Genomic DNA, 60948 nt, shown 5'->3' on the forward strand with positions numbered 1-60948 from the left:
CTGCACTTAAATTGCCCTTGCCTAACAATTGCATCTGAAGCTATCCTCATCATAAGGCGATAGTTATCCTGTATATTTTGAATAATGCGACTGCAATTAGATGGCATAGTGTTTCTGTTACTACTTAGCTTCGGCTGGTGGAGGTCCTGTAGAACCATGTCCAGATAAAACATCCGGGCTTAAAAAGTTGAATGAAAAAAGTTCAGTGAGGAATGTTTTAAAAGTAAAAACTGAAAAGTTTGTCAGATAGCCAAGTAGCAACAAACAGCACAACAGCACTGAGACAAGTCCGGAAGTTCATACTGAGTTGCACCCCCCCACCCATTGCACCCCCCCATAGCATGATGCTGCCTCCACCATGCTTCACCATAGGGATGGTGCCAGGTTTCCTCCAGGCGTGATGCTTGGCATTCAGGCCATAGACATCAGTCTTGGTTTCATCAGACCAGAGAATCTTGTTTTTCATGGTCTGAGAGTCCCTTAGGTGCCTTTTTGGCAAACTCCAAGCGGGCTGTCATGTGCCTTTTACTGAGGAGTGGCTTCCGCGTGGTCAATCTAACATAAAGGCCTGGAAGGTTCTCCCATCTCCACAAAGGAACTCTGGAGCTGAGTTGAGTTTATTTATTTTTATTTTTACAGGGACAGTGCACATTAATCAACGTTTCAGTAAAAGTGCCGGTTTTAGCCAGCCGGCTAATTTTCAACCGCAGTCCCTGGGCAGGTTATTAAAAACAATTACAATATAGACAATCATTGAGCAGTGAGCACCCGCAGAGCAACATAGGACAAGCAAGACATAGCATACAGACAGAGCAACATAGAACAAAAAGCAGCAAGACAAAATTCATAAAAGCAACAAAGTGTTTCCACACCTTACAAGCTCCAGACAACATGGAAAACGGAAATACACAGCGGGGGATTATGTTCGCAAATCTGATTGACCTTTAGCCAGGTCTTCATGCATTTTGTGAAAGTGTGATGTGTGGTGCAGTTATGTGTGTCTGATGGCAGTGTATTCCAGACATGGGAAGCTCTCACAGAGAAAGCGGATTTACTGAAGGTGCTTTTCCTTAAGGGAACTATACAGTCACCTCTCATGGCAGACGTTGTGGATCTTCTGCCATATGTTTGGGTTTTCTGTTTAACAAAAATACTGAGTGGAGGGGGAGCCAGGCCATTTAGGATCTTGAATACAAGACATGCGTCGGGGTATTGCACAAGATTTTCCCAACTCAGGAGCTCATGCTGTCTGAGGATGTAACAGTGATGATGGCTTTTGGGCTTCCTATCAAGCACTTTGAGAGCCTGTTTGTAGACAGACTGAATAGATTTTAATGTTGTACAGCAAGCTTGGGCCCAACTAGTCAAGCAGTATTTTAAGTGGGGAGTATCATAGATTTGAAGTACAGTTTTGCTACCTCTGTAGTCAAACAATTTCGTATAAATCGGAAATTAGCTAGGTTGAATTTGGTTATTTGAATTACCTTTTTCACATGCTTTTTAAAAGAGAGGTTGGAATCAACTATGATGCCAAGGTACTTAAAATCTCCCCTGACACATAGACATCTGGCTCAGTAGCATCTGTTGCCCTCTTTGTGAAGAACATGCAAACAGTTTTTTTCACATTGAGATGCAAACACGAGTCACTTATCCACTTTGTAACCTAGCCATTACAGTAGAGAGTTCTTGTGCAGCTTGTTGTTTGCTCTTTGCATGCACATATATCACTGTATCATCTGCATACATTTGAACTTCAGACCCAGTACAGACAGAAGGCAAATCTTTAATGTACAGGCTGAACAGGAGGGGCCCCAGTATTGACCCTTGGGGCACGCCCACATCATAGCTAAGAGTAGGCAACAGCTCATTGCTCACTCTGACACACTGAGTTCTGCCTTCAAGGTATGATTTCATCCATCTCAAGGCATCGGGGGAAAAGTTGAACTTGGACAATTTTGTGATGAGAATCTCATGGTTAACAGTATCAAAAGCCTTCCTTAGGTCCAGAAACACAGCCCCAACAAACGCCCCCTTTGTCCATCTTGGACTTCACATTTTCCAGAAGAAAGTGGTTGGCCGTTTCTGTGGAGTGTTTCGCTCTGAAGCCAAACTGCATGGAGTGTAATGTGAAGGGGCTGTTGTTGAGGTGGGCAATCAGTTGTTCTGCTACACACTTTTCAACAAGCTTTGAAAGCACAGGTTTCTCTACTAATGGGCCTGTAGTTACTCACGTCAGCAGGGTCGCCTGATTTAAAGATGGCAGTTATTATGGCCGACTTCCGTACCCCTGGAAACACCCAGAGACCAATAGATGTGTTGATGACCTTAGTAATGGGGCCAACGAGTGACTCTTTGTAGTTTTTAAGAAAGATAGAGTCCAGCCCAAACACATCTTTGGCTTTAGAGTTCTTTAGTGAGCTATTCACCTTGTTCACCTTTGACTCAGAAACCTCCCTTATGATTTTTTAATTTTTTACCTTTATTTAACCAGGCAAGTCAGTTAAGAACAAATTCTTATTTTCAATGACGGCCTAGGAACAGTGGGTTAACTGCCTGTTCAGGGGCAGAACGACAGATTTGTACCTTGTTGGCTCGGGGTTTGAACTTGAAACCTTCCGGTTGCTAGTCCAGCGCTCTAACCACTAGGCTACCCTGATGAAGACAGGTTGAGCGTCATTTACTAGCACTGACCCCAAGAAACCAGTGGAGGAGTTCTGTGTCAGTACCCTGACAGAGTCAATAAAGAAGGAATTGAAGGCTATTGCTATTTCGACTGCATCCTGTGTTAATTGTTATTCACCATGATTTCTAGTCTTTTTGCAGTGTTACTATGGTCTTTCCAAGTTAACTTTTTTGTGAGATTGACCATCAGGTTCTTGGTCAACCTGCCTGACCAAGGCCCTTCTCCCCCGATTGCTCAGTTGGCCGGGAGGCCTTGGTGGTTCCAAACTTCTTCAAAAATCCTGTGGTTCTACGTAGTACTACGTACAATTCCTTCGACCTCATGGCTTGGTTTTTGCTCTGACATACACTGTCAACTGTGGGACCTTATATAGACATTTACATTTACATTTAAGTCATTTTGCTCTTATCCAGACACTTACAAACTGCGTTCACCTTAAGACATCCAGTGGAACAGCCACTTTACAATAGTGCATCTAAATCTTTTAAGGGGGGGTGAGAAGGATTACTTTATCCTATCCTAGGTATTCCTGAAAGAGGTGGGGTTTCAGGTGTCTCCAGGTGGTGATTGACTCGCTGTCCTGGCCAAGTTTGTTCCACCATTGAACAGTTTTGACTGGGCTGCGCGGGAACTGTACTTCCTCAGTGGTAGGGAGGCGAGCAGGCCAGAGGTGGATGAACGACAGGTGTGTGCCTTTCCAAATCATGTCCAATCAATTGAATTTACCACAGCTGGACTCCAATAAAGCTGTAGAAACATCTCAAGGATAATCAAGTGAAACAGGATGCAACTGAGCTCAAATTCGAGTCTCATAGCAAAGGGACTGAATTCCTATGTAAATAAGGTATCTGTTTTTTATTTTTAATACATTTTAAGACATTTCCAAAAACATGTTTACACTTTGTCATTATGGGGTATTGTGTGTGTATATGGTTGAGGAATTTGTTTTATTTAATCCATTTTAGAATAAGGCTGTAACGTAGCAAAATGTGGAAAAAGTCAAGGGGTCTGAATACTTTCCGAATGCACTGCATGTCATGGAAAGAACAGGTATTCTTAATGTTTTGTACACTCAGTGTAGAACGACAGCTACAGTGCATCTAGAACACAGAAAATAGAATGTCAAGCAACAGTGAATTTAGAACATAGAACAACAAGCTATAGTGAGTTTAGAACATATAACATAGAGCCACAAGCTACAGTTAGTCTAGAACCTGTTACTATGGCAACAGTCTAGAACCCATCTAGAACACAGAATGACAAGCTACAGTGAGTCTAGAACACAAAACACAAATTGACAAGACAGAGTGAGTCCAGAACACACAACGACATGCTACACGGAGTTAGGGTGTGAGTGTGTTGTGTGCCTCTTTAGGCGAGATAAGCTGGCTCTGTTGGACAGCCAGGAGAGTTTTAATCAGCAGAGAGCACAACTTTTCAATGAGAACAACCGCCTGCTGAGAAAACTAGAAGATCTGGAGAGGTAGGCTATTTTCACTCTTTGAAAAAGGGTTCCAAAAGGGTTCTTCGGCTGTCCCCATAGGATAACCCCTTTTGCTTCCTGGTAGAACCCTTTTTGGTTCCGGGTAGAACCCTTTTTGGTTCCATGTAGAACAGTCTGTGTTAAGGGTTCTACATGAAACTCAAAATGGTTCTACTTGGAACTAAAATTATTATTCATAGAGTTCTCCTGTGGTAACAGCCAAATAACCCTTTCAGGTTCTAGATACTGTAGCACTAAAAGTGTACCATCATAAAGATACAACAACATAGAACAAACATCACTTCAGAACAATGGTTGTCTGGCTTCTTCTTCTCCATGGCAGGGTGATCTCTAGCTCTCCCCACACTAACAGCAGTAGTAACTCTGGTCTGTCCATGCATGGTGCCTGGGGTGGGGCCAACCACCACCCTGTGCCCTATCCCTGCAGATACAACAACATGCCTGTGAGTAGAGTAAACACTTCACTACCCTCTAATCTCCAATGCCCTTTATAATTGACTGTATGTACACAAACGCCATGCTTACAAACACCCCGACTTGCCTTTTATAACTCTCTATAAGTACAAGAAATCTCACACTATTAGACTAAAGCAAGGATATCCTGTAAAGGATAAACTAAGGCCTGTGTGTGTAGGTAGGAAACCTTACCTGTTGTTTGTTTTCTGTAGGACCCAACGATGGGTTACCCCTGGCACCCTGTCCTGTACTGCTGTGGCTGCTCCTCTGAGAGTGGCCTCAACGTGAGTTTAAAAACCGCCAAACTACATGCTCGCTTTAAATGTGGGGAGCTGAATCCTTGTAAATATTGCAGAGTGAGATCTCTATAAAAGCAATAGGACAGCTCTGATTAGTATGTATATGTGAAAGGTTTTATATGACAAGCAACTGCTTGTTATGTTATCCCAGGGCCAACAATGTGGCCAGGGGCAGAGGCAGGGATATGGAATAACTGAGAAGGATGTTTACAAGGCTACACCTTACCAGGAAATGACTGGTCCACATCCACCAATGAGAATTCAGGTGAGAACAATGCTCTTTACAGTATGGCATAGCAAACATGCATTTACATTTACATTTAAGTCATTTAGTAGACGCTCTTATCCAGAGCGACTTACAAATTGGTGCATTCACCTTATGACATCCAGTGGAACAGTAGTGCATCTAAATCTTTTAAGGGGGTGAGAGGGATTACTTTATCCTATCCTAGGTATTCCTTAAAGAGGTGGGGTTTCAGGTGTCTCCGGAAGGTGGTGATTGACTCCGCTGTCCTGGCGTCGTGAGGGAGTTTGTTCCACCATTGGGGGGCCAGAGCAGCGAACAGTTTTGACTGGGCTGAGCGGGAACTGTACTTCCTCAGTGGTAGGGAGGCGAGCAGGCCAGAGGTGGATGAACGCAGTGCCCTTGTTTGGGTGTAGGGCCACATGCACACAGGCCTTTAACTTGTCCTCTCTGTAACACACCTGCCCCTCTTCCCTCCTCAGGTAGTGCTGCCCCCTATCCAGGACGGACGCCCTCAGCAAGTCGGCCGAGACCCAGCAGAGAGCATCCAGACTGGGCCACAGCACATAGGTCCTGCCCCTGGAGCACTTCTACCTCGCAGGAAGACGTGAGTAACCAATAAGAAATGTGTTAGTGTGTGTTATTTAATGTCTCTCTCTGTGTGTGTGTGTGTTAATGTGTGTCTCTCTGTGTGTGTGTAACCAGATGCCGGGCAGTGTGTAAGGGTTATGCTGAGCGGTACCAGGAGCAAAGGGGGGTCAGAGCCCAGAAGGCCCGGAAGTCAAATGTTAGGGCTGATCCCACTATCCCCACCCACACCACCCTGCCCAACATCACACACCCTGCCCTACATTCCACACCCTGAGAGGAGAGGTCAGTGTGTGAGTGTGTGAGTGCGTGTGTGAGAGAGTGAGAGAATCTGACATTTGTGTAGAAGGTTTGTTCATCCTGCATGTGTGAATGTTTTCGACTATCATTTGATGTGTGTGTTTATGACAGCAGCTTTAAAGGGGAAATTTGTTAAAGTACCTAAACCTGTCTGACTCAGTTAGACTGCCTGTCACAGTGTGCACCTCTCTCACTCAGGGAGAGCGAGGTAGAGCTAAATCACAAGGTTCTCTGAAAGAAAACGTTCTGTCACAGCGAACATTTAGAATTTTTATTTGATCTTTATTTAAACAGGGAGTCACCACTGAGACCAGGGTCTCTTTCACAACGTACTAAATTTGGGAACCCCAATTGATTGTGAGATAAGGCATATACACAGTGTACAAAACATTAAGGAATCTATATTTTGAAATATTTGATGAATATTTGAATATCAACTGATAGCTAGCTGGGAAAAAAAAGTTCAATATCTGAATGCCAAAGTCATACTACATGAGATATCTTTGGCAGGAGGGATGCAGGATACAAGGGTGAGAAGGAGGAATGCAACTACAAACACTGGAGGCATGTTAGTTTGAACTTGGCTACATTTGTGACCTCCAGTTTTGAGAGAAATATACACTGTGTATACAAAACACTAAGAACACCTGCTCTTTCCATGATGAATCCTGGTGAAAGCTATGATCCCTTATTGATGTCACAAGCCTTGAGACAATTGAGACATGGATTGTGTATGTGTGCCATGGGCAAGACAAAAAATATTGACGTGCTTTTGATCAGGGTATGGTAGTAGGTGCCAGGTGCACCAGTTTGTGTCAAGAACTACAAAGCTGCTGTTTTTTTTAATGCTCAACAGTTTCACGTGTCTATCAAGAATGGTCCACCACCCAAAGGACATCCAGCCAACTTGACACAACTGTGGGTAGCATTGGAGTCCTCTCCCTGAGAATACTTTGTTAGTAACTTTTGATGTTGAGTTGTTATACACAAATATTCAACGGGAGAGTGACATTGAAGCCATCAAACATTTTCTTCTGCAATGTGACTCTTCCAGTGCACGCATTATAACATTGGCTGAAATAGTACTCACGCGCAACTATTTAATGTTTCTAAATGATTTCTTTATTCAGACGAAGGGTACTGCGATTGGATCCCCTAAGGCTCCTAACTGTTCTAATGTGAATATGGGTTACATGGAGAAACAGTCCATTCTCAATCCTCTCAAAAAAAAATTCTTGCCGAACATTACTATTTGGAAACGGTACATTGATGATATTTTTGTTCTATGGAGGGGTGATGTAAAACAGCTCCAGGCGTTCCATGCTTTTCTTAAATCTTGTTCTGAGCACCTGAAATTTACTATGCAATCTGACACACGTCAAATCAGTTTCCTTGATCTTTTGATTTTGTGTGAGGATAATGTTCTATACACTGATCTTTACAGGAAACCTACTGATCGTAACAGTTTGTTGAGGGCTGCTAGTTGTCACCCGCTTCCCTTGAAAAACAGTTTGTCCTGTGGCCAATTCTGTCGAATCAAAAGAATTTGCTAAAAACAATCAGACTTCGACAGAAGTATGGCTGAGACGCAAAGAAAATTAAAGGAGAGGGGGTACAATTTTTTTATTTAACTAGGCAAGACAACTAAGAACAAATACTTATTTACAATGACAGCCTACCCCAGCCAATTGTGTGCCACCCTATTGGACTCCCAACCACAGCCAGTTGTGATGCAGCCTGGATTTGAACCAGGGACTACAGTGACACCACTTGCACTGACATGCAGTCCCTTAGACTGCTGCACCACTCGGGAGCCCTAATAATTAATACTGCCATTGAGAAAATCCAAAACAAATCGAGACATGATCTCCTTCAAGGACAGTCACGCAAAAAGAATCACTCTTGCGTTCTTACTACCTGCTATTCAAAGTGCTCTGAACAAATTAAGGGAATAGTTCAAACATCGGCACATTCAACGATCGATGACAGTATCGGTAACAACGTCTATTTGCACCTCTACCAGATGGAAACTACAAGGGTAATACCATTACCATGTATCTTGGGATGGTAAATCAGAATTTCCCAATTGATCTCTGAGATTTCTACCCCGTGAGAATACGACCGTGGGAGGGTCCGATACTGATACGGTCATCGGATCTTTTAATGCTCAATACAATGGAACTTACAAATGTAGATCCTTCGACTACACCTACACAGGGAAACAGATCCCAATCAAAGGTGCAATCACGTGCTCCACTAATGCAGTTAAATATCCTATATCTCATCCATGTGGTAAAAATAATGTGGGTAAAATGAAGCACGAATTAAAAGTACGAATCTTGGAGCATCGTAGCACCATTAGGTCCAAAAACTCGACGTACCCAGTTGCGGCCCACTTTTTGGAAGCAAACCACTCGATTTCAACCTCCCTAGGAGAGGGGGTGACCTCGACAATTTATTGTTAAAACGGGATCTTTAATTTAAAGACCCTTGCACCCTTCGGTCTCAACGTAGACTTTGATCTGAAGCCATTCTTGTGATTACTTTGATTTTGCTAAACAGGTGTTCTACTCTGGTAGCCAGCACCTCTCCTAAACAGGTGTTCTACTCTGCTAGCCAGCATCTCGCCTAAACAGGTGTGCTACTCTGGTAGCCAGCACCTCTCCTAAACAGGTGTTCTACTCAGCTAGCCAGCATCTCGCCTAAACAGGTGTTCTACTCCGCTAGCCAACACCTCGCCTAAACAGGTGTTCTACTCAGCTAGCCAGCACCTCTCCTAAACAGGTGTTCTACTCCGCTAGCCAACACCTCGCCTAAACAGGTGTTCTACTCAGCTAGCCAGAACCTCTCCTAAACAGGTGTTCTACTCAGCTAGCCAGCACCTCTTCTAAACAGGTGTTCTACTCAGCTAGCCAGCACCTCTCCTAAACAGGTGTTCTACTCAGCTAGCCAACACCTCGCCTAAACAGGTGTTCTACTCTGGTAGCCAGCACCTCTCCTAAACAGGTGTTCTACTCTGCTAGCCAACACCTCGCCTAAACAGGTGTTCTACTCAGCTAGCCAGCACCTCTTCTAAACAGGTGTGCTACTCTGGTAGCCAACACCTCTCCTAAACAGGTGTTCTACTCTGGTAGCCAGCACCTCTCCTAAACAGGTGTGCTACTCTGGTAGCCAGCACCTCTCCTAAACAGGTGTGCTACTCTGGTAGCCAGCACCTCTCCTAAACAGGTGTTCTACTCTGGTAGCCAGCACCTCGCCTAAACAGGTGTGCGTTTCTTTGGGTCAAGCATTGGAGTCAACATGGGCCAGCATCCCTGTGGAGTGCTTTCGACACCTTGTAGAGTTCACGCCCGACAAATTAAGGCTGTTCTGAGGGCAAAAGGGAGGAGGGGAGTTGCAACTCAATATTAGGAAGGTGTTCTTAATGTTTTGTACACTCAGTGTATGTTCTGTGTTCTAGACTCACATTTATGTGATACATTTGGGTCACAGCTTCACAATTTTAAATTTTTCTGAGATCTCTGCCAACCAAGGAGGAAACAGCAACCCTTGGGTTTAATGCACATAAAACTACACACGCACGAGGGAAGTCCTCATAAGCACAAACACTGTCACTGGCAGTTATCAAAATACATCAGACTTTAGGACATCACCCAACACAACAATCCTTTTACCATAATGTCGGAAGCATCATCAGACCTTGATAGTAGCCTAGTTTCATTTATTTCCTTCAATGCTCTGGAAACCAAGCAGAAAATGCTGTGCTCTAAAGATGACATTGTAGCCACACAAATACATCAGAAGATAATTGTCGATCTGATCAGAAACACTGTGCTTACAACCTTTATCTCCTAAATGGTGCCGCTGGTGTATTTTGTTTGAATTGTGGAATATATTGTGAAATATGGCTATAATGTTGTTTCCTGTCATGTCAACCATCTAATAATTCCAATTGTCCGCCCTTTGTCTTTATAAACTTTCCCACATGTAGCCTATTCCATGATATGGAGGTCAATTCGATGAGCAACACTCCAGCTGTTGCCAGTGATCAACATTCTTCAATTATTCTATATATAATCAATAACGACTTTCAAGGAGACGACTGTCCCGAACACCGAGGCATCACTGCGGCGACGGTCTGCGCCAACTTTCTGGTGCAGTATGGCGCGCTGAAGGTGGACGGCCTCCCAGGTTTCCTCCGCGCAACGGAACCAATTGTCCACCCCAGCAGCCTCGATCCGACTCTGATGCCATGGAGCCAGAACCGGCTGATACCCTAATACACATTGAAAGGGAGAAAGGTTAGTGGAGGAGTGGCGTAGTGAGTTCTGGGCCATCTCTGCCCAGGGCACAAATTTTCCCACTCCTCCGGCCGGTCCTGGCAATAAGACCGCAGAAACCTACCCACATCCTGGTTAACTCTCCACCTGCCCATTACTCTCGGGGTGAAAACCTGAGGTAAGGCTGACCGAGACCCCCACCTCCATGCACACCTTCCAGACCCTTGACATGAACTGGGGACCCCGATCAGACACTACATCCTCAGGCACCCCATAGTGCCGGAAGATGTGTGTAAACAGAGCCTCCGCAGTTTATAAGGCCGTAGGGAGACCGGGCAAAGGGAGGAGACTACAGGACTTAGAAAAACTATCCACAACGACCAGATCGTGGTGTTACCTTTTGAAGGTGGAAGATCAGTTAAGAAATCTACCAACAGGGCAGGGTTCTAGGAGCCTTGCTCTGGGCACACACTGAGCAGGAGGAAACATAAATCCTCATGTCCTTAGCTAAAGCGGGCCACCAGTACCAGTAGTGCACTGTCCGACCTATCCCAGGATGACCAGAGGAGGGTGACATGTGGACCCAATAGATCAGTCGGTCGCGGACAGCAGAAGGAACGTACAGACGCCCAGCTGGACACTGAGGGGGAGAGGGCTCTGCACGTGACGCCCGCTCAATGTCCGCGTCCAGCTCCAACACTACCGGCGCCACTAAACAAGAGGCTGGGAGTATGGGAGTGGGATCCATGGACCGCTCCTCTGTGTCATACAGCCGGGACTGTGCGTCTGCCTTCACATTCTGGGAGCCTGATCTGTAAGAGAGGGTAAACACAAAACGGGTGAAAAACATGGCCCACCTTGCCTGGCGAGGATTCAGTCTCCTCGCCTCCCGGATGTACTCCAGATTATGATGGTCAGTCCAGATGAGAAAAGGGTGTTTAGCCCCCTCAAGCCAATGTCTCCACGCCTTCAAGGCCTTGACGACAGCCAACATCCGATGCCCCAGGAAGGAGACGGACTGTTGGAAGAACAAGCATTTCTCAGCCTTGATGTACAGGTCATGCTCCAACAGGCGACCAAGCACTTTGTGCACCAGGGACACATGCTCCGCGCGTGTAGCGGAGTATATCAGGATGTCGTGGATATACACCACTACACCCTGCCCGTGCAGGTCTCTGAAAATCTCGTCCACAAATGATTGGAAGACTGATGGAGCAGTCATCAACCCATACTGCATGACTAGGTACTCATAATGCCCTTAGGTGGTACTAAATGCTGTCTACCACTCGTCTCCCTTATTACGCACCAGATTGTACGCACTCCTGAGATCCAGTTTAGTGAAGAAGCGCGCCCCGTGCATTGACTCAATCGCCATAGCGATAAGAGGTAGCGGGTAACTATACCTCACTGTGATTTTATTGAGACCTCGATAATCAATGCACGGGCGCAAACCTCCATCCTTCACAAAAAAGAAACTCGAGGAGATGGGAGAAATGGAGGGCTGAATGTACCCCTGACGTAGGGATTCAGAGACATATGTCTCCATAGCTACCGCCTCCGTTTGCGACAGGGGATACACGTGACTCCTGGGAAGTGCAGCATCTACCAGGAGATCTATCGCACAATCCCCCCGTCGATGGGGTGGTAATTGAGTAACATTTTTACAGAAGGCGAGAGCCAAATCGGCATATTTTGGGGGATGTGGACGGTGGAGACCTGGTCTGGACTTGCCACTGTAGTAGCACCAAAGGAAAACCCTAAACACCTACCTGAACACTCTCTCGACCACCCCGTGAGAGCCCTCTGTGGCCACCAAACAGTAGGGTTATGACAAGCTAACCAGGGTAGGCCCAGCACCACAGAATACGCAGGAGAATCAATAAGAAAAAGACTAATCTTTTCCCTGTGTTACCATACTCAAAGGAGCGGTGACCTCCCTGATAAACCCTGACCCTAATGGTCAACTATCTAAGGCATGAACGGGGAAAGGCATATTTACAGGAACAATGGGAATCCCTAAACTATGAGCTAATCGTTTATTAATGAAATTCCCAGCCGCGCCTGAATCTACTAGCGCCTTATGCTGAGAACGCGGGGAAAATTCAGGAAAGGTAACAGAGAAACATATGTGCAACAGAGGGCTCTGGATGAGAATGGTGCCTACTCACCTGGGGTGCCGCCAGAGTGCCCTGCCTGTCGCGTCGATACCCAGAGGAACCAACCCGGCACCGACCAGCAGTGTGACCTCTGTGGCCACATATGGTGCACGAGCGGGAATCCCCTCCGTTCTCCCTGTGCACCGCACCTCCCAGCTCCATAGGTATCGGAGAGGGTGTGCGGGAGGATGGAACAACCAGACCCTGATTTGAACGTCTGCGAGTAGCCAGCAGGTTGTCCAGCCGGATGGACAGGTCCACCAGCTGGTCGAAGGTGAGAGTGGTGTCTCTGCAAGCCAGCAGAGGCTGACGGACATCCTCATGTAGACTACAGTAGTAATGGTCGATTAAGGGTTGCTCCATCCAGCTCCGGCAGCCAGGGTCCTAAACTCCAGGGCAAACTACTGGGCGCTCCTCTTCTCCTGCCTCAGAAGGTAGGGGCGCTCACCCGCCGCTCTGCCATCAGTTGAGTGGTCGAATACTGTCCGGAAACAGTGGGTGAACTCCTCAAAATCATCCAACGCTGCATCTCCCCCTCCACACACAGTGCTGGCCCACTCCAGGGCTTTCCCGGTGAGGCATGAAATGAGGGCGAAACTCCTCTCACGGTCCGATGAGCTGGGGGGACCATGGCCAGGTACAGGCTTAGTTTAAGAAGGAAACCCTGGCAGCCGGCAGCATCTCCGTCGTATCCCTGTGGCATGGATAGCTGGATCCTGTTAGGTTCAGGTGGGAAAGGGGCGTTCAGGGGAGACCCCGGTTGTGCTGGTGGAGGCGCTGGGAAAACTCCCTGTGTCTCTCAGCGGTCCATATTCTGGACAACGCGATCCATGGCGACGCTCAGTTTGGAAATCATCACCATATGTTCCCATGACGCGCTCCTCCACTTCCATGGTCGGGGTACCTTCTCCTGCTGACTTCATTGGTGGTCAGAGATTCTGTCACAAATGTGTGTATAGGTGGCAAGGAAGTCAGGCGCAGGATAATAAACTTGGTAAATGGAGTAATTTAATAAAACAAAACATAACTCCAAAACCATAAAATACAAATGAAACAAATTGGGTATGAGGACCTGTCGTGCACCAAATACAAACAACACGAAACTGAAACTGACAAAGACATGTTGGGAAACAGAGGGTTAAATACACAACATGTAATGAATGGGATTGAAACCAGGTGTGTAGGAAGACAAGACAAAACCAATGGAAAAATGAAAAATGGATCAATGATGGCTAGAAGACCGGTGACATCGACCACCGAGCACCACCCGAACAAGGAGAGGCATCAGACTTCGGCAGAAGTCGTGACAATAACTCTAAATTACGCATATAGGAATACCTGTTTCGTTGTTAACCGCTCAACACAGAATAGCTGGATGTATTTGTTATTTTATTCAGCTATGTACAATTTTATTCTTCATACTATAAAATGATTTTCAAAAATTATGCCACGGAAATCTAAACAAATAGCAAGTACAACTCAGACTACACTTTTTTTCATATCATGGTTCTTTAGACCTGTCTAAAATAAATAATGGATGTATTGTGATGGTGTAGGCCATCAGTGGCTTGTAGGCTATGCGTGGAAGCCAGGAGATGTTAAATGTGTTTATGTTATTTAACGGTCAATTACCATGAAACCGGCAGTTATTTTCTTGACAATCACCTGCTGACAAAATGTCATACCAGTCACACTCTCTTGCTCGCTTGAGAAAGGCAATTTGGCCCTGTCATGCAAACTAAATCTCTTGCGTCATTTGTAAATTATTGTCATTTGTGAATAACCTTGTGAAGTACAGTGCTATCTGAAAGTATTTGTAGCCCTTAACTTATTCCACATTTTGTTGTGCTACAACCTGAATTTAAAATGTATTAAATAGATGTTTTTTATTATAACCATCTACACACAAAACCCCATGACAAAGTGAAAACATATTTTTAGAAATGTTTGCAAATGTATTGAAAATGAAATACAGAAATATCTCATTTACATACAGTATCAGACATTTTTCACACACCTTTTACTTATTACACATTTTGTTGAGTTACAGCCTGAATAAATAAAAAAATTCAATTTAGATGCTGTGTCACTGGTCGAAACACAATACTCCATAATGTCAAAGTGGAATTGTGTTTTGAGACATGTTTCTTTTATTAATAAAAAATGAAAAGATGAAATGTCTTGAGTCAATAAGTTTTCAACCCCTTTGTTATGGCAAGCCTAAACAAGTTCAGGAGTTCAAGCCTAACATTTGCTTAACAAGTAATAATAATAAATTGCATGGACTGTATTTCATTTTCAATACATAAAAAAAAGCTTTAGGATAGAGGAAACAATGAATGCAGGTGTTTGTACATGTCACGACTTCCGCCGAAGTCGGTCTCTCTCCTTGTTCTGGCGACGTTCCACGGTCGACGTCACCGGTCTTCTAGCCATCGCCGCTCCACCTTTCATTTTCCATTTGTTTTGTCTTGTTTTCCTGCACACCTGGTTTACATCTCCTCATAATTACTATGTGTATTTAGCCCTCTGTTCCCTCCATGTCTGTGTGGGGTATTGTTTATTGTCAAGGTTGGCACGCTTCCGGCTGGTTTACGCCGGGTTTGGTTTTGTACCCGTGCTTTGTAGCAGCCAGTACTTTGTACTTGGTTGTGGGAACTTTGTGCTGCCTCACTTGTTCTGTGGACATTTGTTTTTGTGACGCGGTTGCATCTGTTCTAGTAATTGCCTCAGTAAAGTGCTTTGTCCACTCATCTCTGCTCTCCTGCGCCTGACTTCCATGCACCAGCTACACCCACCGTTTGACAGTACACATGCATACACACACACTCTCATTCAAATAAACACATACAAGAACACACACACATACACATAATAGTGCCAGACATGCACACAAACATATACAGTTGGCATTGCTGTTATGATTTTAGTTGTCCTTGATGTCCTTTGTTTGAAATGTATTATATATTTGTTTTGCATTGTCGTTGTTTTCTTCTGTCTTTTCCTTTTTAGTTCATTGTCTTAGTTGTTGGTGCATTGGGGGAGTTCTTGGGGGTGGGGAATTGAATTAATTGTATTTTTAACTTTTTATTTTTCTTCCTGGGGGGACTGTGGGAGGAGTCTCGAATGGTTGAGGGACAGCTATTGGGGAACTGTGGGGGGATCTTGGAGGGTTCGGGTTCATGTTTTTTGGCCTGGTGGCCCTGGATGCTTCTGTGTGTAGCTCTGAATGGGAATCTGTTGGATGACTGGTATGATGTAGTTGTTGAGCGGCTTCACTGCAAGTATATAGTATATTTAGAATATTCAATAAATACATAAAAAAAAAACATGTAAAAAAGACAAAAGGAGATGATTGTAGACTACAGGAATAGGAGGACCGAGCACTTCCCCATTCTCATCGACAGGGCTGCAGTGGAGAAGGTTGAGAGCTTCACGTTCCTTGGTGTCCACATCACAAAAAAACTATCATGGTCCATGCAGACCAAGACAGTTGTGAAGAGGGCACAACAAAACCTTATCCCCCTCAGGAGACTGAAAAGATTTGGTATGGGTCCTCAGATCCTCAAAAGGCTCTAACAGCTGCACAATTGAGAGCCTGGTTGCATCACTGCCTGGTATGCCTGGTATGGCAACTGCTCCGCCTCCGACCACAGAGAATAGTGCGTACAGTCCAGTACATCACTGGGGCCAAGCTTCCTGCCATCCAGGACCTCTTTACCAGGCAGTGTCAGAGGAAGGCCCTAAAAATTGTAAAAGACTCCAGCCACGCTAGTCATAGGCTTTTCTTTCTGCTACGGCAAATGGTACCGGAGCGCCAAGTCTAGGTCTTAATTTTTTTCAATTAAAAGCTAGTACCCCCAAGCCATAAGGATCCTGAACAGCTAATCAAAGGGCTACCCAGACAGCTCTTTTACGCTGCTGCTACTCTCTGTTTATTATCTATGCTAACTCTACCTACATGCACATATTACCTCAATTACCTCGACTAAACGGTGGCCCCGCACATTGACTCTGTACCGGTACCCCCTGTATATAGCCTCGCTAATGTTTAATTATTTGTTACTTTTATTTTCAATTATTTACTCATGTATTTTTTTTACTTACCTAACACTTCTTTTTCTTAAATCTTCTAAAAGCCTAGTTGGTTAAGGTCTTGTAAGTAATCATTTCACTGTAAGGTCTACACCTGTTGTATTCGGCGCAGGTGATTTGTTTTAACAAACTTTCAAAGGAAAGATACTTCTTGGCAGGGACAAAAATCATTTGAATAGATGTTGGTTTTGACATGTACCTGTCATAACCAGCCATAAAATAATGCAATATGTGTCACAACAAGTGTAAATATGTGGGTCATGACAGTGTTATGACAGATTATGACAAGTTATGTCTGCTGTTATGACATATGACATGGTTAAGAGTGTCAAGTAAAGTTTTACTAAAACTGAAATTAATACATTTTGAATTCAGGCTGTGACACAACAAAATGTGGAATAAGTCAAGGAGTATGAATACTTTCTGAAGGCACTCTAGCTCTACCTCGCCCTCCCTGAGTGAGAGAGGTGCACACTGAGTCAGACAGGTTTAGGTACTTTAACAATTTTCCTAAATTTGCCATTGTTCCACTTTAAGGAGACCAGAGTATTTTCCAGGTATCATAGGCATCTTAGTGCACTTTCCCACAACCACCTATTTAAATGTCTTTACAATGCAGAGGGCCAAACAGAAAACAATTGAGATAAAGCAAATCTTCAATCTCTCACATGACCTCTACATTAGGTTCCCTCCTATGCTGCTGTCACCAATCAAGCCCATTCACATGATTTATGAGATGAGGAAATAGGAGGCAAAGAAGGAAGGACGATATTGAAGAGAATTGGAACGTAGCCAGAGCTAAACTGGTTCTGTGCTGCCACTTTGATACTTTGACCAGGGACCTAAAATAAACAAGCCCAATCTCTCTACTTGAGGTAATTTCTTATAGTGTGTCTGAAATGACACCCTATTCCCTACATAGTGCATTACTTTTGAGCAGAGCCCAATGGGCCCTGGTCAAAAGTAGTTGACTATATAGAGAATAGGCTCCTGAGTGGGGCAGTGGTCTAAGGCACTGCATCTCAGTGCTAGAGGCATCACTACACAAACCTGGAATCAAACCAGGTTCTTTCACAACCGGCCATGATTCGGAGTCCCATAGGGGGCACACAATTGGCCCAGGGTCGTCCGGGTTAAGGTTTGGCCGGAGTAGGCCATCGTTGTAAATAGGAATTTGCTCTTAATTAATTAACTGACTTACCTAGTTAAAGGTTAAAACATTCTTTTTTTTTTTAAATAGGGTGCCAAAAACTGATTAACCATATATTAGAAAAAGAGAGGACACAAGGCAACTCAAAGATACAAATCATTAATATTTTATTTAATCATGTCAACCTAAATAGACAGTGTAGACTGATGTATCAGGTTGACCATCTTTAGTCAATACAAACAATGCAAGAATGACTACTATAGTATGTTTTTCATTGTGCGCTACCATTATGATTAGATCATCTATATTGAACTTATGTAACTTTGTAATAAAAGTCATCATCAGCTTGTATTGTCTATCGCTTTTCATTTCTTTTCTGCCATTGGCTCGTAATGTCTGTCTATCTCTTCTCTGTCCAGGCCAGACTCCTGTTTGCAGCCCAGCCAGTACTTGGCAATGGATCGTGGGTAGGGAGGGCTGGCAAAGTCAATGTGTTTGGTCTGGAGATCCACCCTGTAGTATTTATCTGGTGGCAGAAAACAATCAAATAAACTGATGATCAGAACAAGAAGTGTGTGTGTGTGTGTGTGTGTGTGTGTGTGTGTGTGTGTGTGTGTGTGTGTGAGAGAGAGAGACCTGGGTCCAAATATCTCAATTACTTTTATATCCATTTAAAAGGAAGTATTCACATATTTTTTATTTTGAAAAACAAATAGTTGAATACTGGAATGTATTTGAAAATACTCACACTGTACTCTGTCTCACATGCATTTAACCCATGCATTTGAAAATAGTATTTGAAACAAGTATTTCAAAATATTTTCACATTTTAGGCTCTTTAGAGAAAACTATTTGAAAATACTTTCAAATACTTCCAATAGAGGTAGTTGATTCGGGCCACATACACATGTATTTGAACCCAGGTCTGGTGTGTGAGTGTGTATGTATGCTTGTGTGTGTGAGTTGGATGCCTATGTTTGTCTGTGTGCGTGTGTGCATGTGTACTGTTACCTTTCTTGAAGAAGTAGACGTTCTGGACAGGCAGTGTCTTGTCGTGTGTAGTGTGTGTGGGGGTGTAGTCACTGTAGTCATATGTGAAGCCTCCTGCCATCCTATCTCACACACACACACACACACACACACACACACACACACACACACACACACACACACACACACACACACACACACACACACACACACACACACACACACAAAACCACTGTCGTCAGCTTAAAATCTCCTTTAAGGTCCATATCTTTACCCCTCACTAATGTGTGGACAACCAAACATCATCAAATCATCACATATAGAGATATTAAGATAATTGGCCTTAGATTAGACTTGGTAAAAAGCACTGAGTTGGGCAGGCTTTTATTCCAGCCCAGGTCTAACACACCAGATCAGGTGGACACAGTTGCTGCTGTGTGATACGAGTTAGTACAGTACCAGTCATCAGTGCTGGGATGGCACAAAAGCCTGCACTGCATTAGGCTAGAGTACTAAACCTACCAGTCGTGGTCATCTAAAAAAAAATCCTCAAAGTACGCTGAGCGACTCTGTCTGGCCCTGCCTCTCTGACCCCGCCTCTTGTCCTTCCTCCACCTATTGGCTCGTCTCCTGGGGGTGGGGGATGGGGAGGGAGTGGGTTTAGGGCTGATGTAAAGACGGCCCACCATGGCAGCGTCTATGGGGGACTTGATCCCCACCCAGTCTTTATTGATGAACCGTGGGCCCTTTTTGTGGCCTTGCACTGCAAAAAGAGACGGTAGGAGTTACTTTAAATTAGGCAGAGTTAAAGACACTTTGACAGAAACACACGGACAAGCATGCATGCACACACGCACGGAGACACGCGCACACACACACACACACACACACATCTGGGTCTTACGGCCTTGGAAAAGCATTGTGAAAAGGTTCTCCCAGGTATCATCACAGTACAGGTCGGTGTAGCGCGTGAAGAGCACAGAGGGGGACGACTTAGTCAAGCGCACACACTCTTCGTGAGACGGCTGGTGCTTAAACTCATACTGGTAGTACTGGTCCCCTGTATAGGGAGAAAATAACGGTTACATCAATTCAAGTCTATTAAAGCAATTCAATTAATTTAGTTAAATAAAGGTTAAATAATAAATAAATAAATGTAAATTGCAACCCAGAAATCCGGGAACATACCCAGTTCTGTGAATATAACATTATACAATGTTTCTTTTACAGTGCCAAAAACATTCACCTGATGTTACAAGAGCATTCCAAGAAAATTTTAAAGAACATAAAAAAGTTTAACACATTTATTTAGGTTGTGGTTCCCAAAACACAAAACCTGTTCACTTGAGCCGATCATAAGGTTTTTATTAGGGTGCAAAAATTAGGGTGGTTCCCAGAACATTTAATTAGGTTGTGGGAACAGTGTGGGTACATTACAAGAGATAGGTTCCCAAAACACAAAATATGCTCAGTTGTGATGACATTCATACAATGTTTAATCTAGGTTGCGCAGGAAATTCCTTTAATGCCTGGTCTACATTATTTAAAACATGTTGGTATTACAGACTTGAAAATGTCAGTGAATCCACTTGCCAGTTGGTCAATGCATGCTCGCAGTACACGTCCTGGTAATCCGTCTGGCCCTGCGGCCTTGTGAATGTTGACATGTTTAACACCTTAGTGTTTCTCCACCGTATGTACAACCAGAACCAGCGCCTTGTGTTGGGCACTTATTGTGCAAATTTATAATTTGGAGATCCGCCACAAAAAGGATTCTGATAATGTATTGGCAGATGCTTTGTCTCGTGTTTAAAAATGTATGATTTTTGTATGTCTCGTTATGTTGCCTTTGCTCATTGAACTTGTTGGTATTCGTTGTAAATACTTTGGTCGCAATCCTTATAGGGTTGCTCTTTTAAGGGTGGGAGTGTTATGGATACATGTATCCTGTGTGTATTTGTTTTCTCTCCTTCTGGCCTAGTAACAGGTGGCAGTCATCAGTTGCCAATCTGAAGACACCTTTTCCCTTACCCAATCACAATCACAATCAGTTGTCTCTTGCGCTTTCTCTTTTGTTTTTGCGCCTACATCTCACATTGTCCGCTATCATGTGAGTATGTATTGCTGTGGTGTATGGCTGTTTGTTTGTTGGTGGGAAAAGGGGATACCAAGTCAAGTCACCCTTGGGCATACATTACCCGTAGGAAAACTTTGTCTAAGTACCCAAGTTAGAACTGGGCGGACCACCCACTGTATTTTATTGGTAAGTTAGCTAGCTGTTCTTTACCCAGTAAGACTAGCTTAGGGGCTTTTTCCCATTACACCCCATTACCGTGTGTTTGAAATAAACCTAAAGTGTTTGACGGTAGGTTTAGGTTGTCTGTGAATTTCTTTTTGTTCTCACTATTCCTTTTCACTGTTATTATTTGCATGAGATATGTTACGGGTCTCGTTTCCATCTCCCCTAGACTGCAAGGCCAAAGGGGTTCGTAATATAATTAAACAAAAAAACAATCGGCTCGGGGCATGTAAAACGTCTGCCTTCTTCTCCGGTGCCATCTCCTTCTACTCTTGCTGGATGTAGTTTATTGGTTTATCAGGTCACACGCACCCATGACTGTTATTTATTTATAAGTTAATTACAATAAGGTTTTTGCTTTAGCGCCATCTGTAACTGACAGAGGAGTTCCAGTCTCACATGCGGAAGTAAGCCGTCTGGTGCAAGAGACTCATTGGGAGGGTGACTAGAGCAGTCCCAGAAGTTCTGACTGAGCACATATTTGAGCGCCCCAGGACGGTCCATTTACTTTGTGCTGCTAAAGTGCATTCAGAAAGTATTCAGACCCCTTGACTTTATCACATTTTGTTACGTTACTTATTCTAAAATGGATTAAATAGTTTTTCTTCCTTATAAATCTGCACAAAATACCCCACAATGACAAAGAAAAAACAGTTTTTTAGAAATGTTCGCAAATGTATTTAAAGAAATATCACATTTACATAAGGAGTCAGACCCTTTACTCAGTACTTTGTTGAAGCACCTTTGACAGCAATTACAGCCTTAAGTCTTCTTGCATATGACGCAACAAGCATGGCACAGCTTTTGGGAGTTTCTCCCATTCCTCTCTGCAGATCCTCTCAAGCTTTGACAGTTTGGATGGGGAGCTTCGCTGCACAGCTATTTTCAGGTCTCTCCAGAGATGTTAGATCGGGGTCCAAGTCCTGGCTCTGGCTGGGCCACTTAAGGACGTTCGGAGACGAGTCCCAAAGCCACTCCTGTGTTGTCTTGGCTGTGTGCTTAGGGTTGTTGTCTTGTTGGAAGTAGAACCTTCGCCACAGTCTGAGGTCCTGAGCGCTCTGGAGCAGGTTTTCATCAAGGATCTCTCTGTACTTTGCTCCGTTCATCTTTGCCACGATCCTGACTAGTCTCCGAGTCCCTGCCGCTGAAAAACATCCCCACAGCATGATGCTGCTACAACCATGCTTCTCCGTATGGATGGTGCCAGGTTTCCTCCAGACGTGATGCCTGGCATTCAGGTCAAAGAGTTAAATCTTGTTTTCATCTAACCAGAGAATATTGTTTCTCATGGTCTGAGAGTCTGTAGGTGCCTTTTGGCAAACTCCTAGTGGGCTGTCATGTACTGAGCAGTGGCTTCCCCCTGGTCACTCTACTATAAAGTCCTGATTTTTTTAAATTAAAAAAAAATATATATTTTTATTTTTTAACCAGGCAAGTCAGTTAAGAACACATTCTTATTTTCAATGACGGCCTGGGAACAGTGGGTTAACTGCCTGCTCAGGGGCAGAACGACAGATTTGTACCTTGTCAGCTCGGGGGTTTGAACTCGCAACCTTCCGGTTACTAGTCCAACGCTCTAACCACTAGGCTACGCTTGGTGGAGTGCTGCAGAGATGGTTGTCTCATCTCCACAGAGGAACTCTGGAGCTCTGTCAGAGTGACCATCAAGTTCTTGGTCAACTCCCTTACCAAGGCCCTTCTTCCCCGGATTGCTCAGTTTGGCCAGGCAGCCAGCTCTAGGAAGAGTCTTGGTGGTTCCAAACTTCTTCCGTTTAAGAATGATGGAGGCCACTGTGTTCTTGGGAACCTTCAATGCTGCAGACATTTTTTGGAACCCTTCCACAGATCTATGCCTCGACACAATCCTGTCTCTGAGCTCTACAGACAATTCCTTCGACCCAATGGCTTGGTTTTTGCTCTGACATGCACTGTCAACTGTGGGACCTTATATAGACAGGTGTGTGCCTTTCCAAATCATGTCCAATCAATTGAATTTACCACAGGTGGACTCCAATCAAGTTGTAGAAACATCTCAAGGATGATCAATGGAAACAGGGTGCACCTGAGCTCATTTTTGAGTCTCATAGCAAAGGGTCTGCAAATTTATTTAAATAAGTTTTTTTTATATAGATGTGCAACAATTTCTAAAAACCTGTTTTCACTTTGTCATAATTCCATGTAAATTGATGAGGAAAAAATGAATTTGATCTATTTTGGAATAAGGCTGCAACATCACAAAATGTGGAAAAGGGGAAAGGGTCTGAATACTTTATGAATGCACTGTATGTAGCCTTAGAAATAAGTTTAATGAAATAAATAACTTCCTAGCATCAGATACTATTCATATATGTCACTCACCACCTGGATTCAGTCTTATGTAGCAACATTTGAAAATTGTGTTTTTTACAATGAATAGAAGTAGAGACTCAAAATTGTATATCATACACTGCATTTGAGGAACAACGGGAAAGTAATTCTGCTTTGAAAGTTGGTCAGCTTGTAAACTCACTTTTGAAAAAATGGCCTTTGAATGTTTTGGTATCTAGTGAAGAGCTCTTTTTGGTCTACACCCAATTCAGTATCGTTCACACTCTCTTAAGCTTTAGCCCCCCCCATCTTGTTTCACTCTCGGAGTGCACACTTGACGCTCTGACCGATAATTTGTTTACCTATGGATAACATGAAAACAGCCTAACCAGCGCTGCTGGCAACAATTTCATTATGCTTTTTTTGCAGACAATTACTGACACTGGGCATATTGAACCGGTGTTGTACATGCGTCACATAACGTTAGCTAACGAGCCAGCCAGCTAATGTTAGCTAGTTAAATAACAATGAACACAGTGCCAACAATGCCACAGTGCTGGGAGCTAACCAAGCAGGTTCAATATCAGCTAGATAACATTAGCCTCTAACTAGAAAAGCAAACGGCTCTGGGATATGAATAATAACGTCAGTAAGGGAGCCAGCCAACTAACATACTGACTCATTTCTAGCCACTTTAATAATGAAAAATTGATGTAATAAATGTATCACTAGCCACTTTAAACAATGCCACTTTATATCATGTTTACATACCCTACATTACTCATCTCATATGTATATACTGTACTCTATACCATCTACTGCAACTTGCCTATGCCGTTCGGCTATCGCTCATTCATATATTTTTTATGTACATATTCTTATTCATTCCATTAGACTTGTATAAGGTGGTTGTTGTGAAATTGTTAGGTTAGATTACTTGTTAGATATTACTGCATGGTCGGAACTAGAAGCACAAGCATTTCTCTACACTTGCATCTGCGAACCATGTGTATGTGACAAACAAAATTTGATTTGATTTAGATAACAGCACACTTGAGCTTGAAATAAAACCAATTTTTCAAAACTAAAAATGTGTAATATCTGAAAATGTAGCTAGCTAACGCTAGACTGCATGATGGCCACGTCTCCCTGTCGGGAATGCCATATCATGGTTGCCCTTAGTTTGAGGATGTAATCCGGAGACAGGTGTTTTCTCCATCTCATTAGCTCTAATTCCACTGATTTCAAAACTTGATCCTCCAGAAAGTGGAGAGCAACACTCATGCTGCTAAACTACACAATTGTCACGTTCGTCGTATCGAGGAGACCAAGGCGCAGCGTGATTGGAATACATTCTTCTTTTATTTAACGAAGAACACTTAAAAAAACTAACAAAACAAACGTGACGCTATAAACAACTAGTGCTGACATACAACTACACAGACGATAACCCACAAAACCAAAATGGAAATGGCAACCTAAATAGGATCCCCAATCAGAGACAACGATAAACAGCTGTCTCTGATTGGGAATCATTTCAGGCCACCATAGACCTACATTTACCTAGACAATGCCAAAACCCCATTGATATACAAAACCCCTAGACAAGCCAAAACACACATCCCGCCCTCGTCACACCCTGACCTAACCAAAATAATAAAGAAAACAAAGCTAACTAAGGTCAGAGCGTGACAACAATACATTTAAAAAAAGACGCGTTCAACAGGATTACCAACACAGACTGACAAGCTCAAATAGAGAGAAGCCCTCTATATGGCAGCCCAATCCGAACTCATTTCTCGGCATGTCCAACTCACTCATTATCTCAGCCAATCATGGCAAGTGGGAAGGTTGTTTACTTTTTCTGTGGTTTAACCAACAAGGCTCGTAATTTAACAATTGTATTTGTATTTACAGATGGCATACAAGTTTGTTACTAAGGCACATGAAAGTTCATATGTTCGAGAAGGCATTTCTGCCAAAACACGCATTATGATAAAAAATAATTTTTTACATTCAAATGGCTCTCCTGTGAAGTTGTGACTTGCAACATACGCCTAGTTTCCTGAATCGTGTCACATATTAGCCATTTCTCAGACTCACTTAAATAATTCATTTGATGATACAGCAGTACCAATACAAAGATATATAACATCTATAGAAGAGACAGGAATGCTTACGGGGTAGGTGTTGCTGTTTACACAATCGTTTAAAAGTTCGGGGTCACTTAGAAATGTCCTTGTTTTTGAAAGAAAAGCACATTTGTTTGTCCATTAAAATAACATACAATAGATCAGAACTACACTGTAGACACTGTTAATGTTGTAAATGAATATTGTAGCTGGAAAAGGCAGATATTTAATGGAAAATCTACATAGGCGTAACCGAGGCCCATTATCAGCAACCATCACTCCATAGATTAGGGCCTAATTAATTTATTTCAATTGACTGATTCCATTATATGAAATGTAACTCAGTAAAATCTTAGAAATTGTTGCATGTTGCATTTATATTTTTGTTCGGTAATATAAGGTTGTATTACTTCATTGTACTGTACTGAACATTACTGTTCAGTACTGTACTGAACTGTACTGAACTTAATGTACTGAACATTTAAAGAACAGATTAAATGTGTTCTATATGTATTAGGCTAGGTCACTTGTAGGGATAAGGAGCAGTTTCACGGACACATATTACACCTAGGAAGGTTTTGTGCACCCTGATAGAAACCTTATCTGAATGTCAGAACAACTGCACAGTTTTAGTGTTTTAGTAACCTTGTGTCTTACCACACAATGCTTCCACAAACTAAAGAAACATTCTCTGAACATTTAGAGAACAGATGAAATGTGTTCTAGGAACATTCTTGTGACAGCAGGTGAATTTGCTTTGCACCGTCAAATATTTTAGAATCATCTGCACAACTGGATATTTGTGTGTTTTGGGAACTTATATTTTGTGATGTGCCCACAATGTTACAACCAGATTGTTCTCACAACCTAATGAAACATTCTGGGAACTTTTAATGAACAGACTAAATGTGTTATAGGAACATCAGGCGAATGTTTTATACAAACATGTTATAATCATCATCACGACAGGACAGTTTTTGTGTTATGAGAATTTTTATTCATTTATTTTATTTATTCAACCCTTATTTTACCAGGTCAATTTTACCAGGTAAGTTGACTGAGAACACGTTCTCATTCACACCCCTACTTTTACGATAAGTGCCATGGGCTCTTTAGTAACCATAGGGTCAGGACACCCGATTAACGTCCCATCTGAAAGACAACACCCTACACAGGGCAATGTCCCCAATCACTGCCCTGTGGCATTTGGATATACAGTATTACATCATATTACATTATTTATTTATTTATTGACCAGAGGAAGGAGTGCCTCCTACTGGCCCTCCAAATCCACTTTGCCGCAACCTAACAAAAGTTCTGGGAACTTTCACAGAACCATTTTTGGTTTTCTGGGAAGTCAGTTCAAGTTAAGTGATTAATCCCCTCAAGGGTTTCATCACAGTACACTATGTTTCAGGTGTTTCACAGATTACCAGTATTCTGCCCATTGGGCCCACATTGGTTGAATCAACATTGTTTCCTCGTCATTTCAGTTAAATTAAGCTGAACTAATGTGTACAAGACCTTGAATTGACGTTTGTGCCAAGTGTGTGTATGTTACCTTTGAAGAAGTAGACCTTCTCTTTGCCATGGTGACCGGGTGCTGGTATGGCGAAGGCAGCGTCGACGTCAGTTGGAACCTTCTCAAACCCTACAGAGATGTCCCGAGGGTAATCGGGATCCAGAACATCATCCTCAAAACGCCAATACTTATTTCCCTGAGAGGAGACAAGCGAAAGCAAAGCAAAGCAATGAATCAAACTAAATAGTCAACGTTAGTTTCATAGGCCATATTTTCCTGTTAATTTGGGATTGATTCCAGCAGACAACAGCTCAAGTTTAGACCAATGTTTCCCAGACCTCTCCTTCAGCCAGCCCAGTTATTTGTTCTTAATTCCAGAACTAGCATTGCTGATTCAACTAATGTAGGGGTTGATGATGATGTGACCATTTGAATCAGCTGTGCTAGTTCTGGAATACATAAAAGCAGTAGACTGGCTGGGGGTACATGAGGAAAGGTTTGGGAAGCACTGCTTAACACTACTTTTGAGATGTGAAAACGTCTGACATACTTTTGACTTTGGGATGAACTATCCCTTTAACAGGGCGCTGTGTCAGTTTTGTGAGTGGTGAGGAAAGGTGGTAGCTTAAAGATGCAAGACACTGTATTAGTGTTGTGAGTGGTGGGGAAGATGTAGGATACTATGGCAGTGTTGTGAGTGGTGGGAAAAGTGGTAGCCTACTTTGAAGATGTAGGTCTTGCCCTGGCAGTTGATGCGAGTAAAGGCAGCATCTATAGGTCCTCTGATGCCCCACTGGTCGTAGATCAGTTTGGGGTAACCGGGGACAACCGCCCTCTCATCGAGCTCAAAGAAATAATCACCTGTAGGAGACAGCATGTTTGTTCTCACCAGGACAGGGAGACAGAAGAAGTCATAGAGAAGAAAGAATGGAGAGAGAGAGAGGGAGAGAGGGAAAAAAAGTGAAACAGAGAAGCAGTGAAAATGTAGACATAAAGAAGCAGATAGTGTAGGAGCCAATTTTCCATGTTTTGTGTTCTATTAATTTCATCCTCACACCTCCCTGTTCTTACCTGTTGTGCACCTGGCTGCTCCCCCTTGATTTAGATTTGTCTGCTTTAGTTATACTGTATATGGCTGCCAGGGGATTGTGTGGGTGGGAACTAGTGTACCTGGGAGCACAGACAATTTTCAACCATACTCTTTTTGTTTGATTCTGGATTATTGAAAATAAGGTATTTTTTCGTTTTTGGGGGGGGGGGTGCATTGGAATTATCCTCAGGTCCCTAGTAGTGAGTGTCATCAATGACTTTTGGGGTATTTGCCCCTGAATTCAAGTTTAACATTTTGAGATGGATGGACCCAACTGGACGCGGTTACCACAGTGAGTAAAAGAGACAAAGAATGGATGTGCAGAGGTATCTGCCGAAACAATCGCTGTCTAAACCAAATAAGTTGTTGATTGTTTGCCTCTCACAGGGTTCACTGCTGTGTATGTAATTGTGGATTTGGTTTGGATTATGGGCAGTTCTCACTAGAATTTGCACCTGTGCTTGACAACGTTACGTTCCGAAAGATCAGTGGTGTGTATTCATGGGTGCCAAGGGAAGCCAGGCTTCCACCAAAAGTTGACCAATAAAGAAATCTATCTTTTATCTCTCTGTGTTTCATAATTTTCCTTAAATTCACAAGAAGCTGAATGTATCTCACCGGAGAAAGCATCCGAGCGAGTGTTGGCCATCTATCTGTTACTGTCTGATCAAAAAGAGTATGACATTGTTGCCGCCTGCAGCATTGAATGCAATGGAAACCAGAGAGCATTTGGCGTCTCTTGATAAAGAAAAAAAGAAAAAATAATAGCCAATCAGCGTTGGGCTAAACTGAGTGAGATCAACTGTGAATGGTCCTGTTGCACCAAAACAAAAAGTGTCAAGAGAAGCCCGTTTGGACTGGCTTCACACCAATTACAAGCCAAACGTAATTTACAGAATAAACTTGAATTGTTGCATCTCGTTGTGTCGTTGTCCTCCGGTGGCTAGCTAACTAACTAAAATCGTCCCTTTGTAAGTTATTTATACATGTTTCTGCCACCATGTCTAATAACCGAAAAGAGCTTCTAGATATCAGGACAGCAATTACCCACCCCATACTGGAGGAATTATTTTTCTTCAACAAGTCGGACGATAAAGGATTTACTTCACACGCCCGGCAAGGCCCTTATCTCCATCATTAGTTGGAGACAGAGGTATCATGGACGAAGATCTGGGTGCCTTGATAGGATCCGTCACCAAGAGGGTAATCGACCTTTACCATTGGTCCTATTAGCCAATGTACAATCAATCGTTAAGAAAATAGACAAACTACAATCACGTATATCCTACCAACTAGACATTAAAAAACTTAAAATCTTATGTTCACCAAGTCGTGGAAGAACGAAATCATGAATAACATACAGCTGGCGGGTTATATGTTTTTCTGGCAGGATAGAACAGCGGCCTCCGGTAAACAACTGCTGGTGCACGAAATCTAAGGAAGTCTCAAGGTTTTGCTTGCCTGCGGTAGTATCTCATGATAAGCTGTAGACCACACTAATTACCAAGAGAGTTTCGCTCTGTATTTTTCGTAGCTGTCTACATACCACAACAAACCGATGCTGGCACTAAGACAGCACTCAATTAACTGTATTCGGCCATAAGTAAACAGGAAAACACTCGTCCAGAGACGGCGCTCCTAGTGGCCAGGGACTTTAATGCAGGAAAACTCAGCATGTTAAATGTGCAACCAGATGGGGGAAAAACCTCCAGACCACCTTCACTCCACCCACAGAGATGCATACAAAGCTCTCCCCGTCCTCCATTTGGTAAATCTGACCGTAATTCTATCCTCCTGATTCCTGCTTAAAAACAAAAACTAAAGCAGGAAGCACCAGTGACTCAGTGAAGAAGAAAGAGGTAGGATGAAGCAGATGCTAAGCTACAGGACTGTTTTGCTAGCACAAATCAAATCAAAACAAATGTATTTATATTGTAAGTCGCTCTGGATAAGAGCGTCTGCTAAATGACTTAAATGTAAATGTATATAGCCCTTCGTACATCAGCTGATATCTCAAAGTGCTGTACAGAAACCCAGCCTAAAACCCCAAACAGCAAGCAATGCAGGTGTAGAAGCACAGACTGGAATATGTTCCCGGATTCCTCCGATGGCATTGAGGAGTACAGAAACATGGATTACAGGCAACATCGCACTAAGCTAATGGGTAGAGCTGCCGCTTTCAAGGAGCGGGACTCTAACCCGGGAGCTTATAAGAAATTCCGCTATGCCCTCTGATGAACTATCAAACAGGCAAAGCGTCAATACAGGACTAAGATCGAATCGTACTACACCGGCTCCGATGCATGTTGCGTGTGGTTGGTCTTGCAAACTATTACAGACTACAAAGGGAAGCACAGCCAACTATAGCCCAGTGACACGAGGCTACCAGGCGAGCTGGCAAGTAACACTGAAGCATGCATGAGAGCATCAGCTGTTCCAGACGACTGTGTGATCACACTCTCCGTAGCCTTTGTGAGTAAGACCTTTCAACAGGTCAACATTCACAAGGCCGCCAGGCCAGATGGATTAACAGGACGTGTACTCCGAGCATGCGCTGACCAACTGGCAAGTGACACTGACATTTTCAACCTCTCCTTGTCCAAGTCCGTAATACCAACATATTTCAAACAGACCACCATGGTCCACGTGCCCAAGACCACTAAGGTAACCTGCCTAAATGACTACCGACCCGTAGCACTCACGTCTGTAGCCATGAAGTGCGTTGAAAGGCTGGTCATGGCTCACATCAACACCATTATACCAGAAACCACCTGGACAAAAGGAACACCAATGTGAGAATGCTATTCATTGACTACAGCTCAGTGTTCAACACCACAATGGCCTCATAGCTCATTACTAAGCTAAGGACCCTGGGACTAAACACATCCCTCTACAACTGATCCTGGACTACCCGACGGTTCCGCCACCAGGTGGTAAGGGTAGGTAACAACACATCCGCAACGCTGGGGCCCCTCAGGAGTGCATGCTCAGTCCCCACCTGTACTCCGTGTTCACTCAAGACTACATGGCGAGGCACGACTCCAACACCATCATTAAGTTTGTCGATGATAACAGTGGTAGGCCTGATCACCAACAATGATGAGACAGCCTATAGGGAGGAGGTCAGAGACCTGGTCGTCTGGTGCCAGCACAACAACCTCTCCCTCAACTTGATCAAGATAAAGGAGATGGTTGTGGACTACAGACAAAAGGAGGACTGAGCACGCCCCCATTCTCATCAACGGGGCTGCAGTGGAGCAGGTTGAGAGCTTCAAGTTCCTTGGTGTCCACATTACCAACAAAGCCTATTCCCCCTCAGGAGATTGAAAAGATTTGGCATGGGTCCTCAGATCCTCAAAAGGTTATACAGCTGCACCATTAAGTACCTCAATGGACCGTAAAGGTAATCACTATACAAACTATAACGCTCCCTTAAGGAAATTACAAATAAAAAAACTGGAGGCCTCTTACACTTCAGTGTTGTGACGCAAAAATACTAGCAAAATGCATAGGACTCGGAATTAAAAGGGTTTTACCAGGTATTGTTCATCCTGATCAGACAGGCTTTTTTATAAATCCAGGCATTTATAAATAAAATCCACTCTTACTTAACAAATGCCTTTTCAAAATCCGCTATGAATACCATTCCTGTTTAAAAATACCGAAAGTTGTATTACAAAAGTAGTTTGAAATGTTTTGGAAAAGTTTACAGGCAACTTTCGAGATATTTTGTAGGGATGTTGCGCAATTTTGGAAGCTGTGTTTTTCTGGATCAAAGGCGCCAAATAAATTGACATTTTGGATATATATGGACAGAATTGATTGAACAAAAGGACCAATTGTGATGTTTATGGGACCAATTGGAGTGCCAACAAAAGAAGCTCGTCAAAGGTAATGCATGTTTTATATTTTATTCTGCCTTTTGTGTCGCGCCTGCATGGTTGAAATATGCTACTCTCTCATTGTTTACTGTTGTGCTATCATCAGATAATAGCATCTTATGCTTTCGCCAAAAAGCCTTTTTGAAACCTGACATGTTGGCTGGATTCACAACGAGTGTAGCTTTAATTTGGTATCTTACATGTGTGATTTAAAGTTCAAATGTTTCCGTTATAATGTCTTTAATGATATTACCAAACAACAACTGGTTTGACATGATTATCGTTTGGAGCCCCACCAACCATTTCCCACATTATTTATGTTAGAAATATTATTTCAATGTACAACCTTTTGATGTTACAGTACTGAAAAATCTCTCCGTGGTATCAAATTGATTTTTTACTTTAATTTCTGCAGAGCGAGAGAGAGAGTTCCTACAAGGTATTTAAGACTGTCATTAAACTGGCAAACTTTCCCCACTTCCCCCCTTCCTCTCTGGTGGGGGGGGGTCTCTCTCTGATCCTCACCCAGGAGGTAAAGTCATGACATGGATTACTAGAGTTTTGATGATTTGGAGAAACTCCAAAGTTTCCAATGATTTCCAATGAAACTCCAAAACTCCAATGATTTGGAGAAACTCCAAAGTGGAGAAACTCCGAAGTTTCTCTTCCCTTCTGAATTGGCTGATGTATTTTATAAATTAATCTTCAAATAATAGACATTTAACCTGTTTGGCGCAGGCATGCAGCAAGCGACCCACCTCGACAAAATCCAGTGAAATTGCAGAGCGCCAAATTCAAAATACAGAAATAGTCATAATAAACATTCATAAAAATACAAGTGTTATACATCGGCTTGAAGATGAATTTCTTGTTAATCCAGCTGCTTTGTCAGATTTCAAAAAAGCTTTACGGCGAAAGCATACCATGCGATTATCTGAGGACAGCACCCCGCTTACAAAAGCATAAACACATTTTCCAACCAAGTAGAGGAGTCACGAAAGTCAGAAATAGCGATAAAATGAATCACTTACCTTTGAAGATTTTCATCTGGTTGCAGTCACAAGAGTCCCAGCTACACAATAAATGTTTGTTTTGTTCGATAAAGTCCCTCTTTATATCCCAAAAACTCAGTTTTGTTGGTGCGTTTTGTTCAGTAATCCACTGGCTCAAAGGTGGTCAAAACATGAATACATCTTAATAGTACCGGTAAAGTTCGAAACATGTCAAACGATGTTTGTAATTAATCCACAGGTTGTCAATTGTCTAAATAATCTATAATACTTCAACCGGACAATAGCATATTCAATAGAAAGTAAAAAGTATGAAGGGCGCGCCAAACCAGCACTGTATGCTTCTTCAGTCCCTTGACAGAAGGCCGAGGAGCAAGGCAGAGGAGCCTTGCTCTGAGCACACACTGAGCAGGAGGAGACATAAAATGTCACGTCTTTAGCCAGCGTGGGCCACCAGTATCTCCCTCTAAGACTCTGCACTGTCCTCTCGATGCCAGGATGACCCGAGGAGGGGAGAGTATGAGCCCACCGGATCAGCTTATCCCGGACCCCCCTCGGCACGTACTGAGTCCCCACTGGACAGTTAGGGGGGGCCGGCTCTAACCGTGAGGCCTTCTCTATCTCAGCGTCCACCTTCCATACCACCGGTGCCACGAGACATGGCGGTGGAATGATGGGAGTTGGCTCAACGGACCGCTCCTCGGTATCATAGAGGGACAGCGCGTCGGCTTTGGTGTTTTGGGAGCCTGGCAGGTATGAGATGGTAAACCGAAACCTGGTAAAAAACACGGCCCATCTAGCCTGACGTGGATTTAGTCTCCTCGCTGCCCGGATATACTCGAGATTACGATGGTCAGTCCAGATGAGTAAAGGGTGTTTCGCCCCCTCAAGCCAATGTCTCCAAACCCTCAGACCCTTGACTACAGCTAACAACTCCCGGTCCCCCACGTCTTAGTTTCGCTCCGTTGGACTGAGCTTGCTCGAAAAGAAAGCACACGGGCGGAGCTTGGGTGGCACGCCTGAGCGCTGGGACAGCACGGCCCCGACCCCCACCTCGGACGCATCCACCTCCACTATGAACGCTAAAGAGGGGTCCGGATGCGCCAACACGGGCGCATTGGTGAGCAGCTCTTTCAAACGACTGAAAGCTCTGCCCTCCTCTGCTGACCAACGCAAGCGCACCGGTCCTCCCTTCAGCGGTGAGGTGATGGGAGCAGCCACCTGACCAAAACCCCGGATAAACCTCTGGTAGTAATTGGCAAACCCTAAAAACCGCTGCACTTCTTTCACCGTGGTCAGAGTCGGCCAATTACGCATGGCTGTAACGCGGTCATCCTCCATCACCACCCCGCAGGTGGAAATACGATACCCCAGGAAGGAAACGGACTGTTTGAAAAACTCACATTTCTCCGCCTTGCAATACAGGTCATGCTCCAGCAGTCGCCCAAGTACCTTACGCACCAGAGACACATGCGCCGCGCGGGTGGCAGAATAGATCAAGATGTCATCGATGTACACTACCACTCCCTGCCCGAGCAGGTCTCGGAGAATCTCATCTACGAAGGATTGGAAGACGGCTGAAGCATTCTTCAACCCATATGGCATGACGCGGTACTACCCGGATACGGACCAGATTATACGCGCTCCTCAGGTCCAGTTTTGTGAAGAAGCGTGCCCCGTGAAATGATTCCACCGCCGTAGCGATGAGAGGTAGTGGGTAACTAAATCCCACTGTGATGGAATTTAGACCTCTATAATCAATGCACGGACGCAGACCTCCATCCTTCTTCTTCACAAAAAAGAAGCTTAAGGAGAAGGGTGATGCGGAGGGCCGAATGTACCCCTGTCCCAGCGATTCAGCAACATATGTTTCCATCGCTACCGTCTCCTCCTGGGACAATGGATACACGTGACTCCTAGGAAGTGCAGCGTTCTCCAGAAGGTTTATCGCGCAGTCCTCTCGACGATGGGGTGGTAAATGGGTCGCCCTCTTTTTACTGAAGGCAATAGCCAAATCAGCATATTCAGAGGGAATGCGCACGGTGGAAACCTGGTCTGGACTCTCCACCGTAGTCGCACCAACGGCAACTGCTATACACTTACCTGAACACTCCTCTGACCACCCCTTAAAAGCCCCCTGTCGCCAGGAAATCACCGGGTTGTGTTGAGCTAGCCAGGGAATTCCCAACACCACTGGAAACGCAGGTGAAGTCCTGTACGCTCCTCGTCTCCTGACGCAGGTGGAACAGCCGTTCACCCGCCGCCCGACCCTCTGGTGGATGGTCAAACACAGCTCGGAATTGGCGGGTGAACTCTGGGTAATTATCCCTCGCAGAGTCCGGACCATTCCACACTGCGTTGGCCCACTCGAGGGCTCGCCCAGTCAAGCAGGAGACGAGGGCGCTCACGCTCTCCTCTCCGGAGGGAGCAGGACGCACGATAGCAGGTATAGTTCCAGTTGGAGAAGGAAACCCTGGCACCCAGCCGCCGTTCCGTCATACTCCCGTGGGAGCGTCAGCCGAAGAGCTCCGGAGCCAGATGTGGTTGCAGGAACAGGAGGTGCTGAAGGAGGGGGTCCTGGAGATGAGGTGGGAAGGCCACTCCTCTCCCATCGATCCATCCTCTCCATCATTTGGTCCATGACCGAACCAATCATGTGAAGCACGCTGGTGTGATGGAGGACCCTCTCCTCCATCGCTGGGAGAGGAGACGCGGCTGCTCCTGCTGATTCCATTGTTCAGGTGCGGGATTCTGTCACGATTTACTAGGAGTGGTGGGTGGAATCAGGCGCAGAGAGCAGGGTTCAGTAGATTGTCAATTTATTCTCCGGCGCACAAAAACGGTCACGCCAATAGACCAGCCCAAACACAGGACCAAAATAGTCCGGAGAATAACCACACGAAAACCACCATACAACAGAGTAACAAAAACAATCCCGCACAAAACAAGGGCGGGACAACCTACTATATATAAGGACGCTAATTAAACTAAAATACACACAGGTGAAACTAATAAGACAAAACAAACAGACAAACGAAAAAGGGATCGGTAGTGGCTAGTAGGACGGTGACGGCGACCGCCCGAGCACCACCCGAACAGGCAGGGGAGCCAACTTCGGCGGAAGTCGTGACAGTCTACTACCAAGTTTTTTTGGACATGTTTATCAATGACCTCTCCCTTCAAAAGGCTTCCTGAGGAAAAGATGCACAAAGAGCACAAAAATGTAATGTTATGAAGTATCTATTGTCCGAGTTTTGGTTGCACACATGTACATTCTCTTGATAATAAATGTACTGAAAAACCCAATGTAAACCTGATACACAACATTTTTGTAATGTTTGAAATAGCTTTCTAAATAATGTCTGAGGTACAGGGAAAGAAACACTCACTTAATATGGGTTGACTGACCTCTGATCTGACTTTCTGGTGAGGCCTGACCACCCTTACTAGAACGGCTAAGAATATTTGGTGACACTTAGATGTAATATGGAAACACTAATAATTAGGAAGAAGGTTAGAATTTAGCAATAGTCCTATGTGTGATTCGGACAATGAGAAGGACAGAGAGAGAGTGCTGCTTCTGAATGAGGGACACCTGTCTCTAGTCTATTTTACTATTATCTTATGGGATACAATTATTTTCTTCAAGAAAAGAGTTATAATTCTAATTTGATTTGTTAATTTTTTACTTAACAGGCAGTGTTGTTTTTTGGGGGGACGCATGAATCACGATGTGAGTCATGTGCCCAAAGGGGGAATTACCAGAGAGCATGGAGAGTGATCCCGTCCACACTGCTCTCATGCCGCTCGTGTACGTACTGGTAGGAAAATGGACAAGACATAATGGACAGTAAAGGACAGTGGTGGCTCGGGTAAAATGGGAAATTATCAAGGGCCATCCACTTTCAACATGTGTGCCATTGGGAGGATGAACTGTAAAACTATCTGAAGAAGAAAATTAAGATGCCTGAAGAATGAATGCCATGAAGGAAGGGGGTGGTCAACTGTGCCCGTAATTGATTTAGGCTTGTCCATGAACATTTTTTTTTGCAGTAACAGGTTGTTTGTGGAGGTCTGTACACTGTGAAATGTATAGTCATTTAGACTACAAATGCATTTAGATACCAATCTGTCATTACCACAAATGGGGGCCGTGATGAGAAAAATGAATGCTAGAAATATAAGATGTATGTAAATGTACATTCTGCCTGTATTGGTGTGTGTTAAGTTGAGCGTCTTAAAATTCAGGTGAGAGAACCAACGTGAAGCACTAAGGACTGTCATTCTAAATTTAGGTTGGATAATTTATCAATAGTTCTAATTATGAATTGGAAAGGCAAGGCTTCTAGAGACAGAGCGATGCTCCTAAAATGTGAGGATAGCCACTAGATTGTAGCTTGGGCTAACCTTGTCCCAATCTCATTCTTATCAAGGTTGGTCTGAAACTGTTATAATGTGTTCTCTCTCTTCCCTGTGAAGTCAATGTGGTTTCTAGGTCGTGTGGAACATGTGAGTGATAATTGATCCAGAAAAGGGATTGTTGGAAACTGACACATTTTTTTACAACTGACTAATTGACTTAAGCTAGTTTTTAGTATGTTTATAACTATGTAAGTGAGGCAATTAATATATTATGGGTTAGATGGAATGATTTAGGTGCAAATGTGTTTGTGGCCTGAGGCAAACTAGAAGGAGCCCTGAGCAAAAGGGTCCAATGCCGGCCCGGAGTAGAGTCCCAGAAGTAGATGGTCATTGTGGAATGAGTGTCCTGCTGAGCCCTGGTTGGGTCCGGTTAAGTGGTGAACTTCACTATAGCATTAATAAGAAAACATGCCTTTTAAGACTATGACCAACAATGTGCCCTAGACCAAATTCTGGAGATCTAGAGACGTAGAGAAAATTGGCAATGCTAAAAAAAATTGCGTAAATTGGCTCTGCAAAACAGAGATGATCTTGACTATGTTTTGGAAGGTCTAGGTGTCACTTGTGCAATCATTGCCAATGAATGTTGTACTTTTGTCCCAGATCACTCTTCCAATATGACTCCTCTCGCCGAATACATTGGCACTTTTCTAAGAATAATTCCTAATAAATAGGGTTGTGGCGGTCACAAAATTTTGTCAGCCTTTGATTGTCAAGCAAAAAACTTTAATATAAACACATTTAACATCTCCTGGCTTCCACACATAGCCGACAAGCTACTGATGCAGACCTTTGGAACATCTACATTTTAAAGAGTCTAATAAAGCCATGTAATATAGCTTACACCTTCCCAGAAAAATACATCTAAAAAAGAAACATCTAAAAAAGCATGATATGAAGAAAATGTAGTATATTTCAGAAGAACAGAATAGCATACTCTGAGTGGTCCTTGTGTTATTAAGTCCTGATCTGGCTATCGTGAGATATTGGTTGGTCACATGCATGAACCAAACGTCAATGATGAATGAATTTAGAATGATGAATAAGATAAATCATGCCCATGTAACGCGTCTGTAAGCAGTTTATAAGAGATCTAACGGGACTTCCCTGATAGTACACATATGTCAGGAGCTCTATGGTGCATCAAGTTTGTTGGAACCTCTCCAGTTAACTATTAATAAACAATTGTTCATTTAAGATTGACTGAGTGGGTGTGTGTGGTAACTACCCAGCATGAATCTGCTGGCAGCTAACCAACCAGGTTCAATGTTAGCTAGATAACATTAGGCTCTAACTAGAAAAGCAATTGGCTCTGGGATACAAATAATGTCATACACGTAATGCTAGCTAGGGAGCCAGCCAGCTAATGTTAGCTAGCTAGCTAACAGTACACTTTAGCGTAAGACATGTAGCTAGCTAGGTAAACAATGAACGAAACTAGGTAAACAATGTGTAAGGTCACACACTTAATGTTAGCTAACAAGCCAGCCAGCTAACGTTAGCTAGTTAAACAACAATGAACAGTACCAAATCATGTCGTTTACTGCCCTGCATGAATCGGCTGGGAGCTAACCAACCAGGTTCAATGTTAGCTAGCTATGCTTTATTTAGGCTCCCTGGACATTTATGAAAATGTAATTGTTTTGAGACTTGCAGCTACAATGTAGGAGCCATTTTGAATGTTTTGTGTTCTATTCATATCATACCTATACCTAATTAGGAGCACAGGCAATTTTCAACCGTGCTCTTTTTATTTGATTTCGGATTATTGAAAAGAATGACTAAACGTATTCTTGGAATCATATTTTTTACTGGATTGCGGGCGTTGGAATTATCCCCAGGTCACTAGTCAATGGCATCAAGAACTTTTCTGGTATTTGCCCTTACACATTCCCCCTCACCTCTGAAGGCGTAGATGGATCCGTTCTTGAGCTGGAGGAAGGCGTCGAAGGGCTTCCCGCTGCAGGGCACTGCCTCTGGGTCAGGGGGGAGGGTGGGGGTATGGGTGGTGGTGGTCGGGGCCAGGGTGGTGGTGGGGACAGCAGTTGTGTTCACTGCTGTAGTGGGGGTGTTCACTACATCGTCCTCTGGGGCATCAAATGTGTCACCGCGGGCAACTGAGGAGAGAATGCCACAGATTTATATTAGAAACTTTATATGGACAGTGCTTTGATTCTATGTGGCATTTTTTTACTTGATCAAACTTCATTAAACTAACCCTGGTTGTGTCCACAATGGCATCCTATACCCTTTATAGTCCACTACTTTTGACTTCGGGCCCGAAGTAGTCAAAAGTAGTGCTCTAGAAATTAAATAGGGTGCCATTTCAGACACATCCGTTATAAATATGATATACATAAGATCATAATTTCCAGGGAGCCATAATATCATGAGAAGCAGAGCATCTTTCTTACTCTTCCTAGGGCAGGTACTGTCGAAGTCCATGCAGCAGCTGCTGTAGTAGCGACACATGGAGTCACACTGGCACTTGGCCATGGGGTTGAAGCTGTGACAGCGACCCACACACGACTCTGCACAGGAGGGATGACACAAAAACAGTGGTTACCTTAGAACAACATTCTGATACAGCAATGTAGGCTAGACATTGACAGAGGCCCTTATATGAATGCCCAAAGTAGTGGTCATCATACATAGTAGCTACAGACGTTGTTTTTATATAAAAGGTATTCAACTGTAGTTACTCAGTCCTTTAACTTAGTGTGACCACACATATTTTTTGAACAGACGAAGCTGGGCTTGAAGTATGGTTACTGGGCAAGCACGTTAAGTAACTACCCAAAGCAGTAGGCTACCAATAGCTGAATTATACAAACATTTGGCAGCACACGGGTAGAGTAATGGACATGAATTAATTTAATAAAAAAATTGTAACTTACCCTCTGCAGCAAACGCAGAGGCCAGCGCGAGTGCCAGCAGAACAACTGACAACTTCATTCTGTCTCACTCAGCAGGAGACCACACAAACCGGAGAGCAGTAGAAACTGGTGCTCCTCTGTCAAGTGGAAATGTGAAAATACACAAAACCAAGGGTTGCAAATCCAGAGTCAGTAGATACGTAACTCTAGTCTACGGTTTCCTGTTGTACTTTGCTTGGTAAACAAACCCAAGTCAATTTCACATGATGGGATGGCCCACTTTGGAACCACTGCATTGTGGGCAACACAGCTGATCGATCAGGGGCTCCAAAAGTCATTCAGCCTAGTTGTTTGTTCTGTGAGCGGATGGTCAGTTAGCCATTTGCTGTTATAATCATTAAACATGATTCCAATAGGAACAGCAGTGTTTGTCTGTGAAACATCGGGTTCGTCGTGAACTTACGCAAGCGCTTTATGCACAGATTGCTACTTTTCAACAGTGCACATTGGAATGAATTAATAGACTTTACGACAGTAAAGTGTGCATGGCAGGCATATGATCAGTGTAAGTCCCTATGTGAATCTAACCTCTGTGTAACGACCTATTGATTTGTGGAGTGGAACAACAACCCTAGGCAAATATGGGAGCCAGAGCTTTCCAACTCAGTGTTAGCCCCGATGACCCGACCGGCGCAATTCTCTATAATTTTTCCAATGACGACGTTAGAAGAACAGACTAAATAATTGAGCCCACCAACCTACAGCATTGGACATGATCATATTCCGAAATTCCGAATGAATTAGCCAATCACTGACTCCAAGTAGGCTACAGGCTATTTCCCAAACGTTTGGTTATTCTAACTAGCCTCATATTATTGTACATAAAATTTGTTTAATCCATGATGGTATATTGTGGCCACAACAAAACAAAAGCGTCCTCATGATAAATATTCCTATCGCGCCTTTTTTGTTGAGCAATAGAGATGCACTTTTGATTGAGTCCAGGACACCATGCCCAAACGTCCACGTGCGCCATCATGAGCAAATTGATGTTGTCCCCCCACACCCAACGCAACCACGACACACAGGTTGAAATATCAAAACAAACTGAACAAATTATATTAATTTGTTGAAAAGCATGAGATATTTATGGCAATTTACCTAGCTAGCTTGCAGTTGCTAGCTAATTTGTCCTATTTAGCTAGATTTCTGTTGCTAGCTAATTTGCTGGGATTCCTGGGATATACATTTTGAGTTGTTATTTTACCTTAAATGCACAAAGTCCTCTACTCCGACATCTAATCCACACATAAAAAGGTCAACCGAATTGTTTCTAGTCATCTCTCCTCTTTCCAGGCTTTTTTTCTTTGGACTTTATATGGCGATTGGCATCTAACTTTCATAATAATGGTTTATAGAAGAATATACCCACGTGCCACCTCCTCATTGTGGGTGATTGAAAGATGAACTGAGGTCAGTTGTGGTAATACACCTTATTATGAACAGTTATTACAAATTGTGCACGCGTGAACGAGCAATATATGCCTGAAAAAGGCCTGGAAAATTTTCATATTTTATGGTGACAATAGCGCCCTTATTTGCTGTATAGTTTTGAAGTTTTGGAATTAGGCCAAGACAGTATCTAAAGGAAATAGCAATGCATGCCAAACTTGATCAAATGTCTTAGGAGGTGTTGGCAGAATGTTTTCTTTTGTAGTAACATTTCCTGCATCTCACCGTTTCTGTTGTGGACCTGTAAAGAGATTATTTTCCCAAACCTGCGTTGCCTGCGAATTTTGAAACATTGTATACTCAAAAAAAAGGAAACTACAGTATGCCTACTTACAGTGGTAGCATACACACTCCAATGTAAAGATCAACTGTCTATTTACCTGTTGATAGAAACTAATAGTAGGCATACTTACAATGTTATTCTGCACAAATGTAAACGTCAACTAGCTGTTCACCGTTAATGGAAACTTAGGTGTACAATACAGTGGAGGCCTACACACTTCAATGTAAACATCACCTAATTGATCACTGTTAATTGAAACTACAGTAGGGTGCAGGCCAGGCAGAAGGCTGTTAGCCAGCCTGCCAGCTTAGTGGAGTCTGCCACTTGCACTGTCAGTGTATTCAGCTCAGCTATCCCCATTGAGACCGTGTCTGTGCCTCGACCTAGGTTGGGCAAAACTAAACATGACGGTGTTCGCCTTAGCAATATCACTGGAATACAGACCTCCCCCATTCCTGCCATTATTGAAAGAGATTGTGATACCTAACATCTCAAAATAGGGCTACTTAATGTTAGATCCCTCACTTCCAAGGCAGTTATAGTCAATGAACGAATCACTGATCATAATCTTGATGTGATTGGCCTGACTGAAACATGGACAAAGCCTGATGAATTTACTGTGTTAAATGAGGCCTCACCTCCTGGTTACACTAGTGACCATATCCCCCGCGCATCCAGCAAAGGCGGAGGTGTTGCTATCATTTACGATATCAAATTTCAACTTACAAAAAAAATAAAATCTTTTCGTCTTTTGAGCTTCTAGTCATGAAATCTATGCTGCCTACTCAATCACTTTTTATAGCTACTGTTTACAGGCCTCCTGGGCCATATACAGCGTTCCTCACTGGGTTCCCTGAATTCCTATTGGACCTTGTAGTCATGGCAGATAATATTCTAATTTTTGGTGACTTTAATATTTACATGGAAAAGTCCACATACCCACTCCAAAAGGCTTTCGGAGCCATCATCGACTCAGTGGGTTTTGTCCAACATGTCTCTGGACCCACTCACTGTCACAGTCATACTCTGGACCTAGTTTTGTCCCATTGAATAAATGTTGTGGATCTTAATGATTTTCCTCATAGTCCTGGACTATCGGACCACCATTTTATTACGTTTGCAATCGCAACAAATAATCTGCTAAGACCCCCAACCAAGGATCATCAAAATTCGTGCTATAAATTCTCAGACAACCCAAAAATTCCTTGCTGCCCTTCCATACTCCCTCTGCCTACCCAAGGACGTCAGAGGACAAAAATCAGTTAACCACCTAACTGAGGAGCTCAATTTAACCTTGCGCAATACCCTAGATGCGGTCGCACCCCAAAAACTAAAAACATTTCTCATAAGAAACTAGCTCCCTGCTATACAGAAAATACCCGAGCTCTGAAGCAAGCTTCCAGAAAATTGGAACGGAAATGGCGCCACACCAAACTGGAAGTCTTCCGACTAGCTTGGAAAGACAGTACCGTGCAGTATCGAAGAGCCCTCACTGCTGCTCGATCATCCTATTTTTCCAACTTAATTAACGATATTGAGAACAATCCAAAATGTATTTTTGATACTGTCGCAAAGCTAACTAAACAGCAGCATTCCCCAAGAGAGGATGCTTTCACTTCACTTATGGACTCCTCTTTAAATCTGCGTATTCCTCCAAAGCTCAGTTGTCCTGAGTCTGCACAACTCTGCCAGGACCCAGGATCAAGAGAGACACTCAAGTGTTTTAGTACTATATCTCTTGAACCAATGATGAAATTAATCACGGCCTCTAAACCTTTTTTTCATTTTTTTATTTTTATTTCACCTTTATTTAACCAGGTAGGCAAGTTGAGAACAAGTTCTCATTTACAATTGCGACCTGGCCAAGATAAAGCAAAGCAGTTCGACAGATACAACGACACAGAGTTACACATGGAGTAAAACAAACATACAGTCAATAATACAGTATAAACAAGTCTGTATACAACGTGAGCAAATGAGGAGAGAAGGGAGGTAAAGGCAAAAAAGGCCATGGTGGCAAAGTAAATACAATATAGCAAGTAAAACACTGGAATGGTAGTTTTGCAATGGAAGAATGTGCAAAGTAGAAATAAAAATAATGGGGTGCAAAGGAGCAAAATAAATTAATTAATTAAATACAGTTGGGAAGGAGGTAGTTGTTTGGGCTAAATTATAGGTGGGCTATGTACAGGTGCAGTAATCTGTAAGATGCTCTGACAGTTGGTGCTTAAAGCTAGTGAGGGAGATAAGTGTTTCCAGTTTCAGAGATTTTTGTAGTTCGTTCCAGTCATTGGCAGCAGAGAACTGGAAGGAGAGGCGGCCAAAGAAATAATTGGTTTTGGGGGTGACTAGAGAGATATACCTGCTGGAGCGAGTGCTACAGGTGGGAGATGCTATGGTGACCAGCGAGCTGAGATAAGGGGGGACTTTACCTAGCAGGGTCTTGTAGATGACATGGAGCCAGTGGGTTTGGCGACGAGTATGAAGCGAGGGCCAGCCAACGAGAGCGTACAGGTCGCAATGGTGGGTAGTATATGGGGCTTTGGTGACAAAACGGATTGCACTGTGATAGACTGCATCCAATTTGTTGAGTAGGGTATTGGAGGCTATTTTGTAAATGACATCGCCAAAGTCGAGGATTGGTAGGATGGTCAGTTTTACAAGGGTATGTTTGGCAGCATGAGTGAAGGATGCTTTGTTGCGAAATAGGAAGCCAATTCTAGATTTAATTTTGGATTGGAGATGTTTGATATGGGTCTGGAAGGAGAGTTTACAGTCTAACCAGACACCTAAGTATTTGTAGTTGTCCACGTATTCTAAGTCAGAGCCGTCCAGAGTAGTGATGTTGGACAGGCGGGTAGGTGCAGGTAGCGATCGGTTGAAGAGCATGCATTTAGTTTTACTTGTATTTAAGAGCAATTGGAGGCCACGGAAGGAGAGTTGTATGGCATTGAAGCTTGCCTGGAGGGTTGTTAACACAGTGTCCAAAGAAGGGCCGGAAGTATACAGAATGGTGTCGTCTGCGTAGAGGTGGATCAGAGACTCACCAGCAGCAAGAGCGACCTCATTGATGTATATAGAGAAGAGAGTTGGTCCAAGAATTGAACCCTGTGGCACCCCCATAGAGACTGCCAGAGGTCCGGACAGCAGACCCTCCGATTTGACACACTGAAATCTATCAGAGAAGTAGTTGGTGAACCAGGCGAGGCAATCATTTGAGAAACCAAGGCTGTCGAGTCTGCCGATGAGGATGTGGTGATTGACAGAGTCGAAAGCCTTGGCCAGATCAATGAATACGGCTGCACAGTAATGTTTCTTATCGATGGCGGTTAAGATATCGTTTCGGACCTTGAGCGTGGCTGAGGTGCACCCTTGACCAGCTCTGAAACCAGATTTCATAGCAGAGAAGGTATGGTGAGATTCGAAATGGTTGGTAATCTGTTTGTTGACTTGGCTTTCGAAGACCTTAGAAAGGCATGGTAGGATAGATATAGGTCTATAGCAGTTTGGGTCAAGAGTGTCCCCCCCTTTGAAGAGGGGGATGACCGCAGCTGCTTTCCAATCTTTGGGAATCTCAGATGACACGAAAGAGAGGTTGAACAGGCTAGTAATAGGGGTGGCAACAATTTCGGCAGATAATTTTAGAAAGAAAGGGTCCAGATTGTCTAGCCCGGCTGATTTGTAGGGGTCCAGATTTTTCAGCTCTTTCAGAACATCAGCTGAACGGATTTGGGAGAAGGAGAAATGGGGAAGGCTTGGGCGAGTTGCTGTTGGGGGTGCAGTGCTGTTGACCGGGGTAGGAGTAGCCAGGTGGAAAGCATGGCCAGCCGTAGAAAAATGCTTATTGAAATTCTCAATTATGGTGGATTTATCAGTGGTGATAGTGTTTCCTATCTTCAGTGCAGTGGGCAGCTGGGAGGAGGTGTTCTTATTCTCCATGGACTTTACAGTGTCCCAGAACTTTTTTGAGTTAGTGTTGCAGGAAGCAAATTTCTGCTTGAAAAAGCTAGCCTTGGCTTTTCTAACTGCCTGTGTATAACGGTTTCTAGCTTCCCTGAACAGCTGCATATCACGGGGGCTGTTCGATGCTAATGCAGAACGCCATAGGATGTTTTTGTGTTGGTTAAGGGCAGTCAGGTCTGGGGAGAACCATGGGCTATATCTGTTCCTGGTTCTAAATTTCTTGAATGGGGCATGTTTATTTAAGATGGTTAGGAAGGCATTTTTTTTTTAAATATCCAGGCATCCTCTACTGACGGGATGAGATCAATATCCTTCCAGGATACCCCGGCCAGGTCGATTACAAAGGCCTGCTCGCTGAAGTGTTTCAGGGAGCGTTTTACAGTGATGAGTGGAGGTCGTTTGACCGCTGACCCATTACGGATGCAGGCAATGAGGCAGTGATCGCTGAGATCTTGGTTGAAGACAGCAGAGGTGTATTTAGAGGGGAAGTTGGTTAGGATGTTATCTATGAGGGTGCCCGTGTTCAAGGCTTTGGGGGGGGGGGGGGTACCTGGTAGGTTCATTGATAATTTGTGTGAGATTGAGGGCATCAAGTTTAGATTGTAGGATGGCTGGGGTGTTAAGCATGTTCCAGTTTAGGTCGCCTAGCAGCACGAGCTCTGAAGATAGATGGGGGGCAATCAGTTCACATATGGTGTCCAGAGCACAGCTGGGGGCAGAGGGTGGTCTATAGCAGGCGGCAACGGTGAGAGACTTGTTTTTAGAGAGGTGGATTTTTAAAAGTAGAAGTTCAAATTGATTGAGTACAGACCTGGATAGTAGGACACTGCACTTCAAGCTGCATACTGGGCCCTATTCCAACTAAACTACTGAAAGAGCTGCTTCCTGTGCCTGGCCCTCCTATGTTGAACATAATAAACGGCTCTCTATCCACCGGATGTGTACCAAACTCACTAAAAGTGCCAGTAATAAAGCCTCTTGAAAAAGTCAAACCTTGACCCAGAAAATATAAAAAACTATCGGCCTAACAATGTATACAAAAATGCTTCAGTCTGGTTTTAGACCATATCATAGCACTGAGACTGCACTTGTGAAGGTGGTAAATGACCTTTTAATGTCGTGAGACTGAAGCTCTTCATCTGTCCTTGTGATCCTAGACCTTAGTGCTGCTTTGATACCATCGATCACCACATTCTTTTGGAGAGATTGGAAACCCAAATTTGTCTACACGGACAAGTTCTGGCCTGGTTTAGATCTTATCTGTCGGAAAGATATATTCTGACATATCAACTGTAAATTTCGGTGTTCCTCAAGCTTCCGTTTTAGGACCACTATTGTTTTCACTATATATTTTACCTCTTGGGGATGTCATTCGATAACATAATGTTAACTTTCACTGCTATGCAGATGACACACAGCTGTACATTTCAATGAAACATGGTGAAGCCCCAAAATTGCCCTCGTTAGAAGCCTGTGTTTCAGACATAAGTAAGTGGATGGCTGCAAGCTTTCTACTTTTAAACTCGCACAAACAGAGATGCTTGTTCTAGGTCCCACGAAACAAAGAGATCTTCTGTTGAATCTGACAATTAATCTTGATGGTTGTACAGTCATCTCAAATGAAACTGTGAAGGACCTCGGCGTTGCTCTGGACCCTGGTCTCTCTTTGACGAACATATCAAGACTGTTTCAAGGACAGCTTTTTTCCATCTACTTAACATTGCAAAAATCAGACATTTTCTGTCCAAACATAATGCATAAAAATTCATCCATGATTTTGACACTTCTAGGTTAGACTACTGCAATGGCCTACTTTCCAGCTACCCGGATAAAGCACTAAATAAACTTTAGTTAGTGCTAAATACGGCTGCTAGAATCCTGACTAGAACCAACATAATTGATCATATTACTCCAGTGCTAGCATCCCTACAATGGCTTCCTGTTAAGGCATGGGCTGATTTCAATGTTTTACTGCTAACCTACAATGCATTACATGGGCTTGCTCCTACCTATCTTTCCATACATACCTACACATACGCTACGGTCACAAGACACAGGTATCCTAATTGTCCCAATAATTCCTAAGCAAACAGCTAGAGGCAGGGCTTTCTCCTATAGAGCTCAATTTTTATGGAATGGTCTGCCTACCCATGTGGGAGACGTAGACTCGGTCTCAACCTTTAAGTCTTTACTGAAGACTCATCTCTTCAGTAGGTCCTATGATTGAGTGTAGTCTGGCCCAGGAGTGTGAAGGTGAACGGAAAGGCACTGCAGCAACGAACCTCCTTTTCTGTCTCTGCCTGGCCAGTTCCCCTCTCTCCACTGGGATTCTCTGCCTCCAACCCTATTACAGGGGCTGAGTCACTGGCTTACTGGTGCTCTTCCATGCCGCCCTTAGGAGGGGTGCATCACTTGAGTGAGTTGAGTCACTGACGTGGTCTTCCTGTCTGGGTTGGCACCCCCCTAGGGTTGTGCCGTGGCGGAGATCTTTGTGGGCTATGCTCAGCCTTGTCTCAGGATGGTAAGTTGGTGGTTGAAGATATCCCTCTAGTCGTGTGGGGGAGTTGCTTTGGCAAAGTGGTTGGGGTTATATAATGCCTGTTTGGCCCTGTCTGGGGGTATCATCGGATGGGGCCACAGTGTCTCCAGATCCCTCCGGTCTTGACCTAGTATTTATGCTGCAGTAGTTTGTGTCGAGGGGCTAGGGTCAGTCTGTTTTATCTGGAGTATTTCTCCTGTCTTATCCGGTGTCCTGTGTGAATTTAAGTATGCTCTTTCTAATTCTCTCTTTCTTTCGGAGGACCTGAGCCCTAGGACCATGCCTCAGGACTACCTGGCCTGATGGCTCCTTGCTGTCCCCAGTCCACCTGGCCGTGCTGCTGCTCCAGTTTCTACTGTTCTGCCTGTGGCTATGGAAACCTGACCTGTTCACTGGACGTGCTACCTGTCCCAGACCTGCTGTTTTCCACACTCTAGAGACAGCAGGAGAGGTAGAGATACTCTCAATAATTGGCTATGAAAAGCCAACTGACATTTACTCCTGAGATGATGACCTGTTGCACCCTCGACAACTACTGTGATTATTATTATTTGACCATGCTGGTCATTTATGAACATCTTGGCCATGCTCTGTTATAATCTCTATCCAGCACAGCCAGAAGAGGACTGGCCACCCCTCATAGCCTGGTTCCTCTCTAGGGAGTTTTTCTGAGCCACCGTGCTTCTACACCTGCATTGCTTGCGGTTTGGGGTTTTAGGCTGGGTTTCTGTACAGCGCGTTGTGACATTAGCTGATATAAGAAGGGCTTTATGAATGAATGTGATGTGTAGGCCTACTTACAGCGTTAGTTGATCTTTACATTGAAGTGTGTAGGCTACCGCAGTAAGTATGCCTACTGTAGTTTCCATTAACAGGTGAACAGGCAGTTGATCTTTACATTGAAGTGTGTATTCTACCAATGTAAGTAGATATACTGTAGTTTCCATTAACGGTGAAGTTAGTTTAAGCCTATACACATCAATGTAAACAAACTAAGTAGACTTAATGTAACCTACAGTAAAAGGTGAACAGACAGCTGATCTTCACATTGACATATGTAGAATAGCACTGTAAGTACGCCCACTGTATTGTCCAAGAACAGATGAACAGACAGCTGATCTTTACATTGAAGTGTGTAGCCTACCACAGTAAGTAGGACCACTATAGTTGCCATTAAGAGGTTAACAGACAGTCAATCTGTACATTGAATTGTGAAGGCTGCCAATTTTAAGTAGACCTACTGTACTTTCCATTAACGTTGAACAGTGAGTTGGTGTTTACATTGAACTGTGTAGGCTACCTCTTCCGTAAACATACAGTATATTTACTTTGACTTGTGTAGGCTAATTCTGTAAGTCTGTAGTTAACATTAAAGTTGAACAGTTGTTGGATCTTTACATTGAAGTGTGTAGGCTAACTGTTCCACTTTAATGTTAACTACAGTTGGCCGACTTACAGAATTAGCCTACACAAGTCAAAGTAAATATACTGTATGTTTACGGAAGAGGTAGCCTACACAGTAAGTAGGTCTACTTACATTGGTATAATACCCACGTAAAGAGCAACTGTTTTTTTCACCTGTTAATGGAAACTACAGTCGGCCTACTTACATTTGTAGAATACATACTTAATGTAAAGATCAACTGTCTGTTCACCTGTTAAAGGAAACTACATTAGGCGTACTGTTAAGTGGAGCATCACAGGTGAACCCATTAGCAGACTCACACAAGGAAACAGGAATGAATAAACCAAAACATGTATTGTTAATTAAAAACAAAGATATGGAGTGCAGATCCGTGGAAGCTCAGATGATTTGCCAGAAAAACAGATGTGGAGACTGAGTTTGGAGTTTGCTGAGTAGAACGCATGACGGCGCACGACCCGGCTTATCTGGGTGTGAGGTATGAACATCCTGTAAGAGGGAGGGATCCAGAATGTGACGACGGCGCACCCAGCAGCGCTCCTCAGGCCCGTATCCCTTCCAGTCCAGATACTGACAACCTGGACGGCGCACAGGATGGTATAGGCAGGATGGTCGATCAGCCAGGGGGTGGAGGAGCAGCTGTAGGAGGGGACTGGAGCAGACTGGTTTAATTAAGGATACATGGAAGGTGGGGTGAATTTTGAGAGAGTCTGGGAGTTTCAGATGAACAGCAGGGGGTTTATGACACGATCAATCTCAAAGAGGACAATGAGTGAGGGAGATAGTTTTTTGGAAACCACTTTCAGGGGCAAGTCCTTAGATGAAAGCCATACCTTTTGGGCTGTAGTGTAGACTGGGGCTGAAGCACAGCGACAGGTTAGCTTGGAATTGGGTCCTGGCGGAGGCACGAAGAGCAGCTCCTCCAGGTGTGACAACAACGGCCCATGTGGTCCAGGACTGAGGGCACAGCTACTTTGACCTCTTGGGCAGGGAACAATTGAGGTTGGTAACCCAGAGCACACTCAAAGGGAGACATACCCGATGAGGCATTGATGAGGGTGTTGTGGGCATATTCCACCCAGGGTAGCTGGGCACTCCAGGAGGAAGGGTTAGCAGAAGTAACACGGTGTATTGCAGTTTCCAACTCATGGTTGGCCCGCTCAGTTTGGTCGTTGGTCTGGGGGTGATATCCAGACGAAAGGCTAACATTAATACCCAGAGCTGTGCAGAAGGCTCTCCATACCTGGGATGTAAACTGGGGGTCCTCTGTCAGAAACAATGTCACTAGGGATGCCATACTGCTTCAAAACATGGGATACCAGGTCAGCAGTCTCCCGGGAGGAAGGAAGCTTGGAGAGGGGAATGAAGTGAGCCACTTTGGGGGGTGAAACAAATAAATAATAATAATAATAAACAAGGTCAATAGTGAGGATGACAGAGTTACCATTTGATGGGGGAAGTCCAGTGATGAAATACAAAGCTGTATGACCAGGGGTGACTGGGTATGGGAAGAGGCCGAAGCAGACCAGATGTAGCACAGACTGAGCAGGCTGAGATGAATTCCCGAGCGTATTTCTCCATGGTGGGCCACCAAAATCACTGACGCAGGAAGGCGACAGTCCGGTTCATGCCAGGGTGACAGGTGAGTAGAATGGGCCCATTGAAGAACATCAGAATGAACTGAATCTGGAACAAGCAGAGCCTTACAAGGACTGTTTAGAGGATCTGGCTGGTTTAGGCAGAGCCTGACGAACAAGTGACGCAATCTCCCAGGAGACAGCAGCAACGACGTAGGAGGATGGCAAAATGTTTTTATAGCTCTGAACTTGTGTTGTCTGCGGTGAACTGATGGGAGAGGGCGTCAGGCTTGGTATTCTTAGATCCAAGGCGATAAGTGAGTGAAGTTGTTTCTTCCCAAAAAATAAAAAAAGATGCCCACCTGGCCTGCCGAGAGTTCAGATGTAAGCTAGATGTTTGTGATCCATCCACACAATGAAGGGCAGGACCAAACCCTCTAACCAGTGACAACACTCCTCAAGAGCCAGCTTAACGTCCAGGAGATCCCGGTTACCTATACCTCAATTTCTCTCTGCAGGTGAGAGCTTGCAGGAAAAGACGGCACAAGAACGTTGAGACAGGATTGCACCTATCCTGGTGTCGGAAGCGTCCAGCTGGAGGACGAACTGGAGTTCTGGGTCTGGCTGGGTAAGGATTGGAGCAGAAGTGAAGCGGTGCATGAGTTCCCAGAACGCTGCCTCTGCCTCAGGGGAATTGACTGGAGGTGAGAGGAGCTGCCAAACGACTGTAGTCACTGATGAAGCATCTATAAAATTGGCAAACCCCAGAAAACGCTGTAACTGCTTCAGAGTCACAGGCAACCCTGTGACTGCCCTAACCTTGGCAGGGTCCATTCGTAGCTGTCCTTGAGCAATAATGTAACCCAAGAAGGACAGAGGAATCATGAAACTCACATTTCTCAGCCTTTACAAATAGCTTATTCTCCAACAGCCTTTGGAGAATGTGTTGCTTGTGAGCCTCAAGGTCCTTTGAAAAAATAAAAAGAATGTCATCCACATAGACAAAAACAAATAGCACAATGACATCCCTCATGACATCATTAACCAGTCTCTGAAAAACAGCAGGGACGTTAGTGAGACCAAAAGGCATGACCAAATACTTGAAATGTCCATGTGGTGTGTTGACCTCTGTTTTCCACTCATCGCCCTTCTCTGATACAGACAAAAAGCAGCATGAGTGGCAAGAGCAGCATGAGTGGCAAGGAATATTTGTTCCTGGCAGTGATACTATTCAACCCACGGAAGTCTATGCATGGCACCTCAGTGACCCATCCTTTTTCTTGACAAAGAAAAAGCCAGCTCCCATCGGAGAGGAAAAAGGCCCGATATGTCCGACAGCCAGGGAGTCCTGGATGTATTCTTCCATGGCATCTTGCTCGGGGCGAGAGAGGTTAGGCAACATGCTACTAGGGAGAGGAGGCTGAAGCTCGATAGCACAGTCGTACGGCCGATGAGGCGGCAGAGATGGCGTGTGGTGCTTACTGAATACAGGAGCTTAGACCGTGATATTCTGGAGGAACAGAAGACAGGTCTGGGGGTTCTGGAATGGACTGGGGTGCAGACAAGGCAGGCGGAAGGGCAGAATGTAGACAATTGGAATGACAAAGTGTACTCCAAGTAGTTATCCTTCCGGTGGACCAGTCAGTCTGTAGGATTGTGTAGCTTTAACCATCGATGACCTAGAGGTGAGTGAGAATAGTCGATTATGTGGAAACTGATCTTTTCCTGGTGATTTCCAGAGAGACGCAGGATAACAGGAACAGTTCTCTCCAAAACACAGAAGAGTAGCTTTCCATTGATAGCGTTGGCATCCAGAGGTGAATCGAGTGAAACAGTGTCCAGACCCAACTGATTAATGACCCCTCGGGCCAGAAATCTCTCGTCGGCGCCTGAATCAATGAGAGCAGGCAGAGGAGAAGCCTGGCCCTGCCACACAAGGTTGGCCTCAAGGGGTCTGGGAGATGATGGGCAGGCGATTTGGCTTAACTATATCCCCCACTACTGCTGAGCCCCCACCTTTTCTGGACACAGTGAACAAGTGGAGACCAGGTGACCAAATTGGCCACAATATAGACAGCTCCTAGTACTGATACGCAGCTGCCTTTCCTCTGGAGATAGACGGGTCCGGTCGAGCTGCATGGGTTCAGGATTAGAAGATGCAGTTGGAGAAGGAGAGCAAGGCACTGAAGCAGATGTTATGGGACATGCAACCCTACCTCGCCTCTCCCTCTGACACTCAGAGATGGTTGTCAATGCGGAGAGTGAGAGAAATTAGTTTGTCAAGACCATCAGGCTCCTCTCTGGACACCAACTTGTCTTTGAGGGTCTCAGTGAGTGCGTTCCGGAATGCTCCCTGAATGGCTTCGTCATTCCAGCCACTCTCTGCAGTGAGGGTGCAGAACTCACATGCCATTTCAGCCACACTCAGAGCCTTGACGACGGGACAGAAGTCGTATAGCGGCATCTTTTCCAAAGACCGGGTGGTCGAAGACCTTCCTCATCTCATCTGTGAATCTACCGTAGGAGAAGCAGATAGGTGACTCTCCCACATTGTAGTGGCCCAAGAAAGCGCTGCTCCACAAAGGTAGCCAATGAAAAAATAAATATTGTCTCGTTCACTAACATAAGAGTAGGGCTTTTGCACAAATACTAGTGAACATTGCACAAGAAAGGCTCTGCAAGCGCCAAGATTACCATCGCAGCGCTCAGGAGTCGGAACGAAAAGCTCTCGGGGCAGAGAAGAGGGACTTGAGACTGGTTGTGAACTCCGGTCGGAGGTTCGGACCTGTAGGTCAGACAGGCTCCGTGAAAACTCCTTGATGTTCTCCAGCAGGGCTTTGTCGTGTTGCTCAAGAAGGGCGCCTTGTCCAACAAGAGTTTGAAGAGTAGTTGAGTCTGCTTGGTTCATCTCTTGGCCAGATCCTACTGTTAAGCGGAGCGACACAGGGGAACCCAAGAGCAGACTCAGATGAGGAAACGGGAATGAATGAATCAAAATATGTATTGTCAAAACAAGGAGCTATGGAGCGCAGATCTGGGAAAGCTCAGATGAATTGCAGAAAAAAAAACAGATGTGGTGACTGAGTTAGCTGAGTGGAACAGGGTAATTAGGTCCTGAGGGGAATCCAAGGTAGTGGTGGTGAGTAAAATCCAGAGCAAGGTAGTGGGGTGGTGAGATGTGGAACAGGAGACAGATACAGATCAGTAAACTGCAACGAGAGGATAAACAGTGTCAGGCAGGGAAACAGGCACAGCAGAGTAACAGGATCTTGAATAATCATAAATGGCCAGAATCATGAACTGACTGAGCAGAGATTATGATCTGGAAGAGTGGAAGTGGCAGAACTGAGTTTTTGTAGAGGTCTTGATATGGAACGAGTTACAGCTGGTAGGGATCTGCTCTGACTCCAGCACACCTGTCTCCAACCACACAATCACACAGAGAGGGAGAGGGAGAGAGAGAGAGAGAGAGAGAGAGAGAGAGAGTACAGGGGAGTAACTGCAGGTCAAGAATACACCGGATGAACACACGAGGGCGTAGCAGGAGCAGATGTGACACGTACTTACATTGGTAGCCTACACACTTCACTGTAAATATCAACTCTCTGTTCACCTGTTAATGGAAACTACAGTACACCTACTTTCAGTGGTAACTTACAAACTTCAATATAAAGATCAACTGTTTGTTCACCTTTCAATGGAAAGTACAGTAGGCCAACTTACAGTGTTAGCCTGCCCACTTCAATGTAAAAGATCAACTGTCTGTTCACCTAATACATTTCTGCTATATGTCATAAACCGTGCTCCCTGTCAGATGCATAGAGCCTAATCTTGAAATTATATCTAACAGGCCCACTTGAATGAGAGATGCACATGGTATTTTATTTTGTATGGCTACTTCAAGAGTATGAACTTAACTGTCTCGACATGGCCAGAACATTTGAGGAATATATTCTGCAATGGTTATGATGTACAGTATGTATTATGTATATAAATGAATTATTGTCTACATGAGAAATTTGACATTACAGTATTTAGACATAGCCTACAAACTTCAATAGAGAAGGTGAAACGTCTGTTCTACTGTTAAACAGAGCTTCAGATTGGATCTCATATAAGAAAATACCTTATCTATTTATGTGTGAGTACAATTCAATGAGAGATGGGAGGAATGGTATCCTATACTAACTTGTTGTAGGCCTTTTGGCAGTGGTCTAAACTATTTAAGTAAAAATACTTTAAAGTACTACTTAAGTACTTTTTTGGGGTATCTGTACTTTACTGTTTATATTTTTGACTACTTTTACTTTTACTGCACTACATTCCTTAAGAAACTATTTAACTTTAAAATTTTCCTAGACTTCCAAAAGGAAGAGTCCAATTCACGTACTTATCAACCCTACTGCCTCTGATCTGGTAGACTCTCAAAACACACCTGCTTTGTTTGTAAATGATGTCTGAATGTTGAGTGGGCCCCTGGCTTCCGTAAGTGAAAAAAAGAAAATGGGGCCATCTGGTTTGCTTAATTTAATATAAAAGGAATTTGATTTATACTTTTACTACTTAACCTCTTAACCTCCTAGGGGGCACTATTTTTATGTTTGGAAAAATAACATTCCCAAAGTAAACGGCCTATTTCTCAGGACCAGATGCTAGAATATACATATAATTGACATATTAGGATAGAAAACACTCTAAAGTTTCCAAAACTGTCAAAATATTGTCTGTGAGTATAACAGAACTGATATTGCAGGCGAAACCCTGAGAAAAATTAAACCAGGAAGTGGCTTCTATTTTGAAAACTCCATGTTCCATAGCCTTCCTTTCCTCCATTATCAACCAGATTCCTTTTCCTATCGCTTCCACAAAGTGTCAACAGTCTTCAGATGTTGTTTCAGGCTTTTAATTTGAAAAATGAGCCAGAAAGATAACATCGCGTCAGGTAGTCACATGAGTTTTGCAAGCGCAACAGAGTTCGGACAGCCATTTCCCTTCCCTCTCCTACTGAACAAGACCGTTGCGGTTGATATATTATCGATTATATATATTTTTTAAACAACCTGAGGATTGATAATAAAAAGCTTTGACATGTTTCTGTGGACATTACGGATATTATTTGGAATTTGTCTGCGTTGTCGTGACCGCTCTTTCCTTTGGATTTCTGAACTTAATGCGCCAAACAAACGGAGGTATTTTGGATATAAAAATAATCTTTATGGAACAAAAGGAACATTTGTTGTGTAACTGGGAGTCTCGTGAGTGAAAACATCCAAAGATCATCAAAGATAAACGACTAACTTGATTGCTTTTCTTATTTTCGTGACCAAGCTACCTGATGCTAAGTGTACTTGGTCTAATGTTTTTTCATGCGATCGATAAACTTTTGGATTGCTTTCGCTGTAAAGCATAATTTCTAAATCTGAGATGACAGGTGGATTAACAAAAGCTAAACTGTGTTTTGCAATATTGCACTTGTGATTTCAAGACTATTAATATTTGCAGTAATATTTTTTGACTATTCAGCGGTTGCTGATGACAATTATCCTGCTTAAGGGATGGGTAGCGTCAAGAAGTTAAAACCTCTCTGGGATATGTGGGACGGTAAGCGTCAAAAGCCAGAGAAAATGGCCAAAAGCCAGAGAAAATGCAGAGCGCCAAATTCAAATAAATTCTGATAAAAATCTAACTGTCATGAAATCACACATGTAAGATACCAAAATAAAGCTACACGTGTTGAGAATCCAGCCAACATGTCAGATTTCAAAAAGGCTTTTCGGCAAAAGCAAACAATGCTATTATCTGAGGATAGCACCTCCATAAACAAAAGAGAGAAAACATATTTCAACCCTGCAAGCGCGACACAAAACGCAGAAATATAAATATAAATCATGCCTTACCTTTGACGAGCTTCTTCTGTTGGCACTTCAATATGTCCCATAAACATCACAAATGGTCCTTCTATTCGATTAATTCTGTCAATATATTTCCAAAATGTCCATTTATTTGGCGCAATTGATGCAGAAAAACACCGGTTCCAACTTGCGCAACGTGACTACAAAATATCTCAAACGTTACCTGTAAACTTTGCCAAAACATTTCAAACTACTTTTGTAATACAACTTTAGGTATTTTTTAACGTGAATAATCGATAAAATTGAAGATGGGATGATCTGTGTTCAATACAGGAAGAAAACAAACTGGAGGATAAGCACAACTCATGTCCAGTTTTTATAAATGCCAAATTTTATGTGAAAAGTGGCGCACGCATGTTTCGGGGCAACACACGTTTATATGTGAGGCCCCAGGAGATCAGTGATGAATGATGGATTTGCGTGTTGTCACAAAACAAATGTGACATTCTTAGAGACAGTGTTACATTTTCAATGTAATGCATCTCAGTAGAAAACAGTGCTTTCACACAATGTAGAAACCTAACATTCTTTGTAATTTCAATGACAGGTATTTGTTTCAACATTTTTATCTTATAATGAACAAATGTCTTTACATGTTAGTTTCTAGAGCACAACATCTGCCTCAAAAGTAGCTAGAATTCATATAGGCCCAATAAAGGCTGCATCTCAATGTAATGATAAGTCGGAAGCAGGTGCAGGTGAAACATTTTAATAAAACAAAACCAGGAACACGACACTAACAAAAGGCAGAACGCCGATACACAAGAACAATATCAACTGGTGAGTGAACCTGGGAGAGTGACATATAAAGGGGAGGAAATTATGAAGGTAATGGAGTCCAGGTGTGAATCATAATGATTAACAGGTGCACGTAATGATACGTGCCAGGTGTGCGTAATGATGAATCCCAGGACCGGTACTCTGGCAACGTCGTACGCCGGAGGAGCAGGAGCAGACGTGACACATTTTAAGTGGTGCTCCTAAGTTTTTAAGTTGGGAGTGCCAGTGCTACCAATAATATTTTTAACAATTAGAGCCTTACACATCTGTGTGTGTGTGTGTGTGTGTCTGAGTGTGTGTCTGAGTGTGTGTCTGAGTGTGTGTGTGTGTGTGTTTCACAAAGGACTTCCTGGTCAATGGCTCTGATCACATGGAGGGGTATTCATTACGTCGATTCTGTTGCAAAAATGGTTCTTAAACAGAATAAAACAGAACGAAGTGGGGAGGGACCTACCAGAGTTTGTCCAACAGAAACTCTAGTTTTTAGTTGCAAAACGTCAGATCTCCTATTAGCTATAGATGAGTCCCTCTGAGCCAGAGAAACATTCCATTCAGACATTACAGAACATTGCAGTACCCAAGGCCTCAGGACTACTGGGAGCAATTTATATTAGTCAATGAGGAAGTGACTTCAATCATTGTAAGGGCCTGAAGTTTTCTGTGAACTCTTACCTGACCAGGAAAAACTTTAGGCCATTGTAAAATTTTCACTGTGGGTGTACTTTGTCTCTCCGAGGGACGTTCCTGTGGGTTTATGATGTTATGTGAGTTCTGGATGGCAACCACATATCTGTAATAATGTTCTATTAATAATTTGAACATATTTTGTTGGGTGCGACGGCCTTGGGTTGCAGAGTGATAAAATGGTAAATGTGTCCCAAATGACACGCTATTCCCTACATGGTTCACTACTTTTGACCTGGGCCCATTCCCACTGTGTAGGGAATAGGGTTCCATTTGGGACATTACCTATACGTTTGGTACAGTACAGTACACTCAGTGAAGGAGCAGGGATTTGCACCTGTTATTACTCACATATTACGCAATCTACACTGTCCCTACCAGTTCATGCCGTCTCTGGCATCCATTGAGATATGCTAAGAACCTATACGCTAACAATGCCAGAGTTTAATATAGGTAGTGTGGTGCCTGGTAGTAGGTTGTAGATGTTATGTGCTCTGTGTGGGACAACTTGAACAGGTATATGACAAAGGGAAGAGCCTTGAGTTGTCTGCTGGCTGGACTGAAGTTAGCACTCTATAATAAGATAGCAGGTAGAAATAGAGTGCATAGGAGAAATGTGGAATAGAGTACATTCTTGTTTCAATCAGATTTCTTTCAGTTTGACTTCATGTTCTACCAATCAGGTCCATCCCACATTGTCCTATGATTGGCAGCTTACAGACCAGGTAGGGTCATAGTCTTGTCAACTTATCTGAGCTGCTTGTAGAGGGAGAGGTTGGGACGCGGCCCAGCAGATACTCTCGTGCTTCGTGACTGTCTGGGACATATCATGGTTATAGTTGTTTTCCAAAGGACAGGGACATTTTCCTCACCCTAGTTAAAGGCTTAAGAGTTTTTCCTGGTCAGGTCACATGCTTATCTATGGTATTGTTATGATATAAGGGAATGGTTAGTGTGAGATCATACACACACTTTCCAGGATACACTTCCACACTCCATTCCCCACGTGGCAGCCACTGGGTATAGGTGCTGAGCAAAGGCTTGATAAGCACATCAGATGCTGCCAATTAAGGTGGTTGTCAGTCAGAGTGCCAGCTTGGAGAGTCGTGAGGTTGTTGGTTGGTTGAGAAGGGTCTATATGCACACCGCCACTGCCATTGAGGCTGCAAGCTAGCTAGGACACAGTCACACAGTTTCTTTCGCTCCCCGCCTGCCGAGCTCTGCTTTCCTGCAGTTATTTTAACGTTATGGTGAGGGTAATCACTTCCAAGCAAGAGTTGGGTTGGCTTCACTAGCTAGCTACTTCCATCTCTGTAAATTAACAGAACTGATGGGAAAGCAGTGCTCGGCAGGCTGGGGCAAAATACAATGTATTCCGGTGTCCCCAAGCTAGCTAGCAGCCTCCTTCTTCGTTGGGGCTTTTTGGTAGTGGACATCCAATGTTCGTGCATTACCTCCACCTTCTGTACTGATGTGGACCAGAGACAGCGCTAGCAGCCTTATTAGCAGTGGGCACGGAATGTAGTAACCGCAGTCTACACATAGGGTTGGTTTGGTGGCAATGATGCCTTTTGGTTGTTTTTGAGTCTTTTATTTTGGGCATGCCTTTGATATTTTTCCTTTTTGTATATATTTATGTTTCATCCCTATCTGAACCAATTATAATGTGCTTGGGCTGGACGACCAAGAGGTCAATAGAGACAGAGCTGGCCCTAGACCAAGGAAAGGTTTCCTAGGACCAGTAGACAAGCAAGTGCAACAATATCTACAGGCTGGTTATTGGTTTCGTAACAGTAGGATAAGCATAAATTAATTGAACATTCCAAATGGTACACACAATAAGCCGGTCACTTGTCTGTTCTTCTAATTCTGATTCGATGAGTTGTACACTTTTGTTCTAAACTTTGCTTTGAATGGAAATGTCACTTAATTCTAATCTTATAATTATATTTCTTGGTTCTGATGCAGGAGATGGACCAAAGCCAAATCAT

At 43.7% G+C, this 60948-nt stretch overlaps 1 protein-coding gene across 1 annotated transcript; it reads right to left on the bottom strand.

Annotated features, from left to right (window-relative positions):
* Positions 1-17898: 17898 nt before the first annotated feature.
* On the bottom strand, positions 17899-40468 carry vtnb (vitronectin b). Its single transcript, XM_029629928.2, has 9 exons — positions 40306-40468; positions 39823-39939; positions 39310-39525; positions 27727-27866; positions 27045-27201; positions 19650-19805; positions 19268-19508; positions 18767-18867; positions 17899-18281 (listed from the first exon to the last, which is right to left on the bottom strand). The coding sequence occupies exons 1-9, from the start codon at positions 40361-40363 to the stop codon at positions 18121-18123; spliced, it is 1347 nt and encodes a 448-aa protein (XP_029485788.1). The 5' UTR covers positions 40364-40468; the 3' UTR covers positions 17899-18120.
* Positions 40469-60948: the final 20480 nt, after the last annotated feature.

Source organism: Oncorhynchus nerka, linkage group LG23 (assembly GCF_034236695.1).
Source record: "Oncorhynchus nerka isolate Pitt River linkage group LG23, Oner_Uvic_2.0, whole genome shotgun sequence".
NCBI lineage: Eukaryota > Metazoa > Chordata > Actinopteri > Salmoniformes > Salmonidae > Oncorhynchus > Oncorhynchus nerka.

Excerpts from the sequence above, each read along its gene's own strand:
- vtnb (XM_029629928.2), bottom strand. The coding sequence starts at position 40,363 with ATGAAGTTGTCAGTTGTTCTGCTGGCACTCGCGCTGGCCTCTGCGTTT. Across the intron at positions 39,526-39,822 it reads CAGTACCTGCCCTAGGAAGA|TTGCCCGCGGTGACACATTT; the intron begins GTAAGAAAGATG and ends TTCTCTCCTCAG. Across the intron at positions 27,202-27,726 it reads GCAAGACCTACATCTTCAAA|GGAAATAAGTATTGGCGTTT; the intron begins GTAGGCTACCAC and ends GTCTCCTCTCAG.